This window comes from Lissotriton helveticus, chromosome 12 (assembly GCF_964261635.1).
Source record: "Lissotriton helveticus chromosome 12, aLisHel1.1, whole genome shotgun sequence".
NCBI classification, from domain to species: Eukaryota; Metazoa; Chordata; class Amphibia; order Caudata; family Salamandridae; genus Lissotriton; species Lissotriton helveticus.
Window position 1 is genome coordinate 398,547,773 of NC_136073.1, and position 72,089 is coordinate 398,619,861.

The window sequence follows — 72,089 nt, forward strand, 5'->3', positions numbered from 1 at the left end:
GTTTATAATGATGGATACCTAAATCGTTTGTCCAGCATCAGAAGGCCACAATGGAAAGAAAACGTATGGAATTACAGCAAAAGAAGGGAAATATATTACAGGAAAAAACTGCTGCCCAGACGTGATGTAATGGCTAGAATTACAAAGGTGACAAACAAACTACCATCAAAGCAATTCAGTAATGGAATTTCCCTTTATTATCAGTAAAAAGGAAGAGCAAAATTCTGGATTCTCTAAAGCCTTTCCATAAAAAGAACAAGTCGAAAGATGTAACCCAAGCTGTCCAGAAGAATAAAAAGGAAAGTATGGAATTAAAGCCAGAATTGGAGAAAGTTACCTTAAGCCTTGGCGTTCGATATTCTTTGTAAAGGGAAAAAAGCTTTAGAAATGCAATAGGTCTCACATTTTCTTGAGTTAGAGCTATTGGTATAGCTCAACAGCTACCAGAGAGAAATCGCCACTTTGCAGGTGCAGAACAGAGCATTGCTCCGTGAAATGGTCTAAAAGCCTAAGACGATGCTGATAGCCTACAAAATTGAAAGTCAGATCAGGATGACCAGGGGGAACCACTGACTAATGGGATGGCCAACCAAGCAAAGAATGAGCGAAATTGCCTGGGCTTGAGCCAAGCACACAAAAGCGGAGGAATCAGACCCAATGCACCAAAAAAAAAAAACGTATTTCTAGATGACACAACAACGAACAAATGCAATTCATGGGCATGCCAAAAGCTGATAGAGGAGATAAGAACAGGTCTTGCAGACAGGGCATGTGCGCTGCCTGGGCTCGACCGACAAAGCAAGAAACTGTGATCTTTAAATAGAGCAAAGCTTCTTTCCCTGTTTAGCCAAATACCTGAATTGTTGGATATCGGATCCACTAATTTAATAATTGTGCTGTTTCTGAAAACAATGATGGTAGAGAAGTAACTAAAGTTAACTTTATATCTCCTTTGACACCTAATCCAGTTTACGAAGAAGAGGGGACTTTCTGTGTTACAAGGCCCAATAATAAATACACAAAGTGGACAACCATTAGGAACACTGAGTCGACATGGTGAGCTGGTAGGCAACTGAGTTTGTTTTAACCAAGAGGAGATTTCCCCTGATAGTTAGCCCAATAAATATAAGCAATTGTTTCACTCCCCTTAGAGAATATGTTGAAATCACTCCCTAGAAAAGCCAAGGTCCGCAAGCATAGGATACTGGATTCTAGAGGGGCATAACATTCTACAGTTTGGAATAGACATGGCTATGATCAATGTGTACGGTCAGGTAATCTACCAACTCTTTTAGAAGATTATCATATTATCCTTCAGCAGGCGAAGAGGATCAGAGAGTTCCTGAATGTTAATCGTTTGTGTCAACTGGTAAAAAGATCATGCAAGGGATGAGGGCAGATTGTGCGAGGATCTTTTGACATTAATCTCCACTAGAATTGTAAGTACCCTAAGAAAGGTACCATCTATAAGCACATGGGCACGCATCAGCTGTGGCCCGTGCAGGTAAGAACAGTAGGGCCGGGTGGGGGGGATTTCAACAGACAACGGCATGGGAAAACATATTATTTATTTAATTTTCCCTTGTCGTCATATGTGAAATACCCCCCGACCTGGCACCCCCGCTCTTACCTGCACGGCCATGTCTGGCGTACTTGTCAATTATTGAAATCCAGGAGGAACTATAACAATGGGAAATTTTATTTTTAGTAAATGTTTATCTGCATAAGGAGATCCAGTCAAATTTGTCAGTTTTGTTTGGAAAATTTAGAAGCAACACTATTATTGATCTCCAAAGAATTTCGTGAGGGTGATCTGATTATAGCAGGGAACTTTAATACAAAAATAGATCATATAAGAATAGATGCATTATTGCATGATATTCTGGAGCTGTATAAGGTCCATGAGGAAAATTTTCCAACTGGGATAACAGGAAGTGGCTCGAATAGTATTGGTGACTGTCTGAGCAGGAGCAGCCTAATAAACTTGACTGGGCACTCAAATGCTGGTAATCTGGCAGGTGCTACTTTTGGGTTTAGCTCTAAGCTCTGTCCAATTGATTTGATTTTGTCCACTGCGACGTGTTTAGGCTGTTTAAGGATTTTAAAATATTACATAATGAAGGGAGTGACCACTGGGTCTTACACTGTGTTTTAACATTAAGAGAAGCAACTTTTATTTAAAAAATGTACTACCTTCTTCTCGACCGTGTCAGAGCAGCGGGCATCCGGGGGACCGCTCTCACTTGCCTTGCTTCATATCTTCAAGGCCGGATGCAGGCGGTTCAGCTCTCGGGTTTTACCGCCCCTACCCGCCTGGTGCCCTGTGGGGTTCCCCAAGGATCTTCCCTTTCCCCCCTTCTTTTCAATCTTTACATTCACCCCCTCATTGTTTCTTTGCTTAATATGGAGATCTCTGTATTTAATTATGCGGATGATCTCCAGCTTGTTTTTGATCTTTCTTCTTCCTCAGATTCCCTCCTTAAATTTCAAGCCACACTCATTTTTATTTCTGACTGGATGAATCAAAATCATCTTAAACTTAATCCGGACAAAACGGAGTTGGTCCTGACCGGCAGTCTTACTAGCCCTTGGACCCCCGCCTTCTGACCCTCCATCCTTGGTTCTCCCCCGGTACCCTCCATCTCAGTCAAAACCTCGGGAATCAAAATCATCTTGCTTTCTGTCCCTCAGAATTATTCGCAAGATTTCCCGCTTTTTTTCCTTTGATGCTCTCAAAGTTATTGTCCTGGCAATGATTCTGTCCCGTTTGGACTACGGGAACTGCCTGTACGTGGGCATTCCTGCCTACGAACTACGGCGCCTTCAGTCCATCCAGAATCAGGCCGCTCGCCTCATTCACCGCCTCCCTAAGTTTCACCACACCACCCCTCTACTCAAGTCCCTACACTGGCTCCCCATCTCGCAGAGAACTCTCTTCAAATGGGCTGCATGGTCTTTTTGGCCCCTGCCCGCATGGCTCCAGCTTACATAAACTCCATGATTACCCCTTATCTTCCTTGCCGTAACCTCCGTTCCTCTACTCAGGCGCTCCTTAGCGTCCCCCGCTTTCGTAAGTCCAGAGTTGGCGGCACTAGGTTCTCCATCCCCCGCTTCTGGAATAGCCTTCCCCTGAACATCAGGTCTATCACCATTTACCAGCACTTTTGTAAAGCACTCAAAACCCATCTGTTTGCCCAAGCCTTTCCCTCACAGTAATTTCCTGGTGCTTCCCCCCTTCCTTTCTTGTCAATCCCTCAGCACCAGGAAACCGCTGGTTAACAGAGCGCTTTACAAATCTTTTCAACTTTCAACTTTCTACTTTACCTTTAGTTATGGATTATGCTTGTAGATTAAGTGCTTGTCTGGGCCCAAAACAATTGCAAGAACTTGATAAGTTCTAAATTGCATTTTCACCAGGCACTAATTTAATTCTTAGGCTAATAAACTAGAGTAGTTTGTTTCCTTAATGAAACGTGAGCTTGGATGTCTTTGCAGCTTTTTTAAACTAGAGGGTAATACTAAGAATAATCATGTAACCAGGTATGCAAGAGGCTGGGTTGATTAAGAGTGTAAAAAGCATAAGAAGGAGTTAAGAAATGGCCAGTCTCTTTACAGGTGATGTCAATCAGAGTGGGTAGCCTAGAAAGTTAGAGTATTGCAAAGGCAATATAAGATTTAAGACCCTAATTAAAATTCCGCGTTTAGTGAATAATTCAGCAGACACACACCGTCTCCCCCACCTATATTATTGCTGAAAATGATTAGATATTATATGTTAGCAAAATGCATTGCCCACCCAAGGTCAATGATCGGATATACAGCTAACCCAAAGATACTAGAATTATTTTCTAAAGACCACAATAGCCAGGTTTAAATTAAGTACGGCCACAGGACCGTATATTATCCCTGCAATTCTCATAAAAACAAATGTTGATTATCTGATATATGTAGATGAATGGATAGCCGAAATGGGAATTACCTCAGAGTCCTGTAGGGGCTCTGTGATTAAAGCCCTATTAAAGCAAAGGGATGGTAGAATTACAAAAAACTATATTATATTTAAGGCCAGATTCATGAAACGAAAATCGGCTCGCAAAGGGCCAGATTCTCAGAATCTGGCCCTTTGCAAGCGCAATTTTTGCATTTGGGATTCATCATCCCAAATGCAAAAATCGCTATTACAGAATTCGCATTTTAGCGAGGAATTGCATTTAAGGAATCTCTATTTGAGATTCCTTAAATGCAATTCATCAACCAATTTTAAATTGCGAATTCGCAATATTTGGCCGCTATTTACCACGAAGTCAGACTTCGTGGTAAATAGCGAAAAAAATAGAAAAAAGCACTTTAGTGCATTATTCCCTGTTGCATGTTACACACACACATGTCCTTTGGACATGTGTGTGCGCAACACCTGTGTAATGTTGCATTTCAGGGGTGCTACAGGGTGTCCTTTGGACACCCCTGGCACCCTTGAAATCGCATCCTTATTTGCGATTAGTAAATTGCTAATCGCAAATAAGGAATAACCCCCCATTCATTCCTATGGGCCTGTAGGCCCATAGGAATGAATGGGGAGTTATTCCTTATTTGCGATTAGCAATTTGCTAATCGCAAATAAGGAAGATGTAGGAATCGCAATATTTCGCTATTAAAGACTCGCAAAACGGGCCTTTGATGAATCTAGCAGATTGTCTTTTAGATGTGGCATCCAAAATATTTTATACAATTATGGGACACACATCATACTAGGAAGGACCTGAGAGACCTATTGTCACTGATTCAGCAAATGCAAATTGGTCACAGGTGGAGATGGCTGGATCGGGTAGACTGCCTAAATAAATACAAATGTATAATGGCCTTCATCAAGGCTGTGTGTTAGCCCAATCCTTTTTAGTCTTTATGTAGCTGATGTCCCGAAATGCCTGAGTGAAACAAACTCTTTTACCCCTAAAATGAGAACAATTCATATTCCCTATTTGATGTAGACAGATGACCTCATCATTTTAGAATATACTTTGAGAGGCCTCCAGATAAAACTACATGCACTGATGCATATTGTGAATTAAATCACTTGAGAATCAATTTAGATAAGACGATGGTTGTAAACTTTGGAAAAAAGTTTCCAATTTGAATTGGCATAATAACAATAAAAAAAATGGAAGAAGTTATATCATATAAGTATTTTGGGTTGTCTTTTAATTCTAAGCTGAAATGGAATGAACATTTACAGGATATAAGATCGAAGACATTGTTACAGGTGGGATCCCTAGTTAGTGTAAACGCATGTATGGGGGTCTGTCACTTACTCCACTTTTAAAGTCATTTTTCATAAATTCCTGCCTTTAGCTTTTTATAGGTCTGAAATACTATGCCTAGATCAAGGGAATATTTTAGACCCATTGGAAAATGCATGTATAAAACAAGATTTAAATCTTCCAAAGCGATCTATGAAACAGGGTTTTAGATGTCCAGTAAAGCTGATCTCATGTTTTAAAGTTTTAAATAATCTTACTCGGCTACATATAGCTCAGGTGTGCTGGATTGAAGCTCAATGAAGTGAGATAAAATTGGCTCGTCCTCATTTAGGATGCACAATACAACCGTCCATAAATGGTTATCTTAGAATTTATTATATGAACCATACTATGTTGATTGCTCTTGTCAATAATTACATTCATTATCATACTGTAGTGACTTGTTGTTTTAGGGTGCATAGTTTGCCCTGCACGTGCCTTAATTTAAATAATTCTATGCATCATAATGTGTTGTGTGTGGTTTCTAAGAATCATGTGCTGCCTGCCTTGTAATTATAGAGGAATATCCTCATTGTTGTACAATAACGAACATTCCTCCTCTAATATGTTGTTCACTAGCATATAATGTGTTATAATTAATGTAATTTGAACAAAAAGTGTGCTCATGTCATGATGGCTCTGCTTGGATCTGGTCTCTTTCTACCTAAACACCTTTGAATATGACTGCGTCCTTTACCTAAAAACACATTCAGCGGATTACATTGTGTCATCATTCCCATCACGCTCATGCCGTGTCATACCTGCTTAGGGATTAATGGCACCACCACCCTGTTCCCGCTTTCACTTTGGGTGCCGGTCACTAATCGGAACTCATGTCCTGCGTTGCTACTCCTCCTCACCAGGTAAGATTGCCACGTATTAGGGCTGGTAATTATGCTCTTCCCTCCGGATTATATCTTTACAACTTTTTTAATTCCCACAGCGATATCCCTGCTGGCTGGCCTTGGATCCCAACACCCTTGCATCATTGTTTCTCTAATTGCAGCCTCCCCCAGCCATCCCATCGTGGCTTGCAATTATTCCCTCCAAAATCTGCACACCTGTGGTTCTCTACTCATGGCCTCCCTCGCCTGGCCCATCGTGGTATGTTACTTAATTGAATATTAATATTATAACTAGGAAGGTGACACTCCTTCCATACTTAACCACCGCTAATTCCATGCAATTTCTGAACCTCTTGCCTCTTCACGGAGATTGATATCAGGACTGTGAAATCTTAACCCACGTACCTCGACCATGACTCCAAGGTACTATGACTACCGATGCTCACCACCTTAGTCACCTAGATACTTCCCTCTCCCCACAATCACTTCTGTTCACGGCTCATAATAGGATAAACTCACAGCTCCGGCCTAGACTTTACCATCATCATTCCAACTGGCATGTTGGCCTGCATCACCCACAGATACCCACGAGTAAAATGATATAAGTTTTTTAAATCCCCTGACTAATCTTTTTCCCTCTCTGCTCCATTTCCTTCCTTCTTCTTCACCCCAATAGGCAATCGCCACAGGCACCTATTCCTTTGTCCTGAAGATGATCCCTGCATTCATGTAGATGTATCGAAACGTCGTTGACTTCTCACACCCTGACATGACTATATAATTTTATTTATATGTGTAAGGGTGTGCCAGTTTATCCAGTAGAAGCTTGGAGGTTGCATATTGTTCAGCCACATCTTTTTGTTTGCCTGAATTCCTTCATATGATTATGCTCCCACTTTAATGTTTTTCTCCTTGTATTTTCTATTAAATCATCATGCCCGATAGGACAAAAAGATAGACATCATTGTATTTCTATTTTATTATGCTTTGAGCTCAAACCTGCTTGTCAAAATACTAAAACTGGCTCGGGCACTGATGAGTAATGTCGAAAAACTCAAAGAGTATATCTTAGCTACAGAGGGTTCGCAAGTTGGGAGCTCTTCCCACAAAAGAAATTACCCCGGAAAGTTGCCTGGATTTTTTCTTTGAAGGAAGATAAGGAGGACTTATCTCAGAAATGTTCAATCCAAATGTCAGTATTTTCCCTGGGCAGCTCTGACATATATCCATGTCTCTATTACTTGCAGGACCTATCATTCCGTTTGGAAATTCAGAAAACCTTAATAGGCCTTAATCCGTTCATGTCTATTCTCTTTCTGACTGATAAAATAAGAGATACTATGTGTTACTGTATATGCACCTTACAATCAAAATGTACCATTAATCATTTATTAATTGACTGTCCTCTTCTTTTATCTAAGAGACAGGAATTTTTAAGACCATTATTTTTAAAATATGGTACGTTGAACAGTCCTCTTACAATTAATGATTTATTAACTGTATTCTTCCTTGATGTCATTGAGGGCATTGGGCACTTTTTATGTTCCTTGAGAAAAATGCATTGTCATGAACTAAGATTTTAGACAAACTATATGCATTTGTTTTTTGGGTTTAGAATGCTTTTATTCATGTTTTATACACAATTGCGGATTAAATTACATACAATTTTATTTGGATATTTTTATCTAGATGATTAAAAAATGTGACATTGTTTTGTATTGGGTTTAAGGCCTAATGTGAAAATAAAATGTTTGACCCTCACTGGCATACACAGTCCAGATTGTTTCACAATCTCTCTCACAATCACTCCTGATCATTCACCTGCGCCCATGCTTTGATGATCCCAATGACTGTGACATTGAACATTGTATTTGAACAACTGTCTTCTCAATGTTTGAACACACAATAACTTTAAAAATAAACTGTAAACTTCACAGGAACATAAGGAGTTCTGAATTCCTAGTTCCATGGTACTTGCTTTATTCGCTACGAAGGTGAAAGGCCAATTGCACACAAGCCAGTTCTTCTCGTCACAGTAATTGCTTCTGTGGCAGCCCCACCTCTAGACAGAAAGGGCTATCCAATCATGTTGTAAAATATACCTAAACATTTCTTTTGTTTCTATTATAACTTCATATTACTTCCTTTAAATCTATCTCATGATGGAACTGCTGCACGGCGAAACAAAAATGGTAAGAGCAGCGCTTAGTGACCAGTTTTAGAGGTCACTTCTGTCCTTTGGGCAGGGGCGGCTCTAGGCTCTTGGCGGCCCTGGGCAGGGATCATAGGTAGGGGCCCTGGAAGAGTGGGTCCGGGTGGGGCAGAGCCCCCCGGAGCTCAGGAAAGCGTTACAGAGCCGGAGGCCGCCAAATCCCTGCCAGGGGCCGCCATGCAAATATGTATCCATCCTCAGAGGATTATTATATTAAGGATATATATATATTGGCGTGGCGGCCCCTGGGGTTTGGCGACCCTGTGCAGGAGCACAGTTTGCACATGCCTAAGGCCGCCCCTGCTTTGGGGGGAGCATTCTCCCCCTCAGGGGCCAGAGCTGGAACAGGCAGCAGCAATGCACTCCTGTCTGAATGCAAAGCTGCCTTAAAGACTTTTCTGTTGTCATGTGGTTCCTGATTGGCCACATAACCAAGAGTAGGTGCACACAGAGTTTTTTTTGTTAATGCAGAGTGCCTCGTCTTGTGAGATGAGAGATAGTTGCTAGCAAACCCTTTGGAAACAGGAACCCCAGCCCTAGAGCAGTCTTACTGGCATAATTGGAGCTAAGGAAGGCATCTAAAAAGAGCACTAAGACCTCCAGCAATAAGTCGCAAGGGGAGGAAGGAGTTTTTACAGTGACCAAGGAAGGTCTTCAAGTCATGATTAATGAGGCTGTGAATGCAGCTTTAAGAATCATAAAAAGAGAACCCCTCCGCTTGATGATCTTCTGATGCATAATGTCTTTAAACCATGATTTGAAACGAGCAGGAAAACATAGACAAGTCCGTTTTTCCTTGTTTCCTGTTTAAAAGATATCCGTTGAAAAATTTGAAAGAGAGTTTTTTTAAAGTGCCAAAAGTGCAGCCACGGCCCGTGGAGGCAGTTACGGTGAGGCAGGAAGGTGGGGCGGGGGAGGGGCAGGATGGGGGGTGCTAAAAACCGGAATATGGATAATTGGAGGTAAGTAAACAATTTAATTAATAAAACAAATTTCGTAGCGCGCACTGCCTCACATTTTGCGATGCAGGGCGCGCTACTAAATTCGTTTTATTTATTCAATTGTTTACTTACCTCCAATTATCCATATTCCGGTTTTTAGCACCCCCCACCACACCTTCCTGCCCCACCGTAACTCCCTCCACGGGCCGCGGCTGCAAAAGTGTATTCAATTTTCGCTATTATGGCATCAAGTTCATCCCAGAGAAGTCTTCTATGCCAAGTGCAGTTGATAGGAAGGCTTAACAGGTCACTCAAGAGGGCATACACAGCATCTAAGCTCTGCCATTAAGGAGCAGCTGAAAGACTTTCAGATGTTGTTTGTCTGCAGGAAGGCAAAGATTCTACCATAATTTTGGGGGCTATGGAACTGACAGCACCGTTTCGAATGGGTCTACCCTTAGCTTTCCTGACATCAGCAGCAGCTGCTTCCATTGTTAGAAGGAGAATTTTATGATGATGCTGTGGAAGTTGGATCTATAATAAAGATTTGTAATACACCATCCCCAGTTTGTGGAAGAAAAACGGTTTACTCCCTAGCAAAACGAACTAGATGAGAAGAAAAGATGCTTCAATCTTTCAGGCCACACACAACAAGAAAATCTTTTATCCAGAAATGCTCACTACAAGGACCTCCAGGTCATATTTACTAGTAAAGTGGTGAAAGCAGGAATAGAGGCATTGTTACAGAAGGGACAGAGACTTCTGATTCACGTAGAAAGTCACAGATGTTTGCATTTTTCCATAGCAGGGCCTCATTTCCATTTCAAGGAGTTTCAGTTCGGCCTATCATATTTTCCCAAGGGTATTTACAAAGGTATTGGCACCAGTGGTGGCTTCTTTTCTGTTACAAGGTATTCATGTTTTCCCTCACTGGGGATCATTACTTCATTGTTGTCTTTTCTCTTTAAAAGGCCGAATCCATCATCATGATGGTGTGTAAATCTCTGGATCCTTGGGGCTTCTTCAGAATCTATAAAAATGTCAATTGCTTCCTACACAATAAAAGAGTTTCATCGGAGTACTTTTCCACTCTGAGAGAGCTCGAAAATTCTGTCCACGGACAAGTAGAGAGAACTTGCCATTTAAAAGCAGCTGATGGAGAGTTTCTTGTGCATCCAGAATTCAGGCAGCAATAAAAATGTCAAGATAACACTTGTGATTAATGTTGCTGCTAGAGAGAGAGAGCTGAGAGTTTTGTCTAGGGATAGTTTTGACTCTCCATAAAGTAGCGCAGAGGGTTACTATGCCAGGTCCAAAGAACCAATGTGTATTTAAAGTTGATTAGCAAAGCCAGCCTTTACAGGTGCTATAAAACAACTGAAATGTATGCAAGAAAGGGGCTATGGAGAGACGATGGGCCCTTTTTCCTGGTGGTAGTGAGGGAATCTGAGGAGGAGTTTGCAGTGCTAAAAAAGATTGTTGCACCGCGCACTGCAAATACTAAAGCCCGTCCTGTGTAAATCGCAAAAAAACCTGTTTCCGGCTGATGCAAAATGGTGAAAGCGATACAAAAGGGGATGATAGACGGAGCGCTTGAGCAAATCAAACGCTCACCCCCAGTCAACTGATCTGGGTTTAATCCATCACCATTCTTTAGCTCACTCAGCCTCCCCAGTTCAGACATGGCCATATGCAAATCAGTCTGACCCTGTGCCTCATGGGAACAGTCCAGCCCGAACTGCGAAATGGTGAAAAGCCGTGAAACTGCGGCACTTTTTACATTTGTATAGTTCAAGAAGACAAAAAGGATATGTCTGAGTGTGTGAGATGACTGTGATGTGTGCACGTATAAGTAAAAAAGAGCTGTGCTCTGTGAGGAATTATATGCAGGAGGAGTGTTTAATAACTATACCTACCAAGAATCTCTTGATGCAATATGCTATTTTGTTCAGAAGCGGTCGGATTTCTTTATCTGATATGGCTTTGCAGTGTGCTGTGCTTTTTGTTGTCTTCTTTCCTATCAGACTTTAACCACCCTGTGACATAACTGTCAATGTGCAGAAGGTGCAGTGGTACCCGGGTGAGGGGGTTAGATGCTTAAGTGGTCCACTGAACACTTATTACTTCGTATTCTACTACTACTCCACCTCAAACAGTAGTCAGGTAGATCATTTTCTTTGCATGCCCTGGGCTCCATGGCACCCTTGAAAATTCACAGAAATCAACCACTGAGTACGTTTTCAAATTCTCCGGAAAAAAAATGTTTTTCTCCTGCTGTGCCTACCTCTCCAAATTACAGTCATATAAAAAGTAATATCAGGAACTATTACCATCTAGACGGACTGTAGCCGCAGGCCTGCTCGTGTTTCAGCTTCTTTTCGCAACAGCCAGCCTTAATTGGTCTAATCACATTTTTATGAAGGTTTGTCTGAGCAGTAGAAATGAGATCCTCCATTATAATTACTGCATACAATAGAGCCTTTCAATTTTGTGTAAAAGGTGGATTGATTTATAGTCCTTTGATTTGCACAAGCCGTCAGTAATGCTTGCATTCATTGCCAGTATGCTTAAGTAATTGCATTGTTGCAGCTTAGTGGGTTGGCAAGGGGTGTTTGCAAACCGCCTTCCACTCGATCACATCTGCAATTTGCATCACACAATGTTTTTTTTTAATGAATGTGAGTATTGTTCAGCGTTTAATCAAATCTATGCGCAAAGAAAAAAAAGCTATGTTCCCATTGCAATTTTGTGGGTATATTCCAATGGCTAAAAGAGGCTGGTCTAAGAAAACTAAAGGTTGAAAATCACAGACTTAAGGCCCACTCTTTGAATATTGTTAGTAAAGGGTCTGGTTGAAAGCTGCATTGTACCAGACCTAAAAAATGAAGTCGACAGCAATGAAACCTTTTTACTGTACCTGTACCATTGACTTCCTGCTATCACCCAAAAAGCATGTAATAACAGACATACAAGGAAGGTAACAAACATTGCCAAATGTTATTGGACATCGTAAGTTTCAAGTATTTTTTGTTTTGTTTTAGTCATAGTTACTGTAGACTGAGCTATAGAACCACCTTGTTCTCAATGTATATATGGTCCTATTATCTGTGATTTCTAGAGGCAAATATCCCAGAAGGCCAACTGAACTGGTATTTAACCATGACCTTTGCCCCGCAGTATTTACCACGCTTGTAAGTACCATACAGGTACGAATATATATTATGGGTTTTTAACTTTAACCCTACATCCTTTACCATGCAGCACTTTACTCCTCAGGTAGATATATGAACAGACATAAGCAGTGGCGGCTGCTCCAATTTTGGGGTGGTGATGCAATGCGTTGGAAAACGGGGGTGAGGAGAAAATATTTTTTTTTAAATGTACCTGTTCCTGCGGCCACCGCATCAGTGCTTCTCTTCCAATGGTGGTCACGCGGAACAGGCTCCCAGGGGGCAATCACAGCACTGCTCGCCTGCTGGTAATACCAGCATGAGAGCAGCGCATTGATTGCCTGAATGGGCTGACTTGACAGTCGCTCAGGCCCAGGGAGCCTGGGGCTTTTCTCTAACCCGGATGAACAACACAGCTTGGTTGGAGAAACATGAGTGCACATGTTTGTTTGGCATGCCTGAGATGGACTGCCAAGCAGAATTGCACGCTAACAAGTGCCCAAACACTCCTCACTGACTGTGATGCTTGGCAGGAAGGCCCTGCCACAGCCCTAAACTCGGCTGGGAGTAATGAAAAATAAAATGATAATAAAGTGGTGTGTATATATACATACATATTTTTCTTTAAAGGGAAGAATCAGAATAATGAGTCCATTTACTGAATAACAAAAATCTAAATTTGAAATTCACTATTCACATGCACTCAAACAAGATTGAATTTCTCGATATCAAGTTTAAAATATGCAATAACAAGGTTGAGAGTGAACTTTTCCACAAGAAAACAGTGGTAAACAGCATACTTCATGCATAAGTAATGAATTATGCCTGTTAAGAGCCTGAGAACATCTGTTTGTGAATGAAATTGGGCAAGAAAGATAACTTCAGTAGTATTTAAAGATGGCCACCATGTAAAATGTTGTACATGAGTACCATGTGTCGTCCTACTTCTACGGTGGCGGGAAGTCACATATATTTATGGTGTATTGAGGTAAACACAATTGACCCATGACCCAGAAGCGAAGGCTTTGAAACGCGTCAGGTGTTTTTCTTTTGTTGCTTGAAAAGAAAATAAACACGCCGATGTGAATTGTGCCCTGGCTGTCTTTTTGTCTGTGGTGACGTGACATCGTCGAGAAAGAAAGGACTTTGGAAATACTGTTAAGGGGCTAGTCACCCCGCTGAGGGACACTGTCTGACGAGGCAAGATAATCAGTATATATAGTGAACAAGGCGGGCGCTATCCGCTGAAACACGTCTGAGTAGCAACTGCGAATAAACCTTACTTTGGAGAAGAATTCACGGAGTCAGCGCCGTTCTTGATTGAAAGTTTGGACTGGTATTCAATATATATATATATATATATATAGATAGATAGATATCGAGAAGACACGGGGACACAGCCGAGTTATCCAGGGCAGTGATTTATTAAAATGATGGCATAACGAGTTTCGGCAATGAGCCTTTATCAAATGCCTCAATGCTTGCGGTCGTTTTCGTGCTGATTTTAAATGCATTAATCCATTCCCATTGGTGGGACCACAGCTGACTCAGTTTGCAGATTGTCGATCATATAGTCCTCACTTAGGACTATAAATCCCACGATGCACCTTGTTTCTAAGCTTTAACAACGTAGCACAGTGTCCATAAGGTTCTACATATTCCTGTGGTAAATATAGGCAATTTGTTATTCAAGCCTGGTCAACTTTAAATAATTTGACCTCTGCATTCATTGTGGCAAAATCAATCTCCCGGTCCCCTACATCCAGCCACAATTACCTCCAGGGAATGAAACCGGTGACGTAACATATATATATGTAAGGTTTGGGCCCATCAAAAAACTATATATGTGTGTGTGTGTGTTTATATATAGTGAAGTGAAGTGAAGGGGTTTTGTATGTGTGTGTGTGTGTTTATATATAAACATGCATAAGCACATATATATATATATATATATATATATATATTTTTTTTTTTTTTCTTTTTTTAAAGAAACATATTTAATTCATTGTAAAACCCTGCATGGTCTTACAATACGTTGTAAAGGTCAACAGGCTATAATGCCCATAGGATATAGGCATGCAGGGGGAGAAAACCCGCATTGTAATGTCGGATATTCAACTTAATCAATTGCATTTTTAATGTTACACACAACAAAATCTTTGGCAGTGTTCACCAATTAAAAATTTCCTTAACGTAACATAGTTCACCAAATCGCCTCCATTTTAACATACCACATGGGTGTGTGTTCAATTTTACATGTGCATAACTCTTTCTCGTTTGAAATACGTCCAGTGAAAGAGAACATTTTACATAGTAATACTTAAAAGTTGGGGTCATACGTGCATTCCAGATTACCCAAGAAAAATGGCTGTTTTTACATGCCAGCATAGGTTATCTCAATATAAAATGTGATTTTATTCATGTCTTTTGGCAATTTATGGTGCTCTGAGATGACTAATTCTGTTCTAAGTAGAACATCACAATACAGTGGAGACAATTGATAAATCTAGGGATGTACTGTGAAATCTTTCATTCGGAACCTGGTAAACTTAACTCTAATCCCCACTTTAGCACTTGACTTTATCACCTTATATTTCAAAACTGTATTTCAATATGTTAAAATGAAAACCAAGTGCAGTGTTTTGTGCTGTTCCATTTTGATACAGTGGGATTCTTAAATCTGAAACTTCGAGTGTAGCCATCATACAAACCCCGCCACTGGTCGTATGAACCTATTTTCATCGACGTGGAGAGAAATCTAGGAGCAGTCATTTACATGCCTTCCAATAACAGTGAAGACCATTGGGGTTCGAGAGGTAATAACCAAGGGAAGTGTAGCGTGTTGAGTAAAGTCCAGGCCAATACTTCATGAATTATTCAGAATATAAACATCATTATTGTGAGGTTAAATGGTCCAAGAGCCCAAGTATTCAAGGTAAGAAAGAAATTGAACATTAACCAGAAATTCCATAAAGAAGACAAAATCCAAAACGTATGTTCCATGAAGGAACTCCTGTATCTAATTTAAGCAATTAAAGGTTGGAAACGGCATTTGGTAAGACAAATAAGGTAGGGTGTTGGTTTTCAGAAAACCAACTAAAGGTTTCTGATGAGAGAATATAAATGCTTAGGCATTAAGCCGTCGGGCAAAGGAGATTGGCAATGAAGGATCTTCTCAGTTTGAAGTTAGTGAGCATCTACTCTCTAGTCTAAGGATCACACACCTCTTATTATTCAACAAAGCACAAGTTGCAACATTACAGCTTGTTCTCACTCTCAGGAACCAATCACATTACTTCAGACTCTGGGAGCGGGTTGACTCCCCTCTTTCTCAGGGCATTACCCTGTCCAATGCATGGCTATGTCCTTGAATTGTTACACTGGATAAACTTGGGTACAGTTAGCTTTTCTCACAAGTCGCTCTCTCATCTTGGCACCTTCTTCCTCTTTTGATGAGAACCTTACTATCAGTAATCTAATAAACAACAGTAAACTATTCATTAACTAGAAAAAGGCATCTGGAAAAACACAGCATATGCCGAGAAAAAAACACTTAACGTGCAAAACAAACAAAAATAAAATAGGAAGGCCTCTGAATCTTAAATATGTAAAGCATGACATTCAAAATGATAATAAATATAGCTACCCTAAGTCACAAAGCAGGCTATCTCGGGTGCTGCTCATAATGGCTAAATCCTGACATCTACTATAAATTATATGATTAATATGCATACATTATTTAACAATGTAAAACACACTTTGCTAATAAATACACTAATTATGTTAATGTAAAATTGCACTACACTCTACATGTCTTTACCGCTATTGCTCAGTAACATCCTGTTTACTGTCACCCAGACACAATAAGGCCAGCACACCATACTGTTTCCTGTCCCAAACATAGTTTAGATGATTATAATATGTGAAATTTTTCAGATGGCCACATTTCAATAAATGGTTTGGTTTCCAAGAAGGGCTTCCTTGTGACATTGGAGACAATATTAGTGAAGATTGAGATGTTTAGGATGTCACTTTGCTCCCTGATGTGCAAAAGTGTCCGTTATTGTCAGTTACCTCATCTTCAATGCTTTACCATCTGTGTCCCACCATATGAACACCCTCTGTACACTGATGTCTGATTAACTTGAAAAGGGACAACTTATGCCAGCAGCTTGTATACCATGTCATTACCCATGATCCTCCAATTTCCACAGCTTAATCCATGCATTAAATATATACTCTGCCTTGACTTAATAGTTAGAAAAGTGAATCATTGGTGTCTTACAATGTTTCTCCAACTTCTAATTGTAACTGCCCAAATTTAAAGACAATCCCTGGTATATTGCCCCTATCAGAAAGCGCCCTTGAGGATTTTCATTCCTCTCCCAGCTCAGTGCTGTAGCCTTATCTCTCAGTGAGAGAGTAAGATGTCTTGCTGAGAGCTCTCTGTCATAGTCAATGCTAGCACAGAGAGAAATCCCCTGAGCTGCAAGGCTGTTCTGTGGCACCGAAGTCAAGGCAGATCAGGGTTGGTAATTGCAAAGCACAGATCCACTACATTTCCTCATTCATGTCTGTGGAACACCAACAGAAGCCGGGAAGAAGGGGACATAAAAGACCATAATTTCTAGCAACTTATCTGCTTACTTTAGGTCTCTGGAAAGCTAGTGAGGTAGTGAACCACAAACAACACTTTAACCACCCACCTTTCAATTTCAGTGAATGTGTCCCTGGAGACCAGGCTTGGCAGAGAAGACTGTAGAAGCACTTGCGACACACAACAATATATAATGTGTTTTGCATTCCACTGTTGGGAAGTAATTGCAGTGGATACAAGGTTTTGAAAACAGCATTTATAATAGAGGCCCTAAACAGCATAAGACTTCTCTGTAACATACTCTGCTGATTTATACAGAAAGATCTATTCTAAATCAAATGGCTAAAATTTAAGAAAAATATTTTGTTGCTTCAGTAGGTTCATATGTTTTAATACACTGCATTTTGGTAAACACAATAATATCTACTTGTGTATATCTATAGTTTATTTGCGATAAACAAGAAACTGGAAAGTTGCACATTTTATGCTTCATATATTGACGTGCAAGGTTGAAAACTCCTAGTGTCATAGCCCTATGCAAATCTTCTCCTTGTTGCAATATTTCTGATGAACGTGGTCTTTTTTCTTACGTCCCTTGGCTCTACCTTATTTTTTATATAAGCTTCTGCCCAGCGAAACTCACTGTTGCAGACAAAGTTTCCTAAAAGTGAATATGGGTGTCTACCATGCCAATGTTTGGCCATGACAGAACTCATGGTTGGTACCAGCTTATTAATAGTAGTAGGGCACATGCCTTTTTACATGCAACCCAAATTATGGATAATACCTACTAGATCTGTCTGGAAAATCTGTGTAATCTATCATTACTAGGAATTGCATGGTTCACCACATATAGGTTGCCAGTTGACCATGCATGTCCATGTGTTGCTCATTGCTGTTCACTTGATGGGACAGGCCATCCTGTGGCCTGTAAAAAGCAACTCGTTAACTCACATTGTTGACAAAGGTATGACTTTGATACCACTCAAAGAAAATGGAAATTACGACTGCCTAACCCCACCCCCATGGTAACCAGTGATGCCAGAGAGCTAAAGACAAGCAATAAGATGGATGACTGATGATAGAATTATGTAATACAAACTAGCATAATGGAACACCTGTCATATTTAGTGATCAGAGACAATGGAAATATGGGATGTTAAATGCATGAGACTGGACCATACTGGAAGAAAGAAGCAAAGGAACAGGATAGGTTCAGCCAATAACTCAGTATTACAAATGTTCGGAGACTGGTTCATATGATTTCAAATAACATTGCTGTTATTATAAGATAGTCCCCTGTCAGCCCTGATTGGTCATTTGAGTTGGAGGACTGTCAGTCTACTATCAAGAAATGAAATCAGACTACAGGACTCTGGGTGAAAACCTTCTATTTCCTAAACTTGAGTACAGTGGTTAGGCTGCCGATAACATAAGATGATAACATGCTGGCAATCATTTAAAGAGCCATTTGTCATAGCTGCTACATTGTGGTATTGTGTGGATCGTATGCCTCTTGAGGGGAGACTGACTGAGACAGTAGTTCTGCAGCCACTGCCCAGCCGTAAAATGAGAAAAGTCGTACCCCTGTGCTCAATCAACTTTTCTCATGCATAAGTTTCTCTAGTAGATGGCTGCATCAACACTGCAAGAAAGGAAGAACTCAGGAAACCTCAGCACACCACCCAAGATGCTATTCCTTTCCCCGGTGACTATTGCCACTCTTTTTGGTTCACTGAATTCCACTGTCCTGACCATGTACGTCATTGTCAGCTGTATAGAATCGAGCAATCATAATGATCACATTGTTGCCAGACCACTATTGAGACTGCATCCACCACCCCTATTGAGTTGTGCTTACCATGCTACATCTTTCATCAGACTGAACCATGTGTTTTCACAGGTCTGAAAGATCTCCACAATTTTGTCACTTAAGCAAAGGCAGGCCTCTCTGCTCCAGTGCATAGGCCCTGATCTCTAGTATGTTGCAGTTAAACAGCATTTTAAACAGCACCCACACGGCTTCTGCGGTCTGAGGGTACTGGATTAATGTGTATCCCGAAGACCAGTAGGGCCAGGATGGGCGGCAGATCCTTCCGCCTTTTGGCGGCCCGGAGTTGGAACGCTCTCCCTCTTAGACTTCGGACGGAGCCTTCGGAAAAAGTCTTCCGCAAGGAACTTAAAACATACTTGTTCCCAAAATGCTAGCTGCATTAGCTTTGTGAGCTGTACTGGGGGGTTGCCTAGGCCACTGAATAGCGCGGGGACACACTGGCTAGTGTAACCAGGCGCTCTATAAACTCAGAATAAATCAATAAATAAATACATTTCAGCAGGATCCTCCTTAAGCTTTGGTCTCACTGCGCACCTGCCAGAACTTTATAAAATGCAAACCAAAAGTTAATTTTCTTTTACAAAGTGATAGAACTAACAGGACCATGAATGTATTGTGTTTGAGTATTCTTTATGTGTTGTTTGTATATGAATTTCAACCTCATAAAACCATTCAAGTGTAAGCTTCAACATCTCAGCTTCATTACTTGCTTGAAATAAAAGCTTGAAGAGCCTAAAGAGAAGATTCTTGGCATTTCACGGAACTCCCAGTAGTACCTGATCCATTAGGTTCGAGGTACAGCTGCCAATACGTGGGTTGCCTAGTTACCCCTAAGAATTTTAGGGGCCGGAGAATTGGCTAGATAATAGGTCTAAGTTACAGTTTAGTTTTACATCTGCAGGGACCAAAGTATATTATGAAACTTACTAGGTCCATTTCACAAAGAAATTTAGAAATCTGTACTCACAGATTTATTCCTACATGCAATTGCATATTTAAGAATTTCTGAAATTCCTCAACAATCCATATGGAAAGCCATCCCAGACACAGACTTCCATGTGGATTCCAGGGAAGGCCATATGACATTACCATTAGGATCCTATTCCATCTTAGCAGAGTTCTCCACATTGGAGGGAAAATATTTTACCATTGGAGAAGCCCCTTCACCATCAGCATGTCTGAGTGCAAGCAATTCCCCTTTCAACTTGGAAAAAGATCTATGATGCCCTTGACTAGAGTAAAAATCCACTGGGGAAAGGGGAAAGAGAGCAGTTAGTGAATGCAAACAAGGTACCTGTTTGCAGATGTTGACAAACTTTCAAGCCTAACCTGGGAATGCCAAGAAAAATCTATTTTCCCACCCCTTAAACAGATATTAGAGGGGTAGAGATCTCTTCACCTATAAATGGGTTTACATCTGCCAGGAATCATTCTGTAATATCGGGCTTAGCATAAAAAAGGACATTTGATTGTAAAGTGTGTACAGTTTATTTTATTGAGAATTATATTTTAGTCTCCAATATCACAAGGCTTAGATGTTTTATTGAAATAAATAATGTTTCCTGGGTACTCTGTTGTTTAGTTATGTTTAATGTATTATCCTGCCTCGGCTATTATTTATTTTAGTTGATGTGGAGCCAAAGTATGTTGCAGAAGTATTTCTGCTACTCTATGTCTCTTTGTTACTTTGCTCTGATGTAGGTTAAAATTGCAAATCCAATTTGCCCAGTACCTTGATTTTCAATATACAATTCTCACATTAACTGCAGTGCCATCTTTCAGCACCTGGGAAGTGATAAAGCATTAGTTGTTGAAAATGAAAATGACAACTAGGCCACCACATTTCATAGTGTATCAAGTGCAAAATGTATGTGTGTTTACTGTAATTGAATCAGTTATTAGCCACACGTTACTGATATTTGAAGTCAATTCATATGGGTGTTTGTACCTCTCTAGTACTGTAATAATTATTGAATAATTTGCAACTGATAAATGTCCACAGTGTTAATAAGGTCAATATAGTCCAGCATGGGGTTCTGGACTTCAAGACAGTGTGCCAAATTTGTTTATATTAGCTAAACGTGCCATTTTGTGTGGCTAATATGCTTTTTGCAAACAGTAGCCAGATTCAAAGATTTGAAGCACGCTTGGTAAGGATGAGATCCCCCATAACATATAAATGTTCCTGTATGTATGTAAAAGTTCTGTTCTGTATGGAATTCTTGGTAGACTCTAAGCAGACCCAATTTTGCTGAATAAGAGCCCGGCGCCACATGATCACCGGAGCAGTGTAATTTAAGCTCCACCCTTACCCATCTCAGGAGAGCAATATATACGTGCACTCAGCACCATATACTCTTTGTGTCTAACTTTATTAACGTGAAGTGCAGCATTCAAATGTACTACTGAAGTGCATTAACTGTAGAAAACTAGAGACTCAAAATGTGCGCATACTGATATTTAGCTCAACCATGAAGAGATGCAGTTTCCATAAACATTTACATTCATATTTTAAGTCGTATTGCCTTCATTTGAAAGTGTATTGCAGATGTAACCATAAACTCATTAATTAACGTTTGCATTTATTTTTATTGCATTTATTCTGAAGTTGTACGTGCACATATAATTATTCATTCAAAGTGCACATTGAAAAGCTTGACTAAAGTTAACATGATTAGGCCTTCATTTTGAAATGCATTTTGTTGCCTTTTTTGTTCTCTCCTCTGCAGGTGCGTTCTCAATGTTTCACAGGTAGAGAAGGAGTATTTTGTATTAGCGATAGGGAGGCCTGAGAGAGAAAATCTCGGCAGAGATGTGAAGAGCTTACGAGATGAAAAACGCCTCCTTTTCATCGTGTATCAGGAAAGGAGGGAAGCTCAAGTTTGCAGCAGCTATCCAAGTTTCGTGGGATGGCAAAGTGTAGTGATGTTCCCATCACATTGTGAACTTTAATACAATTGGTCCCTGGGTGTTGGACTTTGAGGAGTACAGACCTCTCTGCCTCCTTTATTCTTGCACGAGGGTGGCTTCATGCTAACAATTATTTCCCTGTTTTGGAAGACTTCTACTGAAGTCTTCACTATGATGACACCTTACCGCTTTCCTAAATGTCTCTCAGACCTATTTATTCTGAACCATCCCCATTCTAGACTTAAACCCCTGGTTAGATGACTTTAGAACCTATTCATGTTGAGTGAGGAAACTTTGAGTTTCTTTAAGAACATAAATTTCTGATTTTCACTATTTGTATTTTTGTGGCTGCATTCGTTGCATATTAAATGTTACTTCAATTGAATTTATTTCATTGGCTCACATTTCCTTTTTGAATTTTGTATTTTCATGATGCTTGATTTGCATTGATTTGAATTTATGGTGGGCATGTAGTAAACCAATTTAACTCTAATTTCCGATTACTGGTCTTTGTTGTGTAGTCAAATGGGTTACATGTAAAACTTTCAGAAAGTTGCTGAAAACCCATTTATTTACTCTTTAGTGGTAGCTATCTCTGTCTCTCTTCCTAAAAAAAAACTCTCTCTCCACAGCGCGGGGACACGCCGGGAGGCGTCACCAGGCGCTTTACAAACCCCTTTAAAAATAATAATAATAATAATAATAATAATAATAATAATAATAAATAATAATAATAATAATTAATGTAAGTTTAAATTGTTATATTGAATGTTGACTCCCTTATGCCTCTTAGTCAACCAAAAAGATCTATCAGGTGAGAAATGGTGACCTCTTTCGAGCTTGCCAACATCACAATGGGTTAACAACCTAAAAGCGTGGCTGTGTTTATACATCTAAAGTTTATTTTATGTGTAGAATTGTGTATATGGAATACTCAGCTCAAGGATCACATCACACTGTGATATGCTAATTAACATGTTTTGTACAACTGAACAATCATGTACTTTTCTGTCAGTTCTATTAACCTGATATCAGTGGCACAAGGCGGTATCATTCAAAATGATTGCTTCCATAGAAATACCTCAATTTCCAAATAAGTTGATTGGCAATGCCGTAAGTTGTTCCTGTGAGACATTTCTATCAGCTGTGCTGTGTGGCATGTTAAGATTGTGAGGAGAGTTGGCTAAGAAAGAGTATGAGACCACTGCAGGCCTGAAATGAGGAGTCTGTTTCTGCTTGTGTGTGTTAAGTGAATGAACAGAGCTGATATTCCCTAGGGCAGAAATGCTAGCTGATTTTATCTGTTTGTCTTTTCTTTCTAAGGGAGGAATATTTATAATTTGTTGGTGCTCTTCTGTCATATTTACTCAGTCTGCAAGCTCACAAGGGCATAGCTTGCAGTAATGCTTTCAACATTTTAATGGATGTTGCACAAATTTTAACTTGTCAGTGCTTGTGATTTCCATAATTGGTAGGCATGAGGTGCCATAAATGTATTTATTATTTATTTATTTTGGAATTTTATATAGCGCTAGCCAGATCCGAAGGTATCGGAGCGTTTTACAATGCTTTGTAAAGAGGAAAACACGTATTTATGCTTCAAGGTGCAGTAGAAGACTTTGCGAGTTGTATAACGCTAGATGTCAGTAAGTTGAATAGTCTCGTAATAGTGAGCACAGTATTTCAAGCCGTGCATTCTTGAGAATAGGGGGATAATGGGAAGGAGCCGGGCTAGGAGTAAGGTAGAGGTCTTAGTTTCAAAGTGTCATTGTGCCATATTGGGCATACTTGTGTGTTTTGGTGGCAATCTATCCATGTGGGAGAGTGCGCTTGAAGAAGAGGTCTTTGAGCTGCCTTTTGAATTTTAGAAAGGAGGGGATGGTCCTGATATGAATTGGGATGGAGTTCCAGTTTTTGGGTGCATTTCCAGAGAAGGATCGGACTGACTTTTTTTGTTTGCGGGTTAAGCTACTAGAAGTGACATAAAACATTTTATAAGAAGCTCACTTAAAAACGCCTAAAGGAACTGTTATTTAAAGAGTGGACACAGTTTTTACCCTTATTCACCCTAAATAAGGGGTTATTCTTTGCCTAACTGACTGAAAATACTATTAAAGATTTTCCGAATGTATGTAATGCAACAAATTAATACACCAATTAATGTGTATGGGATTCCCTCTTCTGTGAAACTTTAATTCCCTAGAGGTATTTCCAAAGGTTTTAGTTCCCGAATTGATAAACCACCTTTTACCTCTGTTTCTGTGATTTGTAAGAACAAGTAAGTGTTTTTTGTCACTGTTAGACAGAACTACTAAAGTTATTCAAATGCCAGTATATAAATGTCTACAGAGCAGCTAATTTTCAGATGATTTTACATCAAAAATGTATGTGAGATTGTTAGTACATGTATTTATAATGTATGCAATCTAGCATCCTAAATCTAAAGGATATTTAGGAGCAGGATTTTCTGCCAACAATTCAGGATTTGTGATTATTGCCTTCTCCTTTCTGAAATCTCATCTAGTCAACTTATCATTCTGTGCCTTTATGCTGAAGTCGCATTGGCTCAAGGTTTCAGGAAATAGCGTTTTTCATCTATGGAGACCATAGCTGTTAGTTGTTTGATTATGGTTTCCTAATTCACTAGTTGAGACTTATTGATTTAGGAGTATATTTGCTAAGCTTCAGCATCATTTCCATCACCCAATGGTTAAATCAATATTCACTAAGTAGCACAATATAAGAATTAAGTTAATGTTTCCCCTTTGCATGGCCTAAAAACTGCATGGAGACATGCTGCGCAAAATCCTTTTTAAATGTATGCAACGTGGTTAGAAGCACTCTAAACCAATGCAGAAGCCATTTTTTTTTTCTCCTCATATCACCAAAAAGCGTTTGCAATACTTTGTATAGCTGCCCTTCAGACCAGTGCGCCCTTCGGTCTCTGCATCCACTTCAGTCTGTAAACCTTATCAGGCCCACACCTTTGTTTGTGCCATGGTGTAATCATCGGATCAAGAAAGCGAGAAGGGAAATACGAGCCCCAAGGGTCTAATCCATCTCAAAATGTCTAGCCAGATATTAAGGTTATTCTCCTTCCCCACTGCCTGATCCAAACAGGCAATTCTGCTGGCTGCCTTAGCCCAATCTTCCACCTTTGGGGGCAGGGGATCCCTCCATTTTATGCAGATTTCTCTCCGGGCTATCAGGATCAGATATAGCAACAGCCCTCTATGTGAATTCTTCAGCCTCTTGATAATTATATCATCTACTCCAATTAAACAAGTGCCAAGTTCAGGGTTATTTCTTTGCAAAATATCCCCTTAAGAGCATTCTCGATTCCACCCTATTAGTATCTCAGCTTCGGACATTCGAAGAATGAATGGAAATCATTGGCTCCTATAGAATTGAACCTAGGGCACTTGGGGGGAGGGGTAGGGGCAAACTTTGCTATCTTGGCGAGTGTCCAAAATAGGCGATATATGATAAGGAAACAATTTTTTCTCAGGTTTGCTGGTGTTACATATATAGGAGCCTCAGGGAGTATTCCCACACTGCCTCTATATCTAAGGGGACACCATTCCAGACTTAGGGCCCCATTAGGATGGCGGCAGATTGCCCCCGCCAGGCTGGCGGTAGTCACCGCTGGCCCGGCAGGGGCAATCCGCCCGCCATCCCTGTACAAAAGACCCCCGCCATATTATTATGGCTGGGGGTCTGTGGCGGACGGAAAGACCGTCCGCCACATTTCCGCCCTGGTCGACCTGCGACTGGCCGGAAAAGGCTGCAATATGGTGGTGTGTCTGTTTGACACCGACAGCCATATTACAATGTGCTTTTGGGAATGAATTTCTGTGGCGGCATTACCGCCACGGAAAGGCATGCAGAGTCTGCTTGGGGGGCCCTTTGCGGGGACTCAGGGGGGGTGCACATGGGGGGTACCTATGGTACCCCTAGCAGTTCCATGCACATCATGGCAGACACCGCGCGGTGCCTGCCATGTTGTGCAGGGAAGCACTGGCGTAACGAAAAGTGAGGGGGCCTCCCTGCACGGTACTTAGGGGGGCCCCCTCCAGGCTCAATCAGGAGCTCTCCCGGCCAGAGTTCAGTGCCGAGGGGGCCCTTTGGAGCTAGGGCCCCCCCCCCACACCGCGTGGGCTGCGGGGGCCTGTGTTACGCCCCTGCATGGAAGTGCACAACATGCCTTCCTGGCATTGTGGCGGAATGATTAATGCGCCCGCCACTGTGACAGGTGCATCCTAATAGCAGGCACAGGATCCCCGCCCTTGTGACGGGCGGTCCCTTTGTACGACGGGATGGCGTACTGACAAAGTCCGCCCGCCATCCTAATGTGACCCTAAGTGTTGTGGTGGGCACTCCTTCTCATCTGCCTCCAGGAGCTTCTCATACCACTTAGATATCTCTTTCTTTTTAAGATTAACATCTTGCAGAGAGAGCTCCAGCTCCCAGTCACCGCCAGTTTCTTTCTTTTCGGACTTGAACCAAGAGGTTAATTGGATGCACAAGCCATTTTTAAAGTGAGTTACTATTTTCACACAATCTTACACAAATGTAGAGGTTGGCAGAATGTTAATTTTGTCGGCAGAACTGGAGGTATTTTTTTAATTCCGCGCTACTTTTTATATGCAGAATTGCTGATTAATTTATGTCACTCCGCCGGAGGAATTATTCTGCAGTGGTCTTTAATTTAAGAGGGCTGGAAGAGGGAGCAGCACCTCTGTGTTTAAAAAACACTGCAGATGAAGTTTAGTCTGCAGTGGTTTTCAAACATAGAGGGACTGCTTCCTTTTTCTTCCCTGTCAAAACCACAGCATAGCAGGGCTACATCTCGACACCCTTACATACTTATGTAAGGGCGCTGAGGGGCATGCTTAGCACTGTGTATGTGTATATATATATATTAACCGTGATTGTATTCTCCCTCCTCTCTCCTTTAAAATGTAAATATCGTGTAAATTAACTTTTGATTTTTAAATACTAGTCAATGTATTAACTACGGGTATTTTACCAAAATCAGAATGCGAATAAGATAGATGTGGGTATTTCACCCTAATTATGTCATTGGAAGTATGTTATCTATGTCCATACATTTCATTACCAGGTGTCAATAATTATTTCAAATTGGTTTTTGAACACGTGCACTTTAAAAGGGCTGTCCTGTCAGGGTAACGTTGTCATGTGAACAAGGCTCCGTTGAGCCGAAACGTCTTTGACTTTTTCCTGCAAATAAAAGAACTAACAGTACCTAACTGGTCCGTGTCCGCGTCCTGCTTGCCAAGTGGAGGAATTCCTGGGTGTCTCAGGAAGCGGAGAGGATGAGATATATATATATATATATATATATATATATATATATATATATATATATATATATATATATATATATATATGTATATATATATATATATATTACCTACTGGCGGTCGCCAGTAGGTATATATAGTTAGGATTTTTTCCCTATGGGATTTTTGAAAATTCTATGTCTAATAACTTTGGCGTTTGTGGACGGAATTGGCTGAAATTTTCTGGAAAATGGAACATTGTGTTTCTGAGCAGCCCCTGAAAATTTGGGGGGGGTTCGTCCAGGGGGGGCCGAGAAAAAAGGGGGGTCCCAAAACGTGTTTTTAACATTGATTTTTCCATAGGGCGGTTAGCCTCATTTTTAGCCTGAACGGCTGAATGGATTTGCACGAAACTTGGCAAAATTGTAGGGACTGGTAGCCCGATGTGCCTTTTGTAGGTCTCAATATATGTGCTCCAGTGGATTTTGAGAAATTACCGTTTAAAAAAAGATATATATCTGTAACAGCGGACCGGGCAGCTCCCCGGTTCGCGGACCGGGGAGCGTACCAGAACTTCGCGTAGCGAAGCTGATTGGCTTTCCGGTGTCTGTCAACATTCTAAACAGTCCGGAGCGGCCGCCATCTTGTCTCTCGGTAGGATTGAGAGACAAGAGGAGGCCAAAACAAAGGGGGAAATAACCATAAGGGGGCATAGTAGATCCTCCGTGACCCCCTAGGTTTAATGTGGAGGCTTTAAAAGGGCCCCGCGGGGCAAAACAAAATAATTTTTTTTTGTTTTTTTTCGTGGGTAGCGCCCGGTCCGCGAACCGGGAAGCGTTCTGGGCAGCGTACTGCAATGAAAAATGAATGAGAGACTTTTCAAATGCAGTATGTTAATTGATTGTTGGTTTTGTTGATTATTTTTTATTTTTTTAACTTTTTTAAGCAATTATTTATTATTGTGATTGTGGTTGAAAATTTAATAACATTTCTAACATTTAACTAGTTTATTAATTACATATAAAAATGATTAAAGACTCAAACAATTTTTTAATATTACATACAATTTTATTTTTCGGATTGTTTTTCAAAATTTATTAGTACGTCTAGCATTTGACTGTCCGATATGTCCTCTTGTTGAGTGAACATAAGTTCCCACATTTGACCGTCATCATAATGAAGTAAATGATCCACAGATTCTACACATTGAACTAATTCATGGTCCCGTGATTCATCCATGAAATCAGAGTCATCATTGTCCTCAATATCTTTTTCTGTGTTGTTCTCCAGAACAATTTCAAAGGAAACATTCTGCTCACCTTCCATTTTCTTGCTGTAATTTGCATAAAAAATAAATATATCAGTAGAGATAGGGCACTGTTGGGTTTAAGTTCAGACAGGTACTTGTGAGTTTATAACAGAGAAGTAATCTATGGACACTGTATGGTTTCAGGCGTGAAGTAGTACTATTAAAAAGTGCCTGTGAAGAAGCCTAAGTAAATTCATAATTATACCACAGAAACCTAAATCAATCCATAATTATAATAAAGAAGCCTTTCTCAATGTCTAACTCTTACAGAGGGATAGTATGTAACTATCTGAAAATGTTTTCAAATTTATAAAATAATATCTCACCTTCTAAAATCAAGTTTAAGTTGTGGGTGAAAATGATCTTGCAATGTAGTTCAGGAAGTAGTAGTCAAAAATGGCTGTGTTTCTCTCTCTTCCTTTATATATATTCAGGTACATAACCAATCAAATGTCAGGTAAAAAAAGTAGAAAATGAAAGTAACATTTTCATTGGTTGTCAATTCCAACACTTCAGATGTGTTTTGTGAAGTAATTTACCTCAGGGTATTTAGAGAGGTCTACAGGCTAAATGGCTAAATGGAATTCCAATCAAATTTGTGAAAATGGTAGGGATTGGTATGTAGTATGAGCTAATCTATATTTGGTGAAATTGTCTCCAGTGGCTTTTCTGTGAACTACTTTCCCACCTTTTTTGATGGTGCGCTTCCCAGGGAGCGACCCGGTACGCGAACCGTTGAGCGCCCCGGTTCGCGAACCTTAAGCGTTCCGGGAGTCCACCATTTTGTGTTTCGGTCGAATTAAGATACAAGATGGAGGGCAAATAATGTTCAGAATGGGTAGAAGGGGGCACGGTAGAGTTATCTTGACCCCCTAGGTTTTCTGAGGGTGGCTGAGGAGGCTTATATGTGCGAAAAAAAAACATTTTTAAAAAAAAATTCGCGAGGTTAGCTCCCGGTTCGCGTACCGGGTAGCGGCCCCGGTAGCGTACTTTGTTGAAAATTAGTGAAAAATGTTAGAGTTAAATAATAATTGTGAGTGATCAGATGTAGGGTAGCTCTGAGAAGAGCTTTTGGGTTTATGGTACATTTAGGTACTTATAAGTAGGTACCAATGCACATTCTTAAATTCAGAGTGAAAATTCTGTTGCCCTCATCTGAGAAGTGAACTCCATCTCCTCTGTAGATATCTTGCATGTAGTAACGCAAGTTATTGTTGTACAGGGAGCCCATTCCATGGTCTCTCATGTAAGCTGAAACAGATTTGTTTACATGCTTCCTCGACTTCTCAATTTGTGGACAAAATTGGTTTGACCACCTCCATTTCTGTCTTTGGCATATATTTGAATATACCAAGGCAGTCTGAGGAAAAAGTGCCATTAATTGCTCAAAGGTGTCCTTTAAAAGCATTTCCAGACCTACACCAGTCAAAGTGCCCAAGTCATTACCTCCACAGTGCACAATTAACAGGTCAGGTTTTGGCAAATGCATAAAGGTTTTCACCAATGGTATCAATTGGTGACATTTTAATCCTCTGTGGCCAAACCACTTAATTTCCACATCTTGTAAATTGAGGTTAGGTAAATTCCTGCTTTCAACGTACCTTTGAGCCCAGTGAATATAACTATGTCCAACAATCCAGACAGAAAACATGGTGAGAGAAGGTTCTCCTGCAGTCAGATGAAGTGTGGCAATGAAATGGCAGTTGAAAAAATGAGAGTGTAAAATGAAAAAAAAACTGTGGAGTTTCTGTGTTCATGAAGCAGTAACAGTGATTGGTGGATTTTGATTGATGAAAACAGAAAGTTAGGGTGCACGGATGTGTTCTTTGAAAGATGTATTTTGAATGGTCAATAAAAAATCATTAAATGAAAGAATGCACTGGATATGCAGGTGCACTGAGAGTTCAGAGTTCAATTGCAACAAAGTTGTGTGAACTTGCAAACACCAGAAGTCTTCCAAGAGGTGGTTGCTATGCAAAATAGGCAGAAAGGGCAGAGGGGGGAAGGGTTTTCATTTGAAAAAAAGTGAGGGAAGAGTTTTGATTGGGTGACATGAGAAATATGTGTGAAGAATTACAGCATTTCTGTGCTTTTGATAGCTGCAGACTCTGGAGTGCATACCTTTTGCTCTGCTGAAGACAAATTGGTGTGTTTCTGAGACTGTTTTCAAACTCAAAGTATTTGCTAAGGTGAGAAAATATTTCTTTAATTTAGATAGAGAATAGTGTGCTTTAAGGAGAAAATTATGAATTATGTGGCGCAAATTGCTTGTAAATATGCTCCCACATGTGCATGGAAAATTTTGATTTTGAATGTTTGTGTTACATAGCCATGTTAAAAGTGACCCAACCATGCTGGAAAGGCAATCAAAAAATGCTTTCATGTGTTTTAATGACATTTTAAGTCATTTTCCCATGTGCAGTGTTTTGAAATTATGATTTGAAAATCGTTTTTGGGGAAAAGGAATTGTTTTTAAATTCATGACAAGGACATAATGGTGTATGCTTCTTTATAAGGCAATTGACTGTCCCTGATGTTATTTTTCTCATTTTAGTGTAAGACCTTTCTCTGTGGCGCAAATTGCTTGTAAATATGCTCCCACATGTGCATGGAAAATTTTGTTTTTGAATGTTTGTGTTACATAGCCATGTTAAAAGTGACCCTACCATGCAGGAAAGCCAATCAAAAAACGCTTTTATGTGTCTTAAGGACATTTTAAGTAATTTTCCCATGTGTAGTGTTTTGAAGTTATGATTTGAAAATCGTTTTTGAGGTAAAGGAATGTTGTTAAAAATGATGTGCGCCATATGCCCCCAAATTTCTTTTTTAGGGGTGCAGCAGGGTGTTCTTGAGACACCCCTGCACCTTTGGAAAAAATTCCTAATTTGTGATGAGCAAATTGTTAATCGCAAATTGCACCTTCATTTATATGAGCCTCCTAGCCCATGGAAATGAATGGGTAATTTGCAATTAGCAATTTTCTCATCGCAAATTTGGAATGGTAAAGAATCGCTATTTATTCCTTAAAATTCGCTTTTTTGGAAATGCAAAATAGTTATATGATACATATGGCGGTTGATGTCTAACAAGATAAGAAGCTTATGGATTCATTTATGCTGACTGGCGCAATGAAGTAGACATCACTTACTTCATTGGTAGAGCTTTACATGTATTATCTCCTCTGTATTCTTCATCAAGCGTAACTTTAATCTGCAATCCTGAGTAGGCCTCACCTTAAACAAACCTTTGGATAGGCCACACCTTATTGTCATCCTGGATTAATCATTTAAAATGCTAGGGACAGATTTATGATAGGTGTATGCCTCTTTTGTGCCACTGTGCGTCACTTTTATGATGCAGCGGTGGTGCAAAAGATTTGCTATGAGGCGACAACATTACAAATTGATGCATTTAGGCAGATATGTCATGGTGTAAAAAAAACGTACCACATGAAACCGATGCAGCAGTGATGCAAAAGATGCACCATGTCGCAAGACAGGCCTCACTTGGGGCCATATGTATCAAGCTAATTAGCATTCGCAAAGATCAAAATTCTACGAATTTTGGCCTTTGCGAATGTTAATTAGACAAATGGTATGTATCAAACAAGTTTGATGCAAAATAAGGAGTAGCAAAATTTGCTATTCCTTATTTTGCAATTGCACTGAAGGATTTGCAAATTTTGTGACTACTTAAATGCAATGTATCAAACAAAAACTATGTAAAAAATGACATTAAGGATTTGGAAACTATTGTGGTAAATTGGTGGTAATTTGTGAATTCTTTTCAAAAAGCTTTTTTTCAAAAAAACAAAAGGTGCCATATGACGCCAACACATGCCCTTAGGGCATGTATGTGTGCCATATGCCCCCAAATTTCTTTTTCAGGGGTGCAGCAGGGTGTTCTTGAGACACCCCTGCACCCTTGGAAAAATTCCTAATTTGTGATGAGCAAATTGCTAATCGCAAATTAAACCTTCATTCCTATGAGCCTCCTAGCCCATGGAAATGAATGGGTAACATGCAATTAGCAATTTGCTCATCGCAAATTAGGAATGGTAAAGAATCGCTATTTATTCCTTAAAATTCGCTATTTAGGAAATGCAAAATAGTTTGATGATACATATGGCAGTTCATCTCTAACAAGATAAGAAGCTTAGGGATAGATTTATGATGACTGGCGCATCACCAGGGATGTGCCAGTCATCCTGCGCCGCTGTTCCGCCACCCATGGTGTGCTGCATTTACAATGCGGCGCAGCATGGGGCAAAAACGGCACAGATGTGTGACGCATCTGTGCCGTAAAGGTGGCGCATTGCTGGAGTTGTATCGCAAGTGCGATGCAGCTCCAGCAAGGCTCAGGGGTGCCCCATCTCCACAATGCTGCGTCAAGACCTATGCCAGCTTCAAGCAGGCGCAGGGTTTTGACGCAGCTTTCTCCTATCTGATTGTAAATGCGGCACACCATGGGTGGCAGAGCAGTGGTGCACGTTAACTGGTGCATGCCTGGGGATGTGCTATTTAACATAAATCTGCCCCTTTACATTTAAGTATGTGCAGGGGACACAGAGTCGGTGAGGCTTATCCAAGGTTAAGAAGAGATGAGTCCTGTTCAGTGAAAAATTAGACATAGGCTTCACCTGCTCAGCATCGCTGGACATGGCTAAATAATAGCTGCAAAATGTTAATCTTGTTAAACAATTTTACTATTATAATCTCTGAGATTTGTCTCTTACCTTGCAACATCTCATTGTTGTTATCTTTCTTTAAAGATAAAGACAACCTCAACATGAGCGACAATCTGCAATCAGTTGATTTTGACCTCATCATTGAACTTGTAATTGAAACATCAGTGGATGTTGATCCTTTGGATGATTTAAATCCTGAGGATGAAGAAGAGCGTGATGAGGATGCAGATTTGTCCGAACTATATGATATAGGATGGGAAGCTGACCTGCTTGAGCCTTTGGAAATATAAACATTTATTTTTAAAATTTATAATTAATAAAAAGTAAAAAGGTAAACTGTTTAATTTAAAAATAAAGACACCTTCAAAAACAGGTTATGTGTAGTGTCTTCAATAAAATATTAAAATATGCTCATAAAATTAGATCAGATTCACATATAAAATAGCATAGGTAACATAAATATAAATGTCATTTCTTTTCTGGTATTTCTGTATTGTAAATTTGCCAACGACTAAAAAATCTTCTAATTAAAATGTCAAGTAGTGTGTTAAGTTTTTGATCACTGTTACTGATTTACTGTTTGGTAATAATGGTTAATAACATTTTTTATTATATTTTTCCACAGATTCAACTGCAGATCATTTCAAGATTTCACCATGCCTACAATAGAAAGACAGATAAAGGCTGCAAAACGTCAAAGACAGCAGGTGAAAAAAAACAACGCAGCAGTCCTCTAACAAAAAGATTTCTCAAGCCACAAAGAAAGCACCGGGTAAGAGCTCTAAATATTTCATAAGAAATATTTGTAGTAAAAAAAATATTACTACAGAAAATGTTTCAGTCCATAAAACGAGAAGGAAATCAAATGGAAAGGAAAGGACAATGAAAAATGTTACTGCTAGAGCAAGAGATAAATCTGTGCATGATAGTAGAAGGAAACAACAGTTTAGGGAGATTCGTAAACGAATGTTCCGGAACAGGATAATTGGCAATTTGTTAAAAAATATTAAGAAAGGTCAACAGAAACTAGTTTTTTATAAGAGAAAAAAAAAATTTGAGAAAGTTATTGATCAGGCATTTGAAATTAAACGTAAGTTATTTATTTTGATAATCAATAGAATTAGGAAGCTAAACAAGGCAATTTTTGATTTCAAAATAAATAGTAGATGGAAGAGAATAGTTAATCGTAGTAATTTTTGTGAAGTTTTTTCTGGAGAATGGATGCATAGTTCAAGCTGTGAGGCATTTTTTAATGAGGAGAGTTATTTCCAGGATAATGATTTGGTGCATGCAGTTGACACCAGTGGTCGTGCTTATGAAGTGAAAGATGGTTGTCCAGTTGAAAAAGAAAAACTTGTGACAACAGAGGCAGAAGAGGTGTTAGGTAATGAGGTTTTAGTAAGACGTGGTAAGGGTCCTGTGTACACCTGGAAGTGTAGTAGTATTTGCAGTGTGCGACAGGATTCCATCAATTTGCTTTGTGATTTTGTACGGTCATTTAATAAAAAAAGTTTGAAGCAGAAAATGATGTTGTTGCAAGAATTAGATCCTTGCAGAGTAAGAGAAGTGACAGGTTTGCATGGTCATTCACTGGCTTGTCTTTCCAGGAGAGTATGCCAGAGTGTTTTTCATCATTTCAGGATGCTAGCAGTGCATCATAACAAAGTGAGGAAATTAGTTAGAATGTTGTATTATGCTAAGAGTCCAGCAATTATGCTGAAACAATTATGCGCTGCTCTTTTGCATGGTTCTGAAATAGATGTGAAGAATATATGTGAAGAAATTGAGTTTTGTTACTTTGGAAGTAAAGAGGAGAATGTTGAAATTGAGCAAGAAGAAGAGGGTCATGTGGAAGATAGTGTACAGGTTTCCAGTACAGATAATTTCCAGAGGGAAATTGCGACGTTTGAGGTGAAATCAAGTGAGAGGCCTAATTTCACTTGTGTGTGTTGTCGACGCACTTATTATAAGAATCAGACTAAGTTAGTGGATTTATATGCAAAAAGTGAAAGGGAAAATAATAGTGAATGGAAGGATTTTGCAACATACTTGATGGTAGAAAATTGTTTTGATTTGGGATTGGATCAACGTGTGTGTACTTATTGTTGTTGCAAATTAAATCAAAACCAGATGCCTGCTAGAGCAGTTCATAATAATCTGGAATTGGTTGAGATTCCTTCTGAATTGAAGGATTTAAATACTTATGAATCTATTTTGATTCAAAGTATCCATCCCTTTCAGGCTATTGTAAGAATGGAGCCAAAGACAGGGAAATTGCCTCCATCAGATTTACAGAGAGGATTAAAGGGAAGAGTTGTTTATTTGCCTCTAGATTTGAAGAAAAACATTAACACAATTGGAGTAGAAAAAGTGGAAGAGGAACCTCTGGTTATCTTAGTTAATGGGCTTCCGACAAAGAATAAGAAAATATGGCAAGATTTAGTAGATGTTAGGAAAGTCAAAAAGGCAACATTGTATTTGAAAAAAAATAATAAATACTATAAGAATGTATATGTTGCAGAAGAGGAAGTAAGTGAGGAAGAGGATAGCGATTTGTGTGCTGGTAAAATTGAGAAAGTAGAACCCTCTACTAGTGAAGAAATATATGAACATTATAGTGTTCATCCTTTGCATTCCAAGGAAGTCATGGGGAATGCTATTGAGTTGTTTCAAATGAAACAAGCCAAAGGGAGTCCCATTAGTGTTTGGGAGGAAAGTTTGGAAGCTCGGTGTTTCCCACAGCTTTTTCCAACAGGTCAGGGAGGAAGATATGATGAGCGACCTCATCAAATTCCTGCTTCTGAATACCGGACTTTGCGATTGTATGCAGGAGATGCTAGGTTTCGACAATGCATTCCCTATTTGTTTCATCTCCTGTTTGAAAGCGATCTGTCTGGACTGTCATATGCAGTGAACCACATCTTGAAAAGTGGTATACACATGCAAAACATCTCGGCAAGTGACTTTATGGATAAAGTCAATGTCCAAGATAGTATTTTGGATTCTCACCTGATTAATCTCATGGCGTGTCAGCGTGGTACTAATGAGTACTGGTACCGTCGTCATGGTGATTTAAAATGTATGCTGAGGAACTTAGGTACTCCCACATGGTTCCTCACTCTGAGCTGTGCCGAGTATGGCTGGGAAGACTTACTTGAATTTCTACGAGAGGCAAATGCTAACGTAGATAACATCGAATTCAAGACACCCGGAGAACTGTGCTCTTTGGATCCAGTCAATGTATGTAGGTACTTCAATCATAGATTTGAAGCTATGATGTCTTTTATCATGAATAAGAAGAATCCACCTCTTGGAGAGGTGTTGGATTTCTTCTGGAGAAAGGAGTACCAAGCAAGAGGTGCTCCTCATATACATATGTTGCTGTGGATCAAGGATGCACCTAAATTTGGAACGGATCCAGAAGACTCAGTGATGAGTTTCATCCAACAGTATTCTACGTGTGCTGTTCCAAACGCAAAGGAGAAGAAAAGCCTAAGAGAAAAAGTTCTGCGTTTCCAAAGCCATCGATGTGGAAAGTACTGCCGTCGTAAATTCCGAAACAAAGACAAGTTCTACACTAAATGTCGTTTCGGCTTTCCACGACCGGTGATTTCTAAAGGAAGAGTAAACAGTTTGATGTCTTTGCTGCGACACAATGTCATGAAGAAATCACCTAAAAACACTTACAATTTGAAGAGGAACGAAGAGTCCAAGTACATCAACGACTACAACCCGGTGATTTTGTCCATGTGGAATGCTAACATGGATATACAGTTTGTGGCTGATAACTGTATGGCTGTGGCTCGGTATGTGACGTCTTACATCACCAAAAAAGAGAAGACAGAATTGAAGGATATGTGGGAGGACATTTCCCATGAAAAGAGCCTCAGCAAGAAGTTGTACAGTTTCAGTCTGAAGATGTTGTCGCATCGAGAAATCGGAGCGTACGAATGTTCTGACCGGTTGTCTTCAGCAAGTCTCTATGCCAAGTCCAGGAGTATCGTTTGGGCGAGTCTTGGTCTTGCTGCAACGCGTAATCGAGTTCTCAAACCTGTGCGGGAAATTGAGTATTTGGCGGAAAAGGAGCCAAACAGTACCGACATTTTGAAGACAAACATGTTGGATACATATTATCCAAATCGAAGCAGTCACCTCGAGAATGTATGTCTGTATGAGGTTCTGCAAAATTACATATTCAAGAGGAACATCAAAGAAGATACTGAGAAAGGAGTGTATGCTGTAATAGGAAGTGAGGGATGTCTGGTCAAGCAAAGAAAATGCCACTTGGTAAACCATCGAAAATTGAGTGGCGAATCTCCTGAAAAAAAGGAGTTTTTCTATTTAGCACTTTTGCAACTTTTCAAGCCTTGGCGTGCAGAAGAGGAACTGCTTGGAGATTTCCTCTGTTACGAAGACTCTTTCAATGCCGCCAAGGAGACCATAGAATATCCTGCTTTTCCCAAATATGTAGAAATGTTGAATGCGGAAATTGAGCAGGAAGCAACGATTGCAGCCGAGATTGCCAGAGACAGTTCTCAGGACAGTCAGAGTTCTGCTTCATTGAGTCAGGATCCACTAGGAGGACCTGTTATCGAAAATGAAGCTGCCACTGCTATGAATGAAGTGGAAAGAGCCATGGCACATGCTCAAGAGGATGCGGTTAACTTAGAAGAGTTGGAAAGACAACTCAACGTTGAGCAGAGGAAAATATATGACGAAGTTACCATGCAAATTGATCATGGATTAAGTCATGATAAGAAAGAGTGCTCATGTACGTCGTTGAAGCCTGTCCGACTGTACGTGAGTGGAGAAGCGGGAACTGGAAAAAGTTTCCTCATTAAAGCAATTTCATGCTATTTGCAGGAAAGGACAGAGTCATCGCTGTCTTGTGTTGTCACTGCTCCAACTGGACTGGCAGCACATAATATTAAAGGGATTACTTTACATCGTTTACTGATGCTGCCAGTGGAGCATGACAACAAATTACAATATCACAAGCTATCTGGAGATGCTTGTTTTGAAGTTTCAAGAATCTTGAGGAAAATGAAACTTCTTATCATTGACGAAGTAAGCATGGTTTCCAATGTCATGCTTGCCTTTGTGCATTTGAGAATGCAAGAAGTTCTCAAAACAGAGTATGATGTGTTATTTGGTGGCAAACACATCATTGTTTTCGGAGATCTTCTGCAGCTGACACCAGTGAAAGGGCAACCTGTGTTCAAAATGCTCACGCATGAAGATACCAGGAAGTGCCTAGGCAGCATTGGCAACGTCAATATATGGTTAAACTTCAATTATGCTGAACTGCATGAAAATATGCGTCAGGCGAAGGATGAAGTTTACAAGACTATTCTACAAGATGTTAGAATTGGAAAAGTGACCGAGCATGGGAAAGAAGCTTTACATGCACGATTACTGTCAAATTTATATCCAGAACAAGATGTTGTGCCTGAGAATATTTTTCAGAAATTTACTGAGAAGAAATCTGGAATATGTTTGATGCCAACTCTTGCAGAATGTGCCAAATTTAACAACAAAATGTTGCATTTAGAAAAGCAAGAGATTGTGAAACTGGAAGCTATTGATAGAGTAGAGCATATGGGATCAACAATTATTTTGTCTGAGAATCTGAAAACAAAATTGGATTCATTAGAGAAGAGTATATCTAAAACTGCAGGTTTTGAAAAGACTCTGAATGTGTGCTTGAACTGCCGTATAATTTTAAGAAGGAATTTACATGTTGAAAGAGGTCTGGTAAATGGATCAATGGGTAATGTTGTTGATTTTGTAAAATACAGAAATAGAGATGGAATTGAATTTTTAAAAATGAAATTTGATGGCATTGAGGAAGTACAGCTAATTGCTTGTTGTTCTGCTAGATTTTTGCTTGTAAAAGACTTATATGTTCGCCGTAAGCAGTTTCCTGTTTGCTTGGCATATGCAGTGACAATCCATAAATCGCAAGGTTTAAGTGTAGACAGTGCATTGGTGAATATTGGCAGTTCTGTGTTCAAGGAGGGTATGGCATATGTGGCATTGTCACGAGTTAGAACTTTATCGGGATTGTACTTGATTGAGTGTGATGTCACAAACATTTGTGCGGATCTAGATTGTGTTAAGGAATACAATAGGTTAAGAAGAGAGTATGCGCCACATTTGCCTCAGTATCCTTTGTTTGAGAAACGTGTGGTAGGCCGGAAACGAAGAAATGAGAACAATACTGGGGAGGTTGTAGCAAAAAGACAAAAAGTCAATGAACCTAAAATTACAAGCAGAAACAAAAAGGATTCTGTTGAAGATGTTGTTGGTTTTCAGTTTGAAAACAGTTCTGGTGTCAACTGCTATGCTAATGTAGTGATTAATGTTTTGTTTTCTCTAAAAAATGTAAAAGAAGAGATTGTGGTCAATTCTGATCAAAGATTTTGCAGTTTGTTAAATTCTGTGTTAGAGAAATGTACCACTGATAGAAGAAACATAGAAAGTGTGTCTGAAATTCGAAATCTGTTAGACAGATGTTCAGGCCAAACACAATTCTCTCAAAATATTCAGCAAGATTGTCAGGAGTTTTTAATGTATATGCTTGATGTATTACATGCTGAAGGTGTAGATGTAGATCAGCTGTTTGGGCTTTCTTATCAATGGCAGCATGACTGCGAGAACTGTATGGTATCAAGTACTACTAGTGTAGACTCAGAAAGATTTATATATTTAACTTTGCCAGACAGTAAATCAGTCTCCTTTAATAAGCTAGTAAAAGCAGCTGATCACAACATGGAGTGTAGCCAATGTAAATCTGAAATGACGTCCACATTATTTATACGAACATATGGCCAGTACGTCATTTTAATGTTCCAACGATGTAGGCCTGATGGAACAAAATTGACAACTTTAATTAAAAATTTTGTAGCTTCGCAGTTGTCAATATCAGGAAGGACTTTTGTAACTGCAGCAATTATATATCATGACGGCCCTTCAATAACATCAGGACATTACACAGCTTATTTAAAGTCTAGAAATGGCTGGTCATTCTGCAATGATTCTGTTTTAATTTTTTAAAAAAAATTGCCGTATGACCTTAAAAACTCTTACCTGGTGTTTTTAAAACCAAAATTTTAGGGACATAATCTCGGGATGTGCTCTGTGGAATTTCAAGAAGTTCTAATGGCTCCTACACTATTTGGCCTTGAGGATAAGTGTAGTTCAGAGACATAACTTCTAACCATAAGACTGGACATCATGGAGAAATAAGTGCACTTTGAATGAGTTCAGAAAAACTGTTTCTTTTTATAAGCTAATTGAAGCAGCCAATCAAAACATGGAGTAGAGGGAATGTAAGTCTGCAATGCTGTCTACTGTTTTACATTGCTTTGTGATTAAAAGTGATGTAGAGAATTAAATAATTGTAGTAGTCATAGAGGTAGTGTAAGTCTGCTTGTAGCAGTGTCATAGGAAAAGTAGAACATGACTGAGCAAGAAGGGGAAGATATTACTATTCCAGGATTGTGAAAATGATCTTCAACATTTTAATTCTGAAAGTTGCGGAAATGCGAAAAGACGGGATTGGCTAACAAGAAATCCAAGAGTTATACATGGCTCTGACAAGATTTGGCCTTGTGGAATCTTGTGGTAGAGAGCAAGAAGTCATTTATTGTATGTAACATGTTTTTAAAAACGATGGAGATTTTCTTTCAGAAAGTGGCGGGCTGAAAGTAATAACAGCACAAAAGAGTGTAAGCTGTTCATAGGACATCCTTGGACGTCATGGAAAGTAAGTTAACTTTAAGGAGTTCTGAATTTTGATTTCTGATGTTGTATGGGTTTTTTAAACACAATCATTTTGATTGTGTTTTTTTTTCCCCGCTGTTACATGATGAATACCTTCAAGTCACTGTTTTTAGTGAATTTTGATACATTCTGAGAACAGCAAAAATAAACCATTTAACATGTATAATTAATTCTGTACTGTTTGCATTTATGATGTATATGTAGAACTGTGTAGGAGGCATGGAGAAGGTGAGGCTTCTGTAAGTGTCAAAGTTGTTGCATGCAGTGCTGCACTTCTGCGTATTCTTTCATATGCTAGACTACATCTGCACAATGAGATACCTAAGCAAAGGAAACACAAGTGATGTGATTGTGAAATGAGCAAAATAAATTGCATGTATTTCAATTACATCACCTGTGTTTCCTATCATTACGAATCACATTGTGCAGATCAAGTTTAGGTCTGTCCAGGGAAACATAGGAGGTTTGGACTTTGTTGAAGATTGCAGTGGACATGACTCACTTCATTGGTAGACCTTCACATGTATTATGTCCTCTATTCTCTTCAACAACTCGAAATTTCATCTGCAACCCTGAGTAGGCCTCACCTGAAACAAAACTCTGGATAGTAGACATCTTATTGGCATCCTGAAGCAATTATTTAAAATTTTAGTGTCTTGCAACACTTTTCTGAAACAACAGCAATGCAAAATATGCACCATGTTTTAAGATAGGCCTCACTTCATCTGCATCAAGATAGTGTTAGTTTAAAATGTATATCTTTAGGACTGTGTAGCTTCTGTAAGTGTCAAAGTTGTTGAAAAACTGTTTGTCCTTCAATCTTTGCCCTTGTCTTTTGTAATTTTTTAATACATGTTTTTATATTTTTCAAATGTTTGTTCTCTCTTTCACAGATTGAAAGTATAAAAACAAAAAGTGAGTAATTTAACGACAATTATAAGGTAAATATTTTGTACTCTTTTCGTTACATTTCTATCACATTGAACTACTATTAGTTCCACTGCTTCATTTCTTTAATCCTCAGTTTCCTGCCTTTGCTACTTCCCTCATTCCTTTCTCTATTACCTACTTACTCAACTCCTTCCACTCTTTTTCTCAGTCCCTCTCTTCTCATAGTTCCTCACTCTTGTTCACTCACTCCGTCTCTATTACTCTTAGTGTCTTTGACTGATCACTGTATCACTATTTGTTCATAATGCTTTCTCTGTGTAGTTGAAGCACACTAAGTGGCATATTATGAATACAGCCAATAAAATTATTGCTCTTTTTATTGGCAGAAAACTGGTGCAAAAGCGGCTTTAGCGGCAGTTTTCTGCCGCAAAAGCAGCTTTAGCGACACATTTCTGCCGATAAAAGCTGCAAAACTTTTATTGCCTATGTTGATAATATGCCCCTATGTTATTTACATTAGGGCTATATTGTCCAGTATAACAATCAAAATTGCTCTCCAAAGACACCAGGCAAAGCAGACGCTCCCTCAAACAGATCACCAAGCGCAATTTACCCTACTTACAGCCTAGCCTGTTCTCTGTCGAGACTTTAGCAATCTTTAGAGCACAAGATAAGATCTTTTCACATGGAAGAGTCAGACGTATTGCAATTCTACTTAAGAAACAAGCATTGGCATAGACAATAGGTCTCGCCTTTGGGACCTTATACGTGTTTAGCCATGCAACAGTTGATGTTGCTGCACCAAGGATATTATGCTGCATAACTAAATACTTAGAAGGTCCCAAAGGCGAGACCTATTGGCTATGCCAATGCTTGTTTTTCTTTCACTTCGTTATCTATTTTGTTTTTCACAATTATACCCTCTTCTGTCTTTTCTTCGGTAAATAGATCTATTAAACAGTATCTCTTCTTTACTCCCTATAGCTGTCTTTCTTTTAACATCACTCTCTGTTTACTTTCCTTATACTTACACTTTTTTATTTTTTTATTTTTTGGGTTAGCTCCCGGTCCGCGTACCGGGAAGCTAACCCGGGAGCGAACCAAAAGAAATAGAGCTTGCCAGAGTGCTAAACATTGTAGCAATTTTTTTTGAAAGGGAAGGTAGTTCTGAAAAGAACTTTTTTTTTAATATTTTTGTTGTTTTATATTTTTTTTGTATTTTTTTTGTATTTTTTGTTTTTTTTGTATTTTTTGAACGATTTTATATATTTTTTGTTTTTTTTGGGGGGGGGAAACAACAAAAAACAGGCGTTGAAAAGGGCTCAACAGGAGCAAAAAAAAATTACTGGGGGCGGTTAGGGCAATCATGGTGTTCATATGCAAGGTTGAGTGCATTGATGCTCATGTTGCCACAAGCTAATAATGCACGACAGTGCATACATAAATGTATCATATGCCCAAAATTTGGTTGGATATTTGGCACAGTTTCCCGTGCCTCCTCTGGTGTTAAAGAAACCGATGTTGTTGGTCTCGCCACAGGAGTTGGTCTAGGATTGTCCATCATATCCCTTAATTCCGCCCGGCTGTAATTTAGGGGATGTTTCCTCGTCATGTGCCTATGCATGGTGTGATTACCATAACTGTATTTTTTGTCCGTCCCTCTGGACAATTGTTCCTTGCATATGAGGCATGTTGCGTACCTGGCATTGACCTTTTTTTGGCCAGGAGGGATGGAAAAAAACTGCCAGATGAAACTGGCTTTCTTTCTTGAAACCCGGGGCAACTCTTCCAGGAATTGTGGTTGTTTTCCCTCCTCATCCATTTCTTCATCTTCCTCCTCAGTGTTGGTAACCACCTGGGGAGGTGGTCCTCTCTTCCCATGAGGAGGTGGAGGTGGTGGTGGGGGTGCACCAGCTGCAGCAATCAATGAAGCCATTTTCACACAAGCAAAATAGGTCTTCCAAGAAGCAAAATAGGTCTTCCTCTCACAATAATGAAAGTCAGAGTGAGGAAAGAAGGAGTGGTTTTCATCATTTGGAAAAAACAATACTTCTCAACCAATGAAAAGTGTTATTTTTAGGTCACCTGACCTAGCCTTCCATAATTATGAAACTAAAAGTGAAATGAACCAATGAAAAGTTTTATTAACAAGTCACATGACCTCTAACGCTCATGTTACGCGCTGCGGAACGCTCCCCGGTTAGCTTCCGGTTCGCTGCGCTTCGCGCCTCGGTCCGCGCCCCGGGACACTTCCGGGTGCGCTAACGCGATACGTCACAAGACGCATTTCGCGGCAACGCGATACGTCGCGCTTTCGCGCCGCGGATCGCTTCCGGGGAGTTGCGTTTCGCGCCTCGGTCCGCGCCCCGGGGCACTTCCGGGTGCGCTAACGCAGTACGTCATAAGACGCATTACGCGGCAACGCGATACCGTCACTATGTTGATTTCTTACCGGTTCGCGGACCGGATCGCGGAATCAAATTGAGCTAACGGGAAGCTTCCCGGTTCGCGGACCGGGAGCGAAACAAAAAAAATATTTAAAAAAAATTATTAATAAACATATAAAATATATTTTTGGATTTAAAGAAGAATAAATTTTACAGCTATAGATATTAGCTTTTAAAAAACCAATGAAATTCATTGAAAAAACCATAGGTTATAGACCATATATAGTTAGGAATTAGCATTTACAAAACCTTGAAAATTCACTGAAAAAACCATAGGTTATACACCATATATAGTTAGGAATTAGCATTTAAAAAACCTTATTTTACTCACACAAAACCATTGAAATTCCATATATAGTTAGTTGTACTAACTATATATCGCGCACCCGCAATCCACTGCTGATCATGTCACATATTACATCATTCATGACATGGTCAGTGACATCACTGATGACATCACTGATGACATCACTGATGACATCACTGATGACATCTCAAATGACATCACTGATGACATCACTGATGACATCTCATTTGACATTACTGATCACATCACTGATGACATCATTCATGTGATAATACGATGAAGCTCTTCAGACTCTAATATAACCTTAGATACAGTAAGTGTAAACAGACACTCACAGACTGTCACTCATCCATAGAGTTACACACACACCTAGTCAGTCATGCAAAGAATCAATCACACCTCCATTTTCTCAACTATACAGTTATACACACCTTACTTATTCAAACATATACTAACACATATTTACTCTCTTATACAATCCCTGATACAAGTTCACAATGATCCATACAGCCACTCACACATTCACTGGCTCTTATGCACAGTTATTTATATATGTCAACTCTCACATGTACTGTGTTTTACATATGTACTTACTTTGACATGTAGCACTGAGATATCCATTCACTCAGCAATACACTCATGCACACAGTCAACCGCCCATACAGCTGTTTCCACATGCACTTTTGAACCCATACATCTAGTGAATCAACTGCTCACACATCTATGCACAGAGTCATACACCTCCCAGCCACCCACACACACACTCAGTCTCCCATACAAATACTTGGGCAACCAATCAATAACCCATATAGTTAATCATATTGCTAATGATTAACACATGCTGCAGTTTACAGAACAACAGACATAATGATGCACAAATTAAGACAGTTTAGTCACTAACCCATGCACTCAGTGAGACACATTTAATCACTCACTCATACAGTCAGTCATGCACCTACTAAATCCTTCATCCAGACATTTATACATCCACTCATTCTTAAATATGTAAGACATATTTTAACTTTACAGAAAAATACAGTCACTGGATCTTGTCATCAGTGATGTCATTTGAGATGTCATCAGTGATGTCATCAGTGATGTCATTTGAGATGTCATCAGTGATGTCATCAGTGATGTCATTTGAGATGTCATCAGTGATGTCATCAGTGATGTCACTGACCATGTCATGAATGATGTAATATGTGACATGATCAGCAGTGGATTGCGGGTGCGCGATATATAGTTAGTACAACTAACTATATATGGAATTTCAATGGTTTTGTGTGAGTAAAATAAGGTTTTTTAAATGCTAATTCCTAACTATATATGGTGTATAACCTATGGTTTTTTCAGTGAATTTTCAAGGTTTTGTAAATGGTAATTCCTAACTATATATGGTCTATAACCTATGGTTTTTTCAATGAATATATATATATATATATATATAATTTTCTTTAGCTGAACTAACTATAACGGTGGAATTTCCATGGTTTTGTACGAGTGAAATGTCCAGCTAACTATAATGTCCCTGAAATCTATGTTTTTTTCAGTGAATTTCTAAGGTTTTTTAAATGTTAATTTCTAATTACAATGCCCCTGAAACCTATATTGCTTTTAAGTAAATTTTAAAAAGAAGTGCATACTTTTTGTAGTGAAAAACGGTAACAGTAGTCTGTTATAAGTTATAGTTTGACAATATTTAAATCTTAGTTTGCAGTAATTAACATATAAGGGTGGAAAAAGTGTAACGCAGCAGCTATGAGACCTGACTTCGAACAACAGCGTTCACAGTTCGATTCCTGGCTCCAGCGGCATGTTAGCTCAGCACTATGTCACTGTGGGCAACACCTTGCTTAACCTTCCCGACGCCCGAGCGCCGACACCCCTTTCGGAGGGTAGCTGTACGGTTTACAAATGCTGGCATTTTTTTTATTTAAAACCATAGTGATGACAAATATTAGCACATATATTTTTTTCTCCTATTATGAACAATATTTTTTTTATGTCTTCTATTTAGAATTATGACAATGAATAGATGTTTTAGTCATGAGAATGGAAATGACACGGTTTGCCAGGTAACAGTTTTTAAGCTGAGCAACGTATGTACATATTAAGGACCTTATAAGTGTTAGGATCAAATCGAAATCTTTACCGCTTCACATTTTGTAACATTTCCCAACACGTGCACAAGTAAAAACAGTTAAATCTTGAGCACGTGTGAACTGTAAAACGTGACATCTAAATGGGTGGAGCCGCATCTTCCTTCCATAGACTACTTAATAACCAAAAAGTATATAAACCACACCTGTTGTTCGATTAGTTTCGTTTTTGCGAGTCATTTAACCGTGTCCATTCTGTGATGCAGGTCCTTCTCTGAGCTGATGCAGGGTCCTTCTCTGAGCTGATGCAGGGCCTTCTCTGAGCTCTCCCTAGCGAGAGACACTAGGGCTGCGAGCACTTTTATCTGGACTCTCTTGCTGGCACATTTAACTGGCGAAAATTGCATTTTAAATTGTGATTATAGCGTTTTTTACCATTTGTACCTGGGGGCTCTAAATGCTAAGTTTTAATTGGGGAATTCGTTAAGCACACTGACATCTGTTTCACATGCTGTACTGTACCCTCCCTGCCTCGCCCAGTCGTCTTCTTGGAATTGTTGTTAGCGCCGGCGGGCGCCATCTTAGGTAGGGCTGGGGGTGCGCTCTAGTCACGCCGCCCTCCCAGGTTATTTAGAGCTGCTCCTCAGCACTCTCGCTGCCTTCTCTGAGCTCTCCCTAGCGAGAGACACTAGGGCTGCGAGCACTTTTATCTGGACTCTCTTGCTGGCACATTTAACTGGCGAAAATTGCATTTTAAATTGTGATTATAGCGTTTTTTACCATTTGTACCTGGGGGCTCTAAATGCTAAGTTTTAATTGGGGAATTCGTTAGGCACACTGACATCTGTTTCACACGCTGTACTGTACCCTCCCTGCCTCGCCCAGTCGTCTTCTTGGAATTGTTGTTAGCGCCGGCGGGCGCCATCTTAGGTAGGGCTGGGGGTGCGCTCTAATCGCGCCGCCCTCCCACCCTCCTAACACTCTATAAAATGTGTATTCCGGCCAGACGGCGCAGCGGGCTGGCGCAGCGGGCGCGCCGGATGCGCGCCGAAGCCGCGCCTAAGCCAAGCCCGTCTGCGCCCGTCCGCGACCGGACACGGCCCAGGGCCCGAACCCCTGCCCCGGCCAGCAGAATCACTTGGAGCAGGAATTAACTTGTAAGTTGCTCGTTCAATGTGTGTACTCCAGGACTCCACAGTGTTAGAGTAGGGTTGAATGAAGGGTGTCGTCACTGCCAATTTCGTTTCCACACAGGGAAAGCAGATAACAAGACTAGTAATTTTTCCTTGTCCTGTGGCCTCATTAACGTGAGATCGTTGAGTTGTCACAAATATGATGTATATGAGCTTCTCATCGATAAAAATCCTGACCTACTGTTCATTACAGAAACATGGCTTGATTCCAACTGTGACCCTGATATTATACAGGCCTTACCAGAGAATTATCAGATGGTCCGCTTGGACAGACCGAAAGGCAGAGGAGGTGGAATTGCGATCGCCTTTAAACAACATTGGGCTTGTAAACTTGAACCAATCAGTTTGGCAAGTTGTGAGGCGGGCTTTTTCACCATAACAATTGACGGTAACATAACTCTAAAAGGCTTGCTAGTTTACCGCCAACCAGGACCTATGTCCAGATTCAAAGGTAATCTTCTAGAGTGTATCACTGAAACAGCGTTAAGAAGTGATAAGTTTCTGCTGCTAGGTGACTTAAATACACATCTAGAAGATCCACTAGACAAAGGAGCAATGGAGCTCCGTGAGGAACTGAATACCCTACAGCTAGAGCTCAAGGGACAGCTTCCCACACATAACCGTGGGCATCTGTTAGATCCCATATTTGCCAACTGGGAGGATGTCCTGGCTGCACCCCCAGAGCCCTTGCCCTGGACAGATCACTTCCTTGTCCCATTTGTCATTCACCTGCCTAAGCACAAAGCTCATGCTTCCACCCCTCTCAATTACCCTCGTCGAAGGTGGGCAACATTTTCCCTGCCAGAGTTCAATAAGGCTCTCATTGCGGAAGGGCCTCCAGGAGGCAAGGATGTGACAACGGCAAACAAATTGCTCAATGACCGCATCATAGCCGCTCTGGACTGCACAGCCCCATTGGGTCGGCCAAAAAAAGGTGCCCACAGACAGACAACTGCTCCCTGGTTTGGCGAGGCTTTGCGCCTCGCCAAAAGGGACTGTAAACGGGCAGAGAGACAATGGAGAGTGGCATATGATGATTCGATGAAAGAAGCCTATCATATCAAGAGACGTATCTATCATAATAAAATCCGTATAGAGAAAGCTACATACTATGCAGACAGAATCCAGAGGGCAGAGAATTCCGCCAAGGAACTGTTTAGCATATATAAGTCTCTAGCTACCCCAAAAACTGCAAGTCTAGACAAAGATCACTCAGTAGCAGCATGCAACCGCATCGCCACTTATTTCGGAGATAAAGTGTCTAAAATTTACGCTGCTTTCCCCGAAATACCTCATGCAGCGGAAGAGCCAATAGACCTAGCAGCAGAGGAAGATGATCGAAATCAGTTACTTAACTTTATCACCCCCTCACCGGAAGAGCTAATTAAAATTTGCAGGTCTGTTAAATCTGGCTCTCCCCGAGATCCTGCACCCCCTAAAAGATTGAGTGACAGTTTGGAGACCCTTGAACCCTACATCAGGCATGTGCTAGATGTCTCCTTCCGATCCAGTTTAATACCTGAGGATTGGAAACAGGCTGTGGTGCTTCCCCTCCGCAAGAAGCCCAACATTAGCTTCGAGAACCTGGACAACCTACGCCCCATCTCCTTGCTGCCGTATCTCTCCAAGGTAGCGGAGAAGGTGGCAAATAAACAGCTAATGACATATGTGGAGGAAGGCAACCATCTTCATTCTACCCAATTCGGGTTTCGGCCCCGTCATTCTACGGAGTCCGCCCTTCTGAGGGCCACCGAAGCCCTCAGGCAGGGTGCCGACGAGGGACAAACTATGGCGCTAATATTATTAGATCTTAGCGCCGCGTTCGACACTGTAGCACATTCCATCTTGCTACAGTGTCTGAACAAGGTTGGGGTGAGAGGGGCAGCGTTGAAATGGATTTATTCATTTCTCACTGGCCGGGGTTTCCAAGTGAGGCAGGGTGACTACTACTCGGAGCGAATTCCTTTGGACCAGGGGGTGCCGCAGGGCTCGTCCCTGAGTCCAACACTTTTCAATCTTTATGTCGCTCCGATTGCCACCTTAGTAGAGAGTCATGGCCTCAGCTTGGTGTCGTATGCCGACGACACGCAGTTGGTCATCTCCCTATCGCGCGCACCCGGTCTTTCGGCGGACATCTTCAGAGCATGCATGCAAGACCTTGCTGCCTGGATGTCCGCCAATTGCCTCAAGCTCAACGGGGGCAAGACCGAGGTGCTGGTCGTGGGGGGTTGCCAGTCTGCGTGGACGTCGGCATGGTGGCCATCTTCCCTGGGCCCAACACCCATTCCGTGCCAAAAAGCGAGGAATCTGGGCATTTGGTTTGAGGCCGCCCTCACCTTTGGCCCGCAGATCAACCAGGTGGTCGGACTATGCTTTGGGACCCTTAAAAGCCTCAGGAAGACTCTGAAGTTCTTGCCTGTGAGAGCCCGACAAACCTTGGTACATGCACTAGTCACATCAAGGATGGACTATGGCAACCTTCTCTATTTAGGCACCCTGGAGAAGAATCTCAGCCGCTTACAGGTCCTACAGAATGCCGCTGCCCGATTGGTGCTTAGACTACCCAGAAGAGCTGCTTCTGCAGCGGCTCTCCGGTCTTTGCACTGGCTCCCGGTCAGAAGCAGGGTAGAATTTAAAGCACTCTGTACGTGCCATCGGATCATTAATGGGAGATCCCCTCTCCCTCTGCAAGGACTTTTGACACCCTATGAGCCTCCCCGATCCCTGAGATCTTCCGGCTCTGGACTCCTGGTTGTCCCTAAGGTGTCCAGAGCACGGATGAGGGGAAGATCTTTCAGATGCCTTGCAGCCGCTAGATGGAACAAGCTGCCCATGGCACTGCGATTAGAGCCATCTGAATCAATTTTTAGAGCTAAGCTTAAAACTGCTCTATTCGCTCTGTAGGTTTGCCGCTTCTGTAAGTTCCAGTAATAAAAGTTTCTCCTCAGCGCGGGGACACGCCGTTGTTGCGTCACCATGAACTTTATAAAACCCCCTAAATAGAAAAAAAATAGAAAAATAGGTTCCCTTTTCTAGCATCAGATTCTTGTTTTGTGGCAGCAAAACATGTTCCATTGTTGTAAGTTGTTTGATTATGGCATAGAATATATTTATAATACATAGCTATTTGTCAACATTAAACATTTGTATTTAGAAAAAAGTGTTATTGCTTGTATTTGCCTTTTTTCAGTAACGTCAGCAGCTTGTTTTCAGAAACAGACAGAATACAGTAAACATTGCTCCTTTTATGGCTCCATTGAGCTCATATACTGAGACTTTGTATATTATAATATTGACACTGTACTTGACCTCAGAGGTGTTGGTGACCCGTTGGTGCAAAGATTAAACATTTATACATATTGTCACCAGCTTCTGGTTGTTAGTCTGTTTCCCCCTGGGGATCATATACTGTGAATATGTATATGATAATATTGACAGTCATTGTGATCTCAGAGGAGTTCATGGCCCGCCGGCACGACACTAAAGTTTTATACAGTGAAAAAGCCAAAGGTTGCAGGGTCGGTAAAGTTAGGCGGACACTTAACTTTTACAAAACCAGAGAAATTCAGGAGTTATAGGTAGCTGAGCTAAGTATAGTTTCCACCCCACAATGCACTGCTTATGTCTTCACATATTACATCACTCATGACATGGTCAGAGACATCACTGATAACATCACTGAAGAGTTCTCAAATGACATCACAGATGACAACATGCACAGAATATCTTGCACACCCACTCACAACACAATAAAACCTTTCATTCACCCACTCCAACTTCCACACTACCATTCTCAAAACCTTTGACACAACCATACGGGTATGTGCACACCTACTCACTGATTCATAGGTCTACACACATGTCCACTCAGTCACTCAGCCTAATATAACTGCTGAATTTCTCTGGTTTTGTATGAGTGAAATATCAGTCTAACGTAGGGTCCCTGTGACCTTTGGTTTTTTCACAGTATTTCAAAGGTTAGTTTTTAATTCTATTTCCTAACTATAATGTTCCTGTAACCTTTTGTTTTTTCGGTGAATTTTGAATTTTTTTTAAATTGTATTTCTATGTAAAATGGTTCTATAAAAGGTATGTTTATGAACTTGTATTTTCTTCCGTTTATTAATAAATGTTGTTTTTATTTTCTTAAAATGTTTTTCATACTTGACGCATTGCGATCCCCGCGGTCACAAAATGAAAATGGAAAACAAAAGCAGACATTCAATGACCAACAACAATACCAAAAATAATATGTAAAAAAATCCATTGTGAACAGTACTCTACACATATTTTTATAGACATACTTCTTTAAAAACGTTTAAACTCATGTTTCTGTACTAAGTTTCTTTAAAACCTTTCAGATCTATTTTCGGTTTCCTCATTTATTTGGTCCGTGATGGACCCCTCAGCCCCGGGGACCAACTCCCTGGGGCTTTGAAAAAGGTGGGAGTGGGGCCTTGCATCCCCCCTCCTGGAGCCCTCGAGGGCCCTGGGGACCGCCACCCCCCAGGGCTGGCTCCTGCAGTGTCCCGGGGTGCCCACCCCTGGGACACTGTAGTTTGCAATGACAGGGCGGGAGCCTTGCGGCTCCCACCCTGTCATTGCAAACTGCTTTGCTTTATTGAAGCGAGAGCAGGGAAACCTGCTCTCACTTCAATGAAGCAAAGCAGATTGCTTTTCCACAGGGGGAGCAGCAATGCCGGCTCCTGCAGGATGCGGGTAGCCGGCTGCAACCGTGGGGGGTTTGAGGACCCCCACGGCCCCCAACAGAGAGGGCCAGCCCTGGGGGATGGGGTCCCCGGGGCTATTAGTGGCCCGGGAGGGGGGCCACGCGGCCCCCCTCCTCAAATAAAAAAAAAGAAAAATAAATAAATAAATAAGGGTGGCCATAAGTGGCCACAGGAGGGGGCAAGGCAGCCCCCCTCCAAAATAGTAATAATTTAAAAAAACGCCATGCCCCGGGTGATGGGGTCCCCGGGGCACATTATGGCCTCGGGAGGGGGCCGCGCGGCCCTCTTCCCGATTTCTACTATTTTATTGTAACCAAAACGCTTTTACTCAACTGTTTACAGTAGATGTCCCCCAGGACTGAATCTAGGATCCAGTTCTGTGATTAGAAAAGTAATCCATAAAGTAACTAATTGTATTTAACTAGAAATTCCCATTAAGCTCAATGTTGCATTGTGTTTGAAATTGTGTTGCCGATTGCAACAACTGTAACTACTGTACTTAAAAGTCTATTGCCTATTTGCAAAGTATTTAAACTAAAGTAATTCATTCTGAGAAAGTATATTTTATAATGTAATGTATAATGTAATTATAATGTAATTTAAAAAATAAAATATTTAAAAATAAATAGTTTTGAAACATGTAGTAAATCAGTATCAAAATAATAAATATAACAATTAATACAATTAAAAATTGTCATTTACAAAACCTTTGAAATTCACTGTATAAACCATAGGTTTCAGACATGTTATAGTTAGGAATTAGCATTTAAGAAGCCTTAGAAATTCACTGAAAAAAACATAAGTTTTAGGGGTGTTATAGTTAGCTGGACATTTCACTTGTACAAAACCATTGAAATTCCTCCGTTATAGTTAGTTGTACTAACTATAACTTGCGCGCCCGCAATCCACTGTCACATATTACATCATTCATTCATGTCATGGTCAGTGACATCACTAATGACATCACTGATGACATCTCAAATGACATCACTGATGACATCACTGATGCCATCTCAAATGACATCACAAATGACATCCTTAACCACGTGACACTCTGTTACACCTTATCATACACTAGTATAACCTTTCATCACTCACTCAGAGTACCATCTTTAAAAGAATGACACACCAAAACAACTTCCTAAAAACCAACTCAATGATTTGTAGATCTACACACACATCTAAACACTTACCTATAGATTCACTCATACATGCTGACAAACATCAATAAAACACTATTAAATACACTTATAAACCTATATTAACATTACACAGCAGCACACATCCTATTCAGTGATGCAGCCATCCTTCTCACTTATGCAAACAATTGATCATATTTACATTTACTCACCTACACACTTATACAACACTACTTTATTTATTCATATACATAGAAAGTAATACTTAGTGTGTTATAAAATCACTATTACAAGTAAACAGTTTTCCATACTGTCACTTATACAATCGCTGAGTCTTATACTTATTTAAATACAAGAACTGTCACATACACTGCCTTTTATATTTCTATTTTGTTGGACATGTATCATTGAGAAATATATTTACTCATTATCTCACCCATAAAGAAATTCACTCACTCAAACAACTATTTCCACATGCAGTCATAACCTCATACACCTACTAAATCAACTATTTACAAATCTTTGGACAATCACACACCTTTTCACCAAACTACACATACATTCACTCTCCCATAGAAATACTCACTTTACTAATTAAAAACTAATACAGAGTTTCACATAGGTAGTAATCAACTTATGCAGTAGTTTACACAACAAGACACAGATTGATAGAAATATTCACACACTTTAATCATTATCCCATATATATTTAGTGAGACACTTTAAACTAGTCATTTAGACAGTAAATCACACTACTAGTAAATTCTTCATACGGACACTAATACTTCCACTCATTCTTCAATGCTGATTCCTATATATATATTACTTATTTAAATATCAAACCAATCCACATTCACCAGATGATGTCATCAGTGATGACATTTGAGATGTCATCAGGGATGTCATCAGTGATGTCACTGACCATGTCATAAATTATGTAAAATGTGATATCATCAGCAGTGGATTGCGGGCGCACAATTTATAGTTAGTACAACTAACTAGAACTGAGGAATATCAATGGTTTTATATGAGTGAAATGTCCAGCTAACTATAACACCCCTAAAACCAATGGTTTTTCAGTGAATTTCTAAGATTTTTTAAATGCTAATTCCTAACTATAGCATGTCTGAAACCTATGTTTTTTTCAGTGTATATATATATATATATATATATATATATATATATATATATATATATATATATATATGGAACAACCCCTCCTCCGAAAGAACAGAGACGTGACCCAGAAGGGAGATTCAAAGGAGCACTTTACTGCACACAGGTCTCGGGCGAATGCATTTCGGCACTTTCTGCCTACCTCAGCGCCCCTCTCCAGCTGCTCCTTGTGCTGCGAATGGTCAGCCTGTCACGCTGTTGTTAACAATTGCCATGCTACGCCCCCACGATGTGATGCAATCAAACTGTGTAGTCCCGTGTGGTGGAACTACACTTCCCACAAAGCCCCAATGCTGTGCCTCGAGGAAATTGAAGAATGCTGTGGGGTGATGAAGATCGAGTCGGCTTCCGTGACAGGCGAAGCCATGAAAAGTCTATTGGGGAGGTGAGGCAAATGTACACTTCGGTGCCCCCTCGGGTCCCCCTTGTTTGACCGCCGCAACCTCTCTGCCTGGTGTCCTTTGCGGGGGTTGGCGCGGGAGTCCCGGTCACCCCAACAGGGTATATGAATATCCGCTTACCGCGTTGTCAGCCGAGCGTCCTGGTGGGTAATGGACTTATTTGCTATCGCAATGAATAAAAAGTGCTCCATCGAGCTGGCCAGCAAGTCCATACCACTTTGGCGGCGGGGGTACACGTAATTGCGCCCTGGCTTGGCGCACAATGTCTGGAACAACCCCTCCTCCAAAAGAAAAGAGACGTGACCCAGAAGGGAGATTCAAAGGAGCACTTTACTGCACACAGTTCTCGGGCGAATGCATTTCGGCACTTACTGCCTTCCTCAGCGCCCCTCTCCAGCTGCTCCTTGTGCTGCGAATGGTCAGCCTGACACGCTGTTGTTAACAATTGCCATGCTCCGCCCCCACGATGTGATGCAATCAAACTGTGTAGTCCCGTGTGGTGGAACTACACTTCCCACAAAGCCCCAATGCTGTGCCTCGAGGAAATTGAAGAATGCTGTGGGGTGATGAAGATCGAGTCGGCTTCCGTGACAGGCGCAGCCATGAAAAGTCTATTGGGGAGGTGAGGCAAATGTACACTTCGGTGCCCCTTCGGGTCCCCCTTGTTTGACCGCCGCAACCTCTCTGCCTGGTGTCCTTTGCGAGGGTTGGCGCGGGAGTCCCGGTCGCCCAAAAAGGGGATATGAATATCCGCTTACCGCGTTGTCAGCCAAGCTTCCTGGTGGGTAATGGACTTATTTGCTATCGCAATGAATAAAAAGTGCTCCATCGAGCTGGCCAGCAAGTCCATACCACTTTGGCGGCAGGGGTACACGTAATTGCGCCCTGGCTTGGCGCACAATGTCTAGAACAACCACTCCTCCGAAAGAAAAGAGACGTGACCCAGAAGGGAGATTCAAAGGAGCACTTTACTGCACACAGGTCTCGGGCGAATGCATTTCGTCACTTTCTGCCTTCCTCAGCGCCCCTCTCCAGCTGCTCCTTGTGCTGCGAATGGTCAGCCTGTCACGCTGTTGTTAACAATTGCCATGCTCCGCCCCCACGATGTGATGCAATCAAACTGTGTAGTCCCATGTGGTGGAACTACACTTCCCACAAAGCCCCAATGCTGTGCCTCGAGGAAATTGAAGAATGCTGTGGGGTGATGAAGATCGAGTCGGCTTCCATGACAGGCGCAGCCATGAAAAGTCTATTGGGGAGGTGAGGCAAATGTACACTTCGGTGCCCCCTCGGGTCCCCCTTGTTTGACCGCCGCAACCTCTCTGCCTGGTGTCCTTTGCGGGGGTTGGCGCGGGAGTCCTGGTCACCCAAACAGGGGATATGAATATCCGCTTACCGCGTTGTCAGCCAAGCGTCCTGGTGGGTAATGGACTTATTTGCTATCGCATTGAATAAAAAGTGATCCATCGAGCTAGCCAGCAAGTCCATACCACTTTGGCGGCGGGGGTACACGTAATTGCGCCCTGGCTTGGCGCACAATGTCTGGAACAACCCCTCCTCCGAAAGAAAAGAGACGTGAACCACAAGGGAGATTCAAAGGAGCACTTTACTGCACACAGTTCTCGGGCGAATGCATTTCGGCACTTTCTGCCTTCCTCAGCGCCCCTCTCCAGCTGCTCCTTGTGCTGCGAATGGTCAGCCTGTCACGCTGTTGTTAACAATTGCCATGCTCCGCCCCCACGATGTGATGCAATCAAACTGTGTAGTCCCATGTGGTGGAACTACACTTCCCACAAAGCCCCAATGCTGTGCCTCGAGGAAATTGAAGAATGCTGTGGGGTGATGAAGATCGAGTCGGCTTCCGTGACAGGCGCAGCCATGAAAAGTCTATTGGGGAGGTGAGGCAAATGTACACTTCGGTGCCCCCTCGGGTCCCCCTTGTTTGACCGCCGCAACCTCTCTGCCTGGTGTCCTTTGCGGGGGTTGGCGCGGGAGTCCCGGTCACCCAAACAGGGGATATGAATATCCGCTTTCCGCGTTGTCAGCCAAGCTTCCTGGTGGGTAATGGACTTATTTGCTATCGCAATGAATAAAAAGTGCTCCATCGAGCTGGCCAGCAAGTCCATACCACTTTGGTGGCGGGGGTACACGTAATTGCGCCCTGGCTTGGCGCACAATGTCTGGAACAACCCCTCCTCCGAAAGAAAAGAGACGTGACCCAGAAAGGAGATTCAAAGGAGCACTTTACTGCACACAGGTCTCGGGCGAATGCATTTCGGCACTTTCTGCCTTCCTCAGCGCCCCTCTCCAGCTGCTCCTTGTGCTGCGAATGGTCAGCCTGTCACGCTGTTGTTAACAATTGCCATGCTCCACCCCCACGATGTGATGCAATCAAACTGTGTAGTCCCGTGTGGTGGAACTACACTTCCCACAAAGCCCCAATGCTGTGCCTCGAGGAAATTGAAGAATGCTGTGGGGTGATGAAGATCGAGTCGGCTTCCGTGACAGGCGCAGCCATGAAAAGTCTATTGGGGAGGTGAGGCAAATGTACACTTCGGTGCCCGCTCGGGTCCCCCTTGTTTGACCGCCGCAACCTCTCTGCCTGGTGTCCTTTGCGAGGGTTGGCGCGGGAGTCTCGGTCGCCCAAACAGGGGATATGAATATCCGCTTACCGCGTTGTCAGCCAAGCTTCCTGGTGGGTAATGGACTTATTTGCTATCGCAATGAATAAAAAGTGCTCCATCGAGCTGGCCAGCAAGTCCATACCACTTTGGCGGCGGGGGTACACGTAATTGCGCCCTGGCTTGGCGCACAATGTCTAGAACAACCCCTCCTCCGAAAGAAAAGAGACGTGACCCAGAAGGGAGATTCAAAGGAGCACTTTACTGCACACAGGTCTCGGGCGAATGCATTTCGGCACTTTCTGCCTTCCTCAGCGCCCCTCTACAGCTGCTCCTTGTGCTGCGAATGGTCAGCCTGTCACGCTGTTGTTAACAATTGCCATGCTCCGCCCCCACGATGTGATGCAATCAAACTGTGTAGTCCCGTGTGGTGGAACTACACTTCCCACAAAACCCCAATGCTGTGCCTCGAGGAAATTGAAGAATGCTGTGGGGTGATGAAGATCGAGTCGGCTTCCGTGACAGGCGCAGCCATGAAAAGTCTATTGGGGAGGTGAGGCAAATGTACACTTCGGTGCCCCCTCGGGTCCCCCTTGTTTGACCGCCGCAACCTCTCTGCCTGGTGTCCTTTGCGGGGGTTGGCGCGGGAGTCCCGGTCACCCAAACAGGGGATATGAATATCCGCTTACCGCGTTGTCAGCCAAGCTTCCTGGTGGGTAATGGACTTATTTGCTATCGCATTGAATAAAAAGTGATCCATCGAGCTGGCCAGCAAGTCCATACCACTTTGGCGGCGGGGGTACACGTAATTGCGCCCTGGCTTGGCGCACAATGTCTGGAACAACCCCTCCTCGGAAAGAAAAGAGACGTGACCCAGAAGGGAGATTCAAAGGAGCACTTTACTGCACACAGGTCTCGGGCGAATGCATTTCGGCACTTTCTGCCTTCCTCAGCGCCCCTCTCCAGCTGCTCCTTGTGCTGCGAATGGTCAGCCTGTCACGCTGTTGTTAACAATTGCCATGCTCCGCCCCCACGATGTGATGCAATCAAACTGTGTAGTCCCATGTGGTGGAACTACACTTCCCACAAAGCCCCAATGCTGTGCCTCGAGGAAATTGAAGAATGCTGTGGGGTGATGAAGATCGAGTCGGCTTCCGTGACAGGCGCAGCCATGAAAAGTCTATTGGGGAGGTGAGGCAAATGTACACTTCGGTGCCCCCTCGGGTCCCCCTTGTTTGACCGCTGCAACCTCTCTGCCTGGTGTCCTTTGCGGGGGTTGGCGCATATAATATATATATAAATATGTATGTATATATATATATATATATACATATATATATGTATATATATATATATATATTACCTACTGGCGGTCGCCAGTAGGTAGTTATAGTTAGGATTGTTTTCCATAGGAAATCCGCAACATTCTATTGGGAAAAACTTTGGCGCGGATTGAGGGATCTGCCTGTAATTTTCCTCAAATTTGCCTCGCTGCGCTCCGCTCCTTTCCTGAAAGTTTGGGGGGGATTTGTCAAGCGGGGGCCGAGATAAAAGGGGGGTCCCAAAACATGTTTTCCCCATGTTAATTTCCATAGGGCGGTTGGACTCACTTTTAGCTCGAACGGCTGAATGGATTTTCACCAAACTTGGCAAAACTGTAGGGACTGGTAGCCCGATGTGCCTTTGCTATGTCTCAAGATATGTGCTCCAGAGGATTTTGAGTAATTTAGGTTAAAAAAAAAATATATATCTGTAAGCGCGCCTCGGTACGCGCACCGGGGAGCGTACCAGCGCGCAACGCGAGTTCGCGCGCGGAAAGCTGATTATCTCTCGGGTGTCTGTAAACATTCCAAACAGTCCGGAGCGGCCGCCATCTTGTGTCTCGGTAGGATCGAGACAGAAGAGGTGGCAAAAACAAAGGGGGAAATGACCAAAAGGGGGCAGGGTAGACCCCTCCTGGCCCCCTAGGTTTGATGTGGGGGCCATAAAAGGGTCCCGCAGGACAACATTTTTTTTAATTTTTTTTTCGATTTTTGCGGGGGAGCGCCCGGGGCGCGCACCGGGTAGCGTACCGGGGAGCGTACCAAGGGGAAAACCCAGTGAAACAGTAAAATAATAATTTAAATTGTTTAGAGGTAGGGTAGCTCTGCATAGAGTTGTTGTGTTGTGTGGGTGATATAAGTACCAACATGTAGGTACCAATGCAGAGTTTTAAATTCAATGTAGATTGTCTCCTCTGTAGATAATTTGCATGTTGTTACAGAAGTTATTGTGGTATATGGAATCCATACCATAGTTTGTCAGGAAAGTAGAAACAACATTGAGGCAGGAGATGAAAAAGAGATGTCAAATACACATTGGAGATAATATAGGTGGAGAAAGGAAGTAACTATGAGGAAAATTACTATGTAACATAAAAAAAATGCACAGTATACTATAAGTCTCACATTATATTATATTCATTTTGGTACTTTTTCATGAATTACATATAAAAAAGAATAATGTCTGGAACAATTTTTAATTATTAAATAAAAATGTATTGCTCTGATTTTTCAAAATTTAATAACACTGCCAACATTATTTCGTCAGGAATGTCCTCAATTGGATTCCATGATTCCATTTCTTCCACATATTTAAGAAACTCTTGATCAAGAGACTTATCCAAAAAGTCTAAATCATCAATCTGTTCCTCTGGGTTGTTCTCGAGATCAATTTCGAATGAAATATTAAATTTCTTTTGTTCTCCTTCCATTTTGTTGCTGTAAATTGCATAAAAAATAAATATATCAGTAGAGATAGGGCACTGTTAGGTTTAAGTTCAGACAGGTACTTCTGAGTTTTTAACAGTGAAGTTATCTTTGGGCAGTGTATGGTATCAGGCAGAATTAGAACTATTAAAAAGTGTATGTGATGAAGACTAAGTAAAATCATAATTATACTAGAGAAGCCTAACTTAATCCATAAATATAATAGAGAAGCGTATCTCAAGCTATAACTATAACAGAGGGACAATAAATAACTATCAGAAAAGTTTTTACTAATTAATTTAAAGTGCTCCTTACAAATTAACAACTTACTTTTGAGAGAGGTGAAGAAGAAAAATGTGAAAATCCTTTCAAGATGTACCTCAGGTAGTTGTTGTCAAAATGGCTGTGTTTCCCTCTTTTTTCATTTATATTCATGTACATAACCAATCAAATGTCAGGAAATAATACTAGAAATTGAAAGTAACATTTTAATTGGTCGTAAATTCTAACACTTCAGATGTGTTTTTGACATGTAATTTACCTCAGGATATTTAGAGAGGGCTACAGGCCAAATGGCTCAATGGAATTCCATCAAATTTGGGAAAATGGTAGGGACTGGTATGTAGTATGGCCTATTCTATGTTTGGTCAACATCTGTACAGTGGTTTTTATGTAAATGAACTTTTAATTGTTTTTTTTGGGGAGCGCTTACCGGTGAGCGCCCCGGTACGCGTACCGGTAAGCGCAACGGGAGTCCTCCATCTTGTGTTTCGGAAGAATTGAGACACAAGATGGAGGACAAACAACATTGGGAATGGGTAAAAGGGGGTACGGTAGACACCCTCTGACCCCCTAGGTTTTCTGAGGGGGTCTTAGGAGGCCCATATAGTACGGGGAGCGTACCGGGGAGCGTACTTTGGTGAAAAATAGTGAAAAAAGTTAGAGAAAAGTAATCATTTTGAGTGATCAGAGGTAGGGTAGCTCTGAAAAGAGCTTTTGGGTTCTGTGGCTGATTTAGGTACCTACAAGTAGGTTCCAATGCACAGTCTTATATTCAGGAGGAATATTCTATGCCCCTCATCTGAGAAGTGCACACCATCTTCTCTGTAGATATCTTGCATGTTGTAACGCAAGTTATTGTTGTATATTGAACCCATTCCATAGTCTCTCATGTAAGCAGAAACAGATTTATTCACATGTTTCCGTGCTTTCTCAAATTGTGGACAAAATTGGTTGGACCACTTCCATTTCTGTCTTTGGCATATATTGGAATATACCAAGGCAGATTGGAGAAAAAGTGTCATCAATTGCCCAAAGGTGTCCTTTAAAACCATCTCCAGACCTACCCCAGTCAAAGTGCCTAGGTCATTTCCACCACAGTGCTAAATTATAAGGTCAGGGTGTGGCAGATGGTAAAAGGTTTTCACCAATGGTATCAATTGATGACATCTCAATCCTCTTTGGCCAATCCATTTTATGTGCACATTTGGTAAATCAAGGTTGTGAAAATTTCTGATAGCTGCATACCTTTGAGCCCAGTGAATGTAGCTATGTCCAATAATCCATACAGAGTACATGGTGAGAGGAGGTTCTGGTGCAGTCAGATGAAGTGTGGGAATGAAATGGCAGTTGGAACAGTAGGAGTTTGGAGAAAAAAAATGTGGATGATTTGTGGATTCAGATATTTGAAAACTGAAAGTTAGGGTGCATGGCTCTGTTCTGTGAAAGAAGTAATTTGAATGGTTAAGAAAAAGTCATTAAAAGAAAGATTGCACCTCATAAGCTGGTGTATTGAGAGGTCAACATCCTTGCTAAGTTCAATTGCAACATTGTAGAATAAACTTTTAACCCTGAGAGGTGAGTGAGGAGGGAGTTGCTATGGTAACAGGCAGAAAGGGCTGAGGGGGGAAGGGTGTTGGTTTGAAAGTAGAGAGGGAAGAGTTGTAATTAGTTAACATGAGGGATATGTGTGTAGAATTAGAGGTTTTCTGTGCCATTCATGGTTGCAGTGCCTGGAGTACATACCTTTTGCTCTGCTAAAGAAATATTGGTGTGTGTATCTGACACTGTTCTCAATCTCCCAAAGCATTGGGAGAGGTGTGGCTCACTGGTTAGAGGCGGCAGACCTGTAAGCAGAGAACAGCCCGGGACCAGGGTTCAATTACCGACGCGGCAGGGTCTTGGACCAGGGTCAACGGACTCGATAATTCTCGCCTCAGTTCCTCCTCTAACCAGGGAACACACTCGGTAACTCTGGGCATTAAGCTTGCCTCATCTCTACAACGGCCCCCCACAGACGCCGGGGATGCCTGGTTTCACCCTGGAGATACCCAGAAAGGGACCATCTCACAGGGAAAACCAGGACGGGTTCCCCAGCGGTCTACAGCGCCAGGACACTCGGGTAGAGTAACAGTGCGCTTTACAAGTATCCAACATTTGTAAAGGTGAGTTATGATTAATTCAAAATAGATAGAGAGTTCAGATTAGGAAGCACATTGAGTTTCCTTGCTGTTGGATTGTGTGATGTTTGTTGAAAATGCATGTAATCAATATTTGTAAGATAGAGGAAATGTATTTTGTAAAATAGTGAGTTTTCAGAACTGAAATGGAATTCTTGTACATAGGACCTGCGCTATGTTTCTAAAATGTTATTCAAAAAACGATTTTGGGGCAAATCAATGGTTTTACATTTTTGAGAAGGAATAAATAGTGTGTGCATGATTACATAAAAATATTTGAACCTTTCACAATCATATCACCTGTGTTACCTCAGGTTAGGAAGCAGAATGAGCTTCTTTGCTGTTGGTTTGTGTCATTTTTTGGGTAATGCTTGGTAGGAATGTTTGCAATAGAGAGGAAATGTATTTTGTAAAATAGTGAGTTTTCAGTACTGAAATGGAATGCTTGTACATAGGACCTGTGCTCTGTTTCTAAAATGTTATTTAAAAAACGATTTTTGGGCAAATCAATGGCTTTTACATTTTTGAGAAGGAATAAATAGTGTGTGCATGATTACATAAAAATATTTGAACCTTTTACAATCATGTCACCTGTGTTACCTCAGATTAGGTAGCAGACTGAGCTTCTTTGCTGTTGGGTTGTGTCATTTTTTTGGTAATGCTTGGTAGGAATGTTTGCAATAGAGAGGAAATGTATTTTGTAAAATAGTGAGTTTTCAGAACTGAAATGGAATGCTTGTACATAGGACCTGCGCTGTGTTTCTAAAATGTTATTAAAAAAACGATTTTGGGGCAAATCAATGGTTTTAAATTTTTGAGAAGGAATAAATAGTGTGTGCATGTTTACATAAAAATATTTGAACCTTTCACAATCATGTCACCTGTGTTACCTCAGATTAGGAAGCAGAATGAGCTTCTTTGCTGTTGGTTTGTGTCATTTTTTGGCCAATGCTTGGTAGGAATGTTTGCAATAGAGATGAAATGTATTTTGTAAAATAGTGAGTTTTCAGAATTGAAATGGAATGCTTGTACATAGGACCTGCGCTGTGTTTCTAAAATGTTATTCAAAATTCGATTTTGGGGCAAATCAATGGCTTTTACATTTTTGAGAAGGAATAAATAGTGTGTGCATGATTACATAAAAATATTTGAACCTTTCAGAATCATGTCACCTGTGTTACCTCAGATTAGGAAGCAGACTGTGCTTGTTTGCTGTTGGTTTGTGTCATTTTTATGGTAATGCTTGGTAGGAATGTTTGCAAGAGAGAGGAAATATATGTTACCTGTGTTTCCTCAAATTAGGAAGTGGATTGTGCAGATGAAGTGAGGCATGTCCAGGGGCGCAAAGGAGTTGAGGCCTGTGTCCATGAGTGCAATTGAGAGGACTTACCTCCTCTGACCCTTAGACAAACATTATCTAATCTTTGCCCCTTCGACAGGCCTCAATACATTAAGTATAATTGATGGTAACAGGGTGCAGATGAGATGAGGTGTGTTCAGGGGTGTAGATGAACTGAGGCCTCTCTAATGGTGCAGATGAGTTGAGGTCTATTCTGGGTTGCAGATAAGGTGAGGATTGTCCAGGGGTGCATAGGAGGTGATGCCTGTGTTGAGGAGTGTAGTGTAAGAGAGGTCTGTCCAGGGGTGGAAAGGAGGTGAGGGCTGTGTCTAAGAGTGCAGTGGGGGATAGGCTTCATGAAGTGCAGTCCAGTGCACTCTTAGACACCGGCCTCACCACCTATGCTCCCCAGGACAGTCCTTACCTCATGTGTACAATCTGCTTACTAATCTGAGGAAACACAGGTGATATGATTGTGAAATGTGCAAATATATATTTTTTAATCATGCAGATACTATCTAATCTTTGTCAATAATGTAAAACTAATTCATGTGCCCGAATTTTTTTTTTAGAATTATATTTAAAAAACAGAGATAAGGTCATATGTAGAAGTATTATAGTGTTTATATTGTTTGCTTATTGTCATTGTTTTGTTGTTTGGTAATAGTGGTCTATAATGATTTTTTTATTTTTTTTTTGTTTTCCACAGATTTAAATCAAGATTTCAATAGTAAGGAAATATGCCCTCAAGGGAAAGGAGACGAAAAGATGCTAAGCGGAAAAAATCAAAAACAGCAACGGAATTAAAGCAGTCTCCTACAACAAATACTTCAAAAAACAGGAAAAAAGCTCCTGGTAAGACAACTAAGTCTTTCTTATGGAACATATGTAGATCAAAAAAAAATGTTGGACAAAATGTAGAAAAAGAGAAGGAGAGAGCAAATTTGAAGAGGAAGGAGAGATTCAGAATTTGTTTTACTACTGCAGCAGGAGACAATAATATGTATAGGAATAGAAGGCAAAATCAATTTAGGGACATTCGTAAATGAATGTTTCGCAATAGGGTGGTTTTAAATTTGTTAAAAAATATTTAAAAAGGTAAACAGAGATCTGCTTTTTATAAGAAAAAGAAAAGTGTAGAGAAGATTGTTGATCATGCTTTTGAAGTTAAGAAAAAATTATTTATTTTAATAATCAATAGAATTAGGACACTTAACAAGACAATTGATGTTTTCAAATCAAACAGTAAATGGAAAAGAGTAATTAATCGGACAAATTTTTGTAAAGTTTTTTCTGGAGAATGGATGCACAGTTTAAGTTGTGAGCCATTTTTTAGTGAGGAGAGTTACTTTCAGGAAACTGATTTAGTGCATGCAGTTGACACCAGTGGTCGAGCATATGAGGTGAAAGACGGATGTCCGATTGAAAAAGAGAAACTTGTGCCTAGAGAACCAGAAGAGGTGTTAACTGATGAAGTTTTAGGGAGACGTACTAAGGGTCCAGTGTACACTTGGAAGTGTAGTAGTATTTGTAGTGTGCGACAGGAATCAATCGATTTGTTTTATAATTTCTTACGTACATATCGTAAGAAAACTATAAAACAGAAAATGAAGATGTTGCAAGACTTAGATCCTTGCAGAGTGAGAGAAAACACAGGTTTGCAAGGGCATTCACTGGCTTGTATTTCTAGAAAAGTCTGTCACAGTGTTTTTCATCATTTTAGGATGTTAGCAGTGCATCATAACAAAATGAGGAAATTAGTGAGAAGGTTGTATTATGCAAAAAGTCCAGCACTTAAGCTTAAACAATTAAACAGTGCTCTTTTGCATGGAACTGAATTAGATGTGAAGAAGATTTGTGAAGAAATTGAGATTTGTTATTTAAGTGAAAAAGAGGACAGTGTAGAAATTGACACAGAAATTCAAGGTAATGTGGAAGACAATGTACAGATTTCAAGTACAGAAAAGTTTGACCAGGAAATTATCAGGTTTAAGGTGAAATCAAGTGAAAGGCCGAATTTTACTTGTGTGTGTTGTTGACGAACTCATTATAAGCATCAAACTAGATTAGTTGATTTATACGTAAAAAGTGAAAAGATAAATAATTATGAGTGGAAGGATTTTGCAACTTATTTGTGGGTGGAGAATTCTTTTGATTTGAGTGCTGATCAGCGTATTTGTAAATATTGTTATGATAAATTAAATCAAAACAGAATGCCTGCTAGAGCTGTTCATAATGCAAGTGTCCACTGTGCCTCTCGAGGCCGGGTCACCCCCTTGCTCCCTCGCCTGCTGATCCTGCTAGCCAGCCAGCCTCCTTGCCAGCCTCCTGCCTGCCGCCACCGACACCGTCGCCCCCCCAGCACCCCCGAGCGGCCCAGCCACAGCTGAGCCGCCCGCTCACCACTTTTCCCGCCGCTGGCCCCCTGCGGCCCCGCCCACCACCGGCCCATTGGCCCAGCCGCTCGGCCAGCCCAGCAGACCCGCCCTCCCGTCCCCCTTCTTAAGGGGAGTGCCTGGTTGTTCGCGGGAGTGACCACTGTGCCTCTCGAGGCCGGGTCACCCCCTTGCTCCCTCGCCTGCTGATCCTGCTAGCCAGCCAGCCTCCTTGCCAGCCTCCTGCCTGCCGCCACCGACACCGTCGCCCCCCAGCACCCCCGAGCGGCCCAGCCACAGCTGACCCGCCCGCTCGCCACTTTTCCCGCCGCTGGCCCCCCTGCGGCCCCGCCCACCACCGGCCCATTGGCCCAGCCGCTCGCCCAGCCCAGCAGACCCGCCCTCCTGTCCCCCTTCTTATGACGCCCCCAGAGCGACCACGCAGCGGACGCGCGCAGCGGGAGCGCCGACTGAGCGCCAAAGTCCACGCCTGGACCGCGCCCAGTGCCAGGACCCCTAGCCCCCGCAGACCCCAGCCCACCCGCCGGACCTACGAGGCCACCGAACTCTACGCACTCAACGCCGGAAGAACCCCGGGGTGCTACCGAGCCACCCCGAGACGCACCCACGGACCCTTCTGCTGCAACTCCTGCAAGTTCACCTGCATCCAGACCTCCACTGCACCAGCACCGACCAAGACCAAGACGAGCAACAGCCACAGCCACAGCCACCTGAAATGCATCCTGTTCAACACCCGCTCCATCCACAGGCACGCCATCGAGATTTGGAACCTGCTCGACTCCACAGCCCCAGACGTCGCCTTCTTCACGGAAACCTGGATGAACGCCTCTTCAGCGCCCGACATCGCCATCGCCATCCCAGACGGCTACAAGATCATCCGAAGGGACCGCATCAACAACACAGGAGGAGGCATCGCCATCATCCACAGGAACACCATCCGCATCTCGACCAACACCAACGACACCCTCGCACCCACCGAACACCTGCACTTCCAGATCCACATCAACCTCAAGACCACCCTCAGAGGCACCCTCATCTACAGACCCCCGGGACCACGCACACAATACAGCGAAGACATCGCCGACTTCATCAGCCCGCACGCCCTCTGCTCTGCTGACTACATCCTCCTCGGGGACCTCAACTTCCACCTGGAGAACAACAACGACCGCAACACCACCACCCTGCTGGACAACCTCGCAAACCTGGGACTCAAGCAGCTGGTCACCACCCCCACCCACTACGCCGGACACACACTCGACCCCGTCTTCTCATCCAGCAAGGACATCGCCTTCAGCCACGCCACCGGACTCCACTGGACGGATCACAGCTGCGTCCACTTCAGCTTCAGAAGGACCACGATCCACCACCACCAGCAACAGGTTGCACGCAGAAGCTGGAACAAGATCACAGCCAACCAACTCACGACCTCCCTGAGCATGAACCCTCCCACCAGCACACCGAACCCAAGCCAGGCGGCCACCAACCTCACCAAGTGGATCAGCAACTGTACAGACGACCTCGCCCCCCTGAGAACCCCGCCTAGCAGACCCGGCAGCAAGAAAGCCCCATGGTTCACCGACGAACTCAAGAACTCCAAGAAGAACTGCCGAGCCCTCGAGAGAACCTGGCACAGAGACCCAACTCCGGACAACATGGCTCAAGCTCGCCACCCGAAAGCACCACCAACTCATCCGCGCCACCAAGAAAACCGCATTCAAGGAACGACTGGACAACAACGCACACAACAGCAAGGAACTCTTCAACATCGTCAAAGAGCTCTCCAAACCCAACGCCGGAAACAACGACATCACCCCTTCGCAAGACCTCTGCAACTCCCTCGCCTCCTACTTCCACAACAAGATCGCGGACATACACAACAGCTTCAGCACTCAACCGACGCACGCCATGACCGAACCCCCGCCCCCCACCACCACCCTCCACGCCTGGACTCCGATCAACACCGAAGACACCATCCGCACGATGAACTCCATCCACTCCGGATCTCCGACCGACCCCTGCCCTCACCACGTCTTCAACAAGGCCGACGCTGTCATCGCACCCCACCTGCGGGACATCATCAACACCTCCTTCGACACCGCTACCTTCCCGGAGAGCTGGAAGCACGCCGAACTCAGCGCCCTACTCAAGAAGCCATCAGCCGACCCCACCGAACTCAAGAACTACCGTCCCATCTCGCTCCTCCCGTTTCCAGCCAAAGTCATCGAGAAGACCGTCAACAAGCAGCTGGCCGCCTTCCTCGAGACGAATGGATCCCTCGACCCCTCACAGTCTGGCTTTTGAGCCAACCACAGCACCGAGACCGCCCTCATCGCTGCCACCGATGACATCCGAGCCCTGCTGGACAACGGTGAAACAGCGGCCCTCATCCTCCTAGACCTCTCCGCGGCGTTCAACACTGTTTGCCACCGCACCCTAGCGCAGCGCCTCAGCAACATCGGAATCCAGGAGAAGGCACTAGAGTGGATCATCTCCTTCCTCGCGGGAAGGACACAGAGAGTCCGCCTACCACCATTCAGATCTGCAGCCACGGAAGTCATCTGCGGCGTTCCTCAGGGCTCCTCGCTCAGCCCCACCCTCTTCAACGTCTACATGAGCCCCCTTGCGGCCATCGCACGCCAACACAACCTCAACATCATCTCCTACGCCGACGACACCCAGCTGATCCACTCCCTGACCAACGACCCCGCCGCCGCCAGAACCAACCTCCACGAAGGGATGAAAGACGTAGCCGAGTGGATGACGACCAGCCGCCTGAAACTGAACTCAGACAAGACGGAAGTCCTCATCCTGGGCTCCTCACCTTCCGCCTGGGACGACTCCTGGTGGCCCCCCGCCCTGGGCACCGCACCCAAACCAAGAGACCACGCAAGCAACCTGGGCTTCATCCTGGACTCCTCCCTCTCCATGACCAGACAAGTCAACGCCGTCTCCGCATCCTGTTTCAACATCCTGCGCATGCTACGGAAGATCTTCCGGTGGATCCCCACCAAGACCAGGAAGACGGTCACCCAGGCCCTCGTCACCAGCCGACTGGACTACGGCAACGCCCTCTATGCCGGAACCACCGCCAAGCTCCAGAAGAGACTCCAGCGGATCCAGAACGCCTCAGCCAGACTCATCCTCGACATCCCCCGACGTAGCAACATCTCCGGACATCTGAGAGACCTGCACTGGCTCCCCGTCAACAAGAGAATCACCTTCCGTCTCCTCACCCACGCACACAAAGCCCTACACGACCAAGGCCCGAGCTACCTCAACAACCGCCTCAACTTCTACGCTCCCAAACGCCACCTCTGATCAACCAACCACGCTCTCGCCACCGTCCCCCGCCTCCGAAGAGCGACAACAGGAGGAAGGTCCTTCTCCTACCTGGCCGCCAAGACCTGGAACACCCTCCCGACCGACCTTCGCCTGACCCGAGACCACCTCCCCTTCAGGAAGAAGCTCAAGACCTGGCTGTTCGAGCAGTAGCAGCACCCCCCCCCCCCAAGCGCCTTGAGACCCTCCGGGTGAGTAGTGCGCTTTATAAATGCCTTGATTGATTGATTGATTGATAATAATCTTGAGTTGGTAGACATTCCTCCTGAATTGATGGATTTAAATACATATGAGTCTATTTTGATTCCATGTGTCCATCCTTTTCAGGCAATTGTTCGCATGGAGCCTAAGATAGGGAAATTGCCTCCTTCAGATTTACAGAGAGGATTAAAGGGAAGAGTTGTTTATTTGCCTCTAGATTTCAAGAAAAATATTGATACAATTGGTGTAGAGAAAGTGGAAGAGGAACCTCTGGTTATTCTAGTTAATGGGATTCCGACAAAGAGTAAGAAAATCTGGCAAGATTTACTGGATGTTAGGAAAGTCAAAAAGGCAACGTTGTATTTGGTCAAAAACAATGAGTACTACAAACATGTATGTGTTGGAGCAGAGGAAACAGCTGCAGATGAAGACAGTGATTGTTCAGCTGGCCAAATTGAAAAAGTTGATGTGTCTAGAAGTGAAGAAATATATGAACATTATACTGTTCATTCTTTGCATTCCAAAGAAGTAATGGGGAATGCAATTGACTTGTTTCAAATGAAATCAGCAAAAGGAAGTCGCATTAGTGTATGGGAAGAAAGTTTGGAAGCTCGTTGTTTTCCACAGCTATTTCCAACAGGTCGAAGTGGACGATATGACGATCGACCACTTCAAATTCCAGCATCTGAATACCGGACTTTAAGATTATATGCTGAAGATCCAAGGTTTCGTCAATGCATGCCATATTTGTTTCATCTACTGTATGAAAGTGACTTGTCTGGGCTTTCTTATGCAGTAAACCATATACTGAAAAGTGGAGCACATCTCCAAAATGTTTCGGCGAGGGACTTTATGGAGAAAGTTAATCTGCAAGATAATATTTTGGAATCTCATCTAATCAATCTCATGGCATGTCAGCGTGGTACAAACGAGTATTGGTACCGTCGTCATGGGGAATTGAAATGTATGCTAAGAAACTTAGGAACTCCTACATGGTTCCTCACTCTTAGCTGTGCCGAGTATGCATCGGACGACTTACTTCAATTTATACGCGAGGCAAATGCAAATATGCAAAATATAGAATTCAAAACACCTGGAGAACTGTGTTCTTTGGATCCAGTGAATATATGCAGATATTTTAATCATAGATTTGAAGCTATGATGTCTTTCATTACCAACAAAAAAAATCCTCCCCTTGGAGAGGTTTTGGATTTCTTTTGGAGAAAGGAGTACCAAGCGAGAGGTGCTCCTCACATACATATGTTGTTGTGGATTAAAGATGCACCCAAATTTGGAACAGATTCGGATGAGACAGTGATGAGCTTCATTGAAGAGTATTCAACATGTGCTGTTCCGAAAACTACTGAAGAAAACAGTTTAAGGCAACAAGATTTACGCTTTCAATCCCATCGTTGTGGAAAGTACTGTCGTCGAAAATTCAGAAACAAGGACAAGTTCTACACAAAATGTCGTTTTGGTTTTCCACGAGCAGTGATTTCTAAAGGAAGAGTAAATAATTTGATGTCTTCTCTGCGACATACTGTGACGAGGAAATCACCCAAAAATACATACAATTTAAAAAGAAACGAAGAGTCCAAGTACATCAACGACTACAACCCAGTGATTTTGTCCATGTGGAATGCTAACATAGATATTCAATTCGTTGCTGACAACACTATATTGCTGTGGCTCGATATGTGACGTCTTACATCAC